Source organism: Cydia splendana, chromosome 8 (genome assembly GCF_910591565.1).
Source record: "Cydia splendana chromosome 8, ilCydSple1.2, whole genome shotgun sequence".
Lineage (NCBI taxonomy): Eukaryota > Metazoa > Arthropoda > Insecta > Lepidoptera > Tortricidae > Cydia > Cydia splendana.
In genome coordinates this window covers 15796050-15868138 of record NC_085967.1, presented here as the reverse complement: position 1 = coordinate 15868138, position 72089 = coordinate 15796050, and the positions used below count along the sequence as shown (strand labels likewise).

Below are 72089 nucleotides of genomic sequence, written 5' to 3'. Positions count from 1 at the left end.
TAGTTCATTCCGTAGCTAAGCCGTGCGAAGCAGGAATGTTCTGAAGAAACGCATAATAGAGGACTGTCAACCATCTGAATGGTTATTAAGCTTATAATTACTTAATTACGTAATGTTAAATAAAGTCCGAACACTGGTTCGTTTTATAAGTATTTTGCCGACCGATCAAATTCGACTGTGCAAAATTACTTGCACTTTTGTTTGAATTCAGGCAACAATATGATAGGTATCTCCAAGCCTAACCTAACCGAAATAAATAGGTAGGTAGGTAATGATCATCAAGCAGTATCCACACCGAGCACCGAAACAAAATCGATTAAATGGACGAGAAAATGTGTCACGAATAGTTCCACGGAAGCTCCCAGGCACGCGATCGTGCAGTTTTGCGACCCGTCCGATTCTTATTGCGAGAGCTAGGCGAGATCCCGGAAAAACCAATATGCCGTGACTTGGCGAGCCTTAGAAAATAATTCGTTACCCATATAGGTACATTACGGGAAGGCCAAGTGTGGATCGATTAAAAACATTTGAGAAAAAACGTGTGATTACAAAAGCGTTAGGGGGTCAAACAGATCACTGTGTTATGTCTTTCCTGTAGACATACACAAGAGTTAAGGGCTATAAAGGTTAATTTTCTTATTTAACCCTTATCCACGTGAAAAGGTCCTCCTTTTATTTAAAGAACTATGATAAAATCATTACTTACATGCCCACAAGCTGTTAACTATTGCCCACAGGAGAGAAAACTAGTGTGTTCGCGCGAACTGTACATTTTTCTCTCCTGTGGGCAATAGTTAACAGCGTGTGGGCTACAGCAATGATTTTATCATAGTTCTCTAGGCGCCCTAGGGTCAAACAGATCACTGTGTTTGACCCTAGGGCGCGAGTCCTACTCGCACTTGGTCGGTTTTATTCGCTAAGGGAGACTTATTGCCCTAGTAGCATTTTCGTTGGGGCCCACGGTGCCAACGGTAGGGAAAACGTTGGGATGAGGTTCGTTCCGTAGCCAACATTAATTTTGTATTGGCCCACCATCGCATTTACCAACATTCGCTGTGGCACAGATGCCCAACAATGGGCCTTTGTGTATTTTGCTACCGTTCGCTAAACAACGATAACATTCGTTGGCCCAATGGTGACGAATACCGCATTTACCAACATTGGCTGTGGCACGGATGCCCAACAATGGGCCTTTGTGTATTTTGGTAACGTTGGCTAGTCAAGGATATCATCCGATGGCCCAATGATGACAAATATCGCATTTACCAACATTGGCTGTGGCACTGATACCCAACAATGGGCCTTTGTTTATTTTGGTAACGTTGGCTAATCGTCGATATCATCCGATGGCCCAATGACGACAAATATCGCATTAACCAACATTGGCTGTAGCATTGATGCCCAACAATGGGCCTTTGTGTATTTTGGTAACGTTGGCTAATCAACGATATCATCCGATGGCCCAATGATGACAAAAATCGCATTTACCATCATTGGCTGTGGCACTGATGCCCAACAATGGGCCTTTGTTTATTTTGGTAACGTTGGCTAATCAACGATATCATCCGATGGCCCAATGACGACAAATATCACATTTACCAACATTGGCTGTAGCATTGATGCCCAACAACGGGCCTTTGTTTATTTTTGTAACGTTGGCTAATCAACGATATCATCCGATGGCCCAATGACGACATATATCGCATTTACCAACATTGACTGTAGCATTGATGCCCAACAATGGGCCTTTGTGTATTTTGGTAACGTTGGCTAATCAACGATATCATCCGATGGCCCAATGATGACAAATATCGCATTTACCAACATTGACTGTGGCACTGATGCCCAACAATGGGCCTTTATTTATTTTGGTAACGTTGGCTAATCAACGATATCATACGATGGCCCAATGACGACAAATATTGCATTTACCAACATTGGCTGTAGCATTGAGGCCTAACAATGGGCCTTTGTGTATTTTGCTACCGTTCGCTAAACAACGATAACATTCGTTGGCCCAATGGTGACGAATACCGCATTTACCAACATTGGCTGTGGCACGGATGCCCAACAATGGGCCTTTGTGTATTTTGGTAACGTTGGCTAGTCAAAAATATCATCCGATGGCCCAATGATGACAAATATCGTATTTACCAACATTGGCTGTGGCACTGACGCCTAACAATGGGCCTTTGTGTATTTTGGTACCGGTGGCTAAACAACGATAACATTCGTTGGCCCAGTGAGCACAAATATCGCATTTACCAACATTGGCTGTGGTACTGATGCCCAACAATACCAGTTGAGTTTGCTTGTGGCGTCACTAGATGGCGTTACTGTCTCCAAACATCGAAGTTATAGTTATTTTCTCGATTATTCCGGATATAATCATAATATTTTTTTAAAGTAACTTATAAATCTAATAGCTATAACTATAAAATTTATACATAAATTTAAAAAATTGTATTTTACCAACATTTTCTCAATTTAAATCTCAAAAAACATAAATCTCGCTTACGAAGTTTCGAAGTGCGGTTAGTATATATACAAATTAGAGTGTATAGTAAGTGTACTTGCTTCGGCAGTACATATACTAAAATTGGAACGATACAGAGAAGATTAACAACAACTGCTGCCTAGCCTAGGGCCTTCATGTGGATACAACCAATGCCTACCGTAGTGTAATTGTAATATTTATCAGCAAAGGCCCAACGTCGTATTACACAACCACTTACTTAACGTAGGGTAACTGTAGGACTCGTAAACAAAAGCCCATTACATAATTAGACTGTAGGCACACTATAAATTACACAACTATTTACCTACGGTATTATTGTAAGAATCCTACACAAGGCCCAACGTTAAAGTTACAATGTTGGCCCTTTGTGGGACAAGCTGTGTTGGGCCTTCAACCTGGTGCACGACTACCTACCGACCTACCTGACTTGCCGTTGGGTAATTGTTGAATTTGCAAACAGAAGCACAACGAAAAAATTGCCCTTTTTTATTTTTTTGCTGTTGGCCCTACAGCAAGCCATACGGCCAAATGTAACAATTAACCAACCATCAAACAAATGTGTATAGGCCCAACCACGGCCCAACCAAAACCACCACCGTTGAATAATTGTATGATTTATTTAAATAGGCCCAACGAAAAAATTACTCTAATGGCCCTCTGTTGGTAATCTTCGGGAGGGCCTTTGTCGAGGGCCCTCCAGCAAATCGTACGGCCAAATGTAACAATTAACCAACCATCAAACAAATGTGTATAGGCCCAACCACGGCCCAACCAAAACCGCCAGCGTTGAATAATTGTATGATTTATTTAAATAGGCCCAACGAAAAAATTACTCTTATGGCCCTCTGTTGGGAATCTTCGGGAGGGCCTTTGTCGAGGGCCCTCCAGCAAATCGTACGGCCAAATATAACGGTTGCCCAACTAATACGTAAACAAAGGCCCAACAAAATCCCTACAAGAAAATGCTATTAGGGTGGTGGTATGGTCAGTCATAATCACTCATACTCATACTCATATATGTGCGTAATCTAACAGCATTCTAAAGCTAATTTTGCCCGCCAACTTTTACGTCAAGTATATAGTTTAGTATGACATCTCATACATTATCACACACATCATTCATCATTGGGTTTTTGGTGCGGGAATGTTTACCTGTAAATATCACACACAATTAATCTTATTTTTTTTTTATATTTATAATGTAATTTTTGACGATCATGATGAGAAGATAAACATAATTTTGACGAATGTAGCAAATGTATAGTGTAATTTTCATAGTGTCCGACCGAAACATGTTTTTTTGCCGAAACCGAAACCGAAACCGAATGTTCGGCTTTGGCTCTAGTTTCGGCCGAAACCGAAACCGAAACCGAAACTTTTGTAGACTTGTTAATATCGTTGAAAAAATGTCATAAAACCGCTTTTACACACATATTATGGGGCTGTCAACACCCAATGTCCTTGAAATTGATGTTACTAGCAGTTTTTTAAGAAAATTACTATAGTTAGACCAAGATAATTCTGCAACGATTTTGATAACACATGCAGTGCAAGTGTTACTTTAAACGTCAAAACTTCTATGAAATTATGACGTATAAATAATATTTGCACTAGTAGCATTGCGTATGCTATCAAAATCATTGCAGAATTTTCTTGGTCTAACTCTATTCATTCACCAGTCAAGCTAACATGTAGATACAGGGTCAACCAAAAACGCGAGCGCAGGGAGCGCGAATTTTTTTGTTAACAATATCGCAAGGCCGGGTACCGATCTACACCTGGGCTTAAAGGTCCGAAGTGCCCCAGTGAGGCGCACTTTCATGCGAAGTCAAAGCCTTGCTTCAGGCTTCAGGATAAGTAGTTAAGCACAGACTCCAACCAATGTCCATTGTATTAAAAAGCGAGACCGCAGGCCGAGCATGGCGAAGCGAGGCCAAAGGCTAAGCTGGAGTAGAGGACATGTGGAACTCAAACCAATGGTAAATTGAGGTAAAAAGTGAGGCTTAGGTCGAGCATTCGTATGAAAAACTGTACTGGGGACACTTTTAAGGGTTTTTTCTTCGTTTTAATCAATAGTCAGCTGTTCAGCTTCGCAAAATATTAACTATTAATAAAATCAACTTTGCGGTCCGTAGCGTAGCCTTTAGCCTCGCATAAAATTTGCCATTAGAGGTAGATAGAAAAATGACTGAATAAGAGAGAAAAAGACATCATTCGACTCGGGCCGAGCTGATACTCGGCCAACGGCTACGTGCGACAGTGCTATCTCATTCACTCCGATACAATTAGACAGTGCGCGCGTTATAGGTATTGACAGCCTCTTAAGACTGCGTCGACCGTCCAGTGGCGCTCTCATTAGTGGAATTGTGTTTTATAATAAACCAATTAATTTCTGTACCTATACATGAATCAGTATATGTAGATATGTATTAATATTGTTGTCCTCCTTATTCCCGAACTTTTGGTCTTTGTCCGAAGTACCATTTCGTAAGTTTCGGCCCGGCCGAAAGGTTCGGCCGTTTTTTGGCCGAAACCGAAACTACAGCCGAAACATGATTTTTTGGCCGAAACTGGCCGAAACCGAAACCGAAACCGAACCTTCGGTCGGACACTAAATTTTCATCTATCTATCTATACATATTATTATACATATAATAAAGCTGAAGACGGTCGAAAGTCTGTACATGGAAGATATTTGAAAAAAAGTTGGCTGGGGATACTTAGAATCGATAACAGAACACGTTCCAAAAGTTTTTAGAATTTTTGTCTGTTTGTCTGTTTATTTGAACGCGCATCACGTGAAAACGTAATCTGTCGAGAAAATCCCCGGCCAGGTTATAGGCTATAAAAATTCAACCTCTAAAAGGGGGGGTAGCCACAACACTCGATTGACTTAAGTTTGCCCCTGAATCTTATGGCGCTACTTAGGAAGGAGGGGCAAACTTTTTTCAAATATGTGTACCCTGTTAAACTAACAGATGGCGCTGAATTTAATATGTTGAGACATGAATAAGCCACCGAGGAAAGATTTTGCCAAATTAACTCTAAGTTTAGAACAGGGGGTACGGATATCAACAAAAATAATTGAATAATTATAAATTAATAATACAACAAAATTAAACGACAGTAAATTAATTGCCCCTCATTGCACAGTCTTTTGGGGAACTGAGTTAACATTAATTAATAAAGAAAACTAAAAATGAGTTTACATAGGTAGTGGTAAAATAAACACACATAATTATCAACACGCGTATAATTGCATAATTATTTAAAATTATTAATTTTCTCCATCATTGTAATTATGTGGGTACTTTGAAAAAAAAACTGCCGGCAGGGCTAAATGGGTTAATCCGGCAGTGCAAATGACCGCCGTCATTTGCACTGCCGGATTAACCCTTTTAGGCAAAATAAGCACTTGCTTAGGGCACCACGTCTAGGGGGCACCAAAACCGTAGGCAAAAAAAAGCGCAGGCTGCATCAGCATTGCAGTCGTCGTGGAGTAGGTACCTACATGAAACTTTTATACGTGTACAAGTACCCATGTAATAACGTCCCATCCCTTCTCTGTATGAAATCCTGGATTCGCGCCTGGTTGGGACTAAAAGTAAAAATGTACAACTGTCTATCAAATTGCGTTTTTATATCGAAAAATTCTCGCGCTCGCTTCGCTCGGGTTTTCAATACTTTCTGAGATATGGCGACTGCTGCAGCATTACTCTGTTGCAACGTTACTGCTGCAGCACTGTCAATTTTCGTGATAAAATGATGAGACTGATTTCCATACTAAAAGTAGAAATGTACAACTGTCTATCAAATTGCGTATTTATATCGAAAAATTTTCGCGCTCGCTTGGCTCGCGTTTTCAATCACTTTCTAACATATGGCGACTACTGCAGCATTACTCTGTTGCAACGTTACTGCTGCAGCACTGTCAATTTTCGTGATAAAATGATGTGACTGATTTCCATACTAAAAGTAGAAATGTACAACTGTCTATCAAATTGCGTTTTTATATCGAAAAATTTTCGCACTCGCTTGGCTCGTGTTTTCAATAACTTTCTAACATATGGCGACTGCAGCAGCATTACTCTGTTGCAACGTTACTGCTGCAGCACTGTCAATTTTCGTGACAAAATGATGTGACTGATTTCCATACTAAAAGTAAAAATGTACAACTGTCTATCAAATTGCGTTTTTATATCGAAAAATTTTCGCGGTCGCTTCGCTCTCGTTTTCAATTACTTTCTAAGGTATGGCGACTGCACCAGCATTACTCTGTTGCAACGTTACTGCTGCAGCACTGTCAATTTTCGTGATAAAATGATGTGACTGATTTCTATACTAAAAGTAGAAATGTACAACTGTCTATCAAATTGCGTTTTTATATCGAAAAATTTTCGCGCTCGCTTCGCTCTCGTTTTCAATTACTTTCTAAGGTATGGCGACTGCACCAGCATTACTCTGTTGCAACGTTACTGCTGCAGCACTGTCAATTTTCGTGATAAAATGATGTGACTGATTTCCATACTAAAAGTAGAAATGTACAACTGTCTATCAAATTGCGTTTTTATATCGAAAAATTTTCGCGCTCGCTTAGCTCGCGTTTACAATAACTTTCTACCATATGGCGACTGCAGCAGCATTACTCTGTTGCAACGTTACTGCTGCAGCACTGTCAATTTTCGTGATAAAATGATGTGACTGATTTGCATACTAAAAGTAAAAATGTACAACTGTCTATTAAATTGCGGTTTTATATCGAAAAATTTTCGCGCTCGCATCGCTCGCGTTTTCTATAACTTTCTAAGGTATGGTGACTGCAGCAGCATTACTCTGTTGCAACGTTACTGCTGCAGCACTCAATTTTCGTGATAAAATGATGTGACTGATTTCCATACTAAAAGTAAAAATGTACAACTGTCTATCAAATTGCGTTTTTATATCGAATTTTTTTCGCGCTCGCTTCGCTCGCATTTTCAATAACTTTCTAGCGTATGGCGACTGCTGCAGCATTACTCTGTTGCAACGTTACTGCTGCAGCGCTGTCAATTTTCGTAATAAAATGATGTGACTGATTTCCATACTAAAAGTAGAAATGTACAACTGTCTATCAAATTGCGTTTTTATTTCGAAAAATTTTCGCACTCGCTTCGCTCGCGTTTTCAATCACTTTCTAACATATGGCGACTGCAGCAGCATTACTCTGTTGCAACGTTACTGCTGCAACACTGTCAATTTTCGTGATAAAATGATGTGACTGATTTCCATACTAAAAGTAAAAATGTACAACTGTCTATCAAATTGCGTTTTTATACTTATCGAAAAATTTTCGCGCTCGCTTCGTTCGCGTTTTCAATAACTTTCTAAGGTATGGCGACTGCAGCTGCATTACTCTGTTGCAACGTTACTGCTGCAGTACTGTCAATTTTCGTGATAAAATTATGTGACTGATTTCCATTCTCAGCTGTCATGCGGCAATGAACGTCACTCAACTAACCAAAAAAATACAATGTAATCTCGATGACCCTAGGGAGAGGGGGCACCATGGTCTATAAATGCTTAGGGCATCAAAACGACACTGGTCGTTTGCGGAGTCAAACGATTTGGGACTCCCATGCCTTCCAGAAAAAAAATCCAATCATTCGCGAAAGTCTCGCAATGCATTGAGGTTACAAGGGGCACGTGGTCTTCCTCAGGAGTCTGTAGAAGACCACAGTGAGTGGCGCTCTAGCCAGGCAGGCCGCTTCGCTTTCGCTCGCGCGCGTATACCTTACTGTATCGTCCGATATACATCTACTACTCTGTCGTTTGAATCACGTGTAAAATTTGAATAAGGGCGAAAAAAAGTATTGATTTTGGAGTGTAGTTTTATTTAGTGGTACCTAATTGTAAAATATTTTATCTGGAATGCAGTCCTCTAGAATATCCATCTGTCAACTTTACTTCAAGTTCGGCCTCCAGGGGTGAGGGAGAGAAATTAGGATTAGAAATTAGCCGCTTACTGACACAGACCGAATTCCACGCGGGCGGAGCCGCGGGCATAGCTAGTCTTGAAATAAAGAAATCTAATTTAAATCAGATACTATTTTAACATTTCTAAGCACATTCGGACTTACTACTTACCTATTTTTTATGCATAGTTTGTTAATTATTTTACAATAAGCAAAGTTATAAATACACGAAATCATACCCGCACCAAAAACTCCGATTTATGATTATCACAATTTGCCTGAGCCCTCAACTCGCCTGTGCTTGGCGCGACGTGAACGACGCCCCTATTTGGTCGATACGATCAAGTCATTTTACCCGCTGCAATCCCTTCGCGGCGAGATTTACTTTCCAACGGTTATTACGGCAGGGTTAGCGTGTCTATAGTGTAACCTAGAGGTAATTTTCAACGCGGTTGGTACGGTGAAACAAATTGAAATGTGTAGCGAACTTGTAGCAAAGGACCGTGTCATAGTGGCGTATTATTATTTTTTAACCAGTCATGTAATAAGTAAAGTTCAGTTAGTCGAGAAACATGTAGGTACCTAAACAATGATCTTTGGGTACACGTCAACCCATTTATCACTAATAATAATAACGACACAGCCATAATATAAAAAACCGGCCAAGTGCGAGTCGGCCTCGCGCACGAAGGGTTCCGTACTATTACGCAAAAGACGACAAAAAAATCACGTTTGTTTATGGTAGCCCCATTTAAATATTTATTATACTTTGTTTTTAGTATTTGTTGTTATAGCGGCGGCAACAGAAATACATCATCTGTGAAAATTTCAACTGCCTTAGCTATCACGGTTCATGAGATAAGTACAGCCTGGTGACAAACAGACGGACAGCGGAGTCTTAGTAATAGGGTCCCGTTTTTACCCTTTGGATACGGAACCCTATTAAAAACATGAATTTGACACTATTCGTAGGATTGATAGGTAAAGCCTATGCTAGCGCCACCTGTAAAATACTTCGACGGGCCAACGCCATTGGTTCCGAGCCAATCGCTCCCGCACAATAGGTTTTTTCCAGTGTCTGTTTTGAAATAATTTGACTATAGTCCGACCGCTTAACTATGAGTCCTCGCCTGCGCGGTACGGGGGCGGCGGGGCGAGACGACTAAGTGTAAGGCCCGAGTGGACGCTCGAGTTGAGCGTGCAGCGGGGCGGGGCGTGCGGCGTGCATGTTAAACAAATGCAAACGTATAGAAGCGGCCTTAGTGCACGCTGCTCAAATCACTTGTGAGCCCGACGCCACGCTGCACGCCCCTCCGAACGCTCCGCTTCGAGCGTCCACTCAGGCCTTACACTAAGGGTGGCGGGGAAGGTGCGGGCGCCGTACGCCTGCCGCCCGCACCGCGCAGGCGAGGACTCATAGTTAAGCGGTCGGACTATAGTCAAATTATTTCAAAACAGACACTGGAAAAAACCTATTGTGCGGGAGCGATTGGCTCGGAACCAATGGCGTTGGCCCGTCGAAGTATTTTACAGGTGGCGCTAGCATAGGCTTTACCTATCAATCCTACGAATAGTGTCAAATTCATGTTTTTAATAGGGTTCCGTATCCAAAGGGTAAAAACGGGACCCTATTACTAAGACTCCGCTGTCCGTCTGTTTGTCACCAGGCTGTACTTATCTCATGAACCGTGATAGCTAAGGCAGTTGAAATTTTCACAGATGATGTATTTCTGTTGCCGCCGCTATAACAACAAATACTAAAAACAAAGTATAATAAATATTTAAATGGGGCTACCATAAACAAACGTGATTTTTTTGTCGTCTTTTGCGTAATAGTACGGAACCCTTCGTGCGCGAGGCCGACTCGCACTTGGCCGGTTTTTTATATTATGGCTGTGTCGTTATTATTATTAGTGATGAATGGGTTGACGTGTACCCAAAGATCATTGTTTAGGTACCTACATGTTTCTCGACTAACTGAACTTTACTTATTACATGACTGGTTAAAAAATAATAATACGCCACTATGACACGGTCCTTTGCTACAAGTTCGCTACACATTTCAATTTGTTTCACCGTACCAACCGCGTTGAAAATTACCTCTAGGTTACACTATAGACACGCTAACCCTGCCGTAATAACCGTTGGAAAGTAAATCTCGCCGCGAAGGGATTGCAGCGGGTAAAATGACTTGATCGTATCGACCAAATAGGGGCGTCGTTCACGTCGCGCCAAGCACAGGCGAGTTGAGGGCTCAGGCAAATTGTGATAATCATAAATCGGAGTTTTTGGTGCGGGTATGATTTCGTGTATTTATAACTTTGCTTATTGTAAAATAATTAACAAACTATGCATAAAAAATAGGTAAGTAGTAAGTCCGAATGTGCTTAGAAATGTTAAAATAGTATCTGATTTAAATTAGATTTCTTTATTTCAAGACTAGCTATGCCCGCGGCTCCGCCCGCGTGGAATTCGGTCTGTGTCAGTAAGCGGCTAATTTCTAATCCTAATTTCTCTCCCTCACCCCTGGAGGCCGAACTTGAAGTAAAGTTGACAGATGGATATTCTAGAGGACTGCATTCCAGATAAAATATTTTACAATTAGGTACCACTAAATAAAACTACACTCCAAAATCAATACTTTTTTTCGCCCTTATTCAAATTTTACACGTGATTCAAACGACAGAGTAGTAGATGTATATCGGACGATACAGTAAGGTATACGCGCGCGAGCGAAAGCGAAGCGGCCTGCCTGGCTAGAGCGCCACTCACTGTGGTCTTCTACAGACTCCTGAGGAAGACCACGTGCCCCTTGTAACCTCAATGCATTGCGAGACTTTCGCGAATGATTGGATTTTTTTTCTGGAAGGCATGGGAGTCCCAAATCGTTTGACTCCGCAAACGACCAGTGTCGTTTTGATGCCCTAAGCATTTATAGACCATGGTGCCCCCTCTCCCTAGGGTCATCGAGATTACATTGTATTTTTTTGGTTAGTTGAGTGACGTTCATTGCCGCATGACAGCTGAGAATGGAAATCAGTCACATAATTTTATCACGAAAATTGACAGTACTGCAGCAGTAACGTTGCAACAGAGTAATGCAGCTGCAGTCGCCATACCTTAGAAAGTTATTGAAAACGCGAACGAAGCGAGCGCGAAAATTTTTCGATAAGTATAAAAACGCAATTTGATAGACAGTTGTACATTTTTACTTTTAGTATGGAAATCAGTCACATCATTTTATCACGAAAATTGACAGTGTTGCAGCAGTAACGTTGCAACAGAGTAATGCTGCTGCAGTCGCCATATGTTAGAAAGTGATTGAAAACGCGAGCGAAGCGAGTGCGAAAATTTTTCGAAATAAAAACGCAATTTGATAGACAGTTGTACATTTCTACTTTTAGTATGGAAATCAGTCACATCATTTTATTACGAAAATTGACAGCGCTGCAGCAGTAACGTTGCAACAGAGTAATGCTGCAGCAGTCGCCATACGCTAGAAAGTTATTGAAAATGCGAGCGAAGCGAGCGCGAAAAAAATTCGATATAAAAACGCAATTTGATAGACAGTTCCCATATAACCATTCCAGTCGCAGAATCACAAAGTGGTAACTAAATGTCAGATGTGTCGTAACAGAGTCCACACAATGTGTCTAGAATTGTTTCGAAACAAAGTGTCGTCGCCGTGTCTACACTTTTCCGTAACAAGGTGTCGACACATTTGTGTGCACTTTGCGTGCGGTTTGCGACTAAATCTGACAGCGAATTTGTGACAGCAAATGTCAATATAAAATACCTCTTGAAAACCAAGGTTTGTCAAACTACTATTAGTGTCTCGTGTGCTCGTAATTCTAGTAAGTCATCATGGGCAATGCAAATGATAATAATCGACCGAAACCATATAAACACCCAACACCCGTCAACCTTTTACAGAAAAGTTTTTAAAGAAATTCAATAAGCTACTTAGGTCAGGCAACGAATGCTCCAAAAGTTGTAGAGGGAAATGCTCGGAACACAATTTTTTACTCCGTAACTCGGTTTGACAAGTTAGGAGGTGAACATATCAAAAGTCCCCGGCCGTAGCCCTTGAGCGGGGGGGAGAGAGGGGGCTTTGAAGGTCCCATTTTCCCGTTTTTCGATTATATCTCGGAAACTATGCATCTCAGCGACATGGCCACTTATACAAAATGAAAGTTAATTTAATTTGTTACAAGTTTATTCAGTCAATTTTTTCGATATGTTGAATAGTTTTTGAGATATCCGCTCTTGAAAGTTTATTTAGGGCTCTCAATTTTATCTTGATATATCTATATCAGTGAAGGTGCTAGGCCGTGTTTGGTATCGTTTTCGTATAAATCTGGGGTGCTGAATCCATTTAAGATATCACATTGACACCATTCCACAAAATACAAATATATCTTTTTAGGGTTCCGTACCTCAAAAGGAAAAAACGGAACCCTTATAGGATCACTCGTGCGTCTGTATGTATGTCACAAAATAGTTTTTTACCTATAGATGACAGGAAAACCTATTAGAAATGTGCAGTCAAACGCGAGTCGGACTTAATGTACGGAACCCTTAACGCGAGTCCGACTCGCACTTGGCCGGTTTTTTTGAAACTCTTCTTGACGCTTAACCGCTGAACCGATTTCGTTGAAATTTGGTATAGAAATAGTTTGCGTCCCGGAACAGGACATAGGATAGATCTTATAACCAAAATCATCTTTTGAAGGTGTGAAAAGTGGCGTAGAAATTTGTACGGGAAATCAATAACCGCTGAACCGATTTATATGAAATTTGGGATGGTCTACATCTTTGATTTAGTTAAAAATGATGAAAAAACATGACTTCAAACCTAAACTTAAACAGTATTAACTTCAAGAAGTCAATTCTGAATTCCCCCCTACACCTCATTTCACACCTTTAAAGGATGATTTTTGAGATAACTTATTATATCCTGTCTCGGGACTCAAAATATATGTGTACCAAATTTAAATTAAAACTGTTCAGCAGTTTAAGCGTGAAGAGGAGTTTAAAAGAAAGTATTTTAATAAGTTTATATGTTTTTACTTCGGAATGGTGTCAATGTGATACCTTAACTAAATTTGGTACTGCGAATTTATACGAAAACGATACCAAACATGGCCTCGTAGCTTTACTGTTGTAGAAGTCAAAATAAAATTGAGAGCCCTAAATTCTTATTACTTGGCCAAACTTGTGTAGAAGGAAAAGGTAAAATAAAAGTCTTCGGCAGGAATATAAGACACAAATATATTTTTTTTTTGCGTTACTATTTCATTCATCAAATATAAACATACCTTGATTATACTATTCTAGTGAGATCCTCATAGATAAACAAAAACATTTACTTAAAAAATTACATGGTCGAAATGTCACGGAACTTGTGAGAGTAATATGTGAAAAATAAAAACTTTTATGACAAAAAAAATCTGGACACAATTTAAGAATCACCCAATTGCGTCGAGGAATCATCTGTATTTTTGCTTGTTTCATTACCTCCTCGCTTCTTTTTTGTCCTTTGTATTCTGTAGCAATTTGTTAGATCTGAAAATAAAGATAACTTGCGTCGTCACGGATGTCGATTTATAGGTTTTAGGGAGTGCAGAATTCGAAAACGATGATCATTTTATAATCCAAGATGGCGGCTACGTATTTTGTCATAAAAGTGGAATCCAAAATAGTCATCATTTTCTAAATCGGGGCCCCCTAAAACCTATAAAACGACATCCATGACGACTTTTATGACATAGTGCATGGCCGCCATCTTGGAATCCAAAATGGTCATCATTTTCGAAATCTGCGCCCCCTAAAACCTATAAAACGACACCCATGACGACTTTTATGGCATAGTGCATGGCCGCCATTTTGGATTCCAAAATGGTCATCATTTTCAAAATTGGGGCCCCCTAAAACGTATAAAACGACATCCATGACGACTTTTATGACACAGTGCATGGCCGCCATTTCGGATTCCAAAATGGTCATTATTTTCGAAATCGGCACTCCCTAAAACCTATATATCGACACCCATCTCGACTTTTATGACAAAGTGTTTTGCTACCATCTGCATGCAAGACATTTCTATTATTTTTACGTACAAAAATGGCCCCCTGTCAACTTTCAATCGAGATTTAATCGATAATTTATTCGATTAATATTCAGATTAATTCAATTTCAATCTATGTTAGGTCGACCAAACTAATCGCGATTAAAATTTGAGAATTAACTTTTTTTATTCCATTAATTAGTCGAATAAACAGTTAATCGATTAATGCCCATCTCTGACCACGGCATTTTTACACTTTGAGAATATCTGAAAACAAATCAACACAAGGAGCCATTTTGCAAATCCAGTAACATACCAGTAACTTTGTTATTACTTTTGACAGCGCGTGTCATGTGTCAACACAGTGTCGACACAAAGTCGAAACATTGCAACTACTTTGTGACTGCAATATTTCTCAGCCTTAAACCATATTTATACATCATAATTAACAAGTTTCGTAGTATGTAAAGCGTTATTTCTGTTATTTAAGTATAGTATACGCATCGAAGTACTAAAAATGCTTCAAATAATATAGTTATGAACACAGGCACTGAGAAGTAAACAATTTCATTTCCGGCTAAACTAAAACAATGTGGTGGCGCGTTGATTATATTACACTTAGTTTATCAAATCACTCGAGCAGTTTAATTCCCCATAATAATTTAAGTCCTATTGTAATATAAATGCAAACAATATATAATTACGTCTTGTAATCCGTTTTAGAGATGGCGTATTAATGTCACTTATTTTTATTTAAGTATTTTTCCATCTGACAGTTTCCATTTGACAGGAACAAAATGAACGAATGAACGAATGATTTTGGCATAAAGTAGTCGCAAACCCGAAACAATGTGTGCACACGGCGACCACACTTTATGTCACTTTGTGTCATGTGTCGACCCTTCCCCATTTCTGGTAACTGTGTCGACACGGCGACGACTCTGCGACTGGAATTGTGACCGAAACAGACGGTGTCGACACAAGATGTGTCAACACCGCGTCGTAACGGCGACTGGAAATGGTTGTATGGGTTGTACATTTTTACTTTTAGTATGGAAATCAGTCACATCATTTTATCACGAAAATTGAGTGCTGCAGCAGTAACGTTGCAACAGAGTAATGCTGCTGCAGTCACCATACCTTAGAAAGTTATAGAAAACGCGAGCGATGCGAGCGCGAAAATTTTTCGATATAAAACCGCAATTTAATAGACAGTTGTACATTTTTACTTTTAGTATGCAAATCAGTCACATCATTTTATCACGAAAATTGACAGTGCTGCAGCAGTAACGTTGCAACAGAGTAATGCTGCTGCAGTCGCCATATGGTAGAAAGTTATTGTAAACGCGAGCTAAGCGAGCGCGAAAATTTTTCGATATAAAAACGCAATTTGATAGACAGTTGTACATTTCTACTTTTAGTATGGAAATCAGTCACATCATTTTATCACGAAAATTGACAGTGCTGCAGCAGTAACGTTGCAACAGAGTAATGCTGGTGCAGTCGCCATACCTTAGAAAGTAATTGAAAACGAGAGCGAAGCGAGCGCGAAAATTTTTCGATATAAAAACGCAATTTGATAGACAGTTGTACATTTCTACTTTTAGTATAGAAATCAGTCACATCATTTTATCACGAAAATTGACAGTGCTGCAGCAGTAACGTTGCAACAGAGTAATGCTGGTGCAGTCGCCATACCTTAGAAAGTAATTGAAAACGAGAGCGAAGCGACCGCGAAAATTTTTCGATATAAAAACGCAATTTGATAGACAGTTGTACATTTTTACTTTTAGTATGGAAATCAGTCACATCATTTTGTCACGAAAATTGACAGTGCTGCAGCAGTAACGTTGCAACAGAGTAATGCTGCTGCAGTCACCATATGTTAGAAAGTTATTGAAAACGCGAGCCAAGCGAGTGCGAAAATTTTTCGATATAAAAACGCAATTTGATAGACAGTTGTACATTTCTACTTTTAGAATGGAAATCAGTCTCATCATTTTATCACGAAAATTGACAGTGCTGCAGCAGTAACGTTGCAACAGAGTAATGCTGCAGCAGTCGCCATATCTCAGAAAGTATTGAAAACCCGAGCGAAGCGAGCGCGAGAATTTTTCGATATAAAAACATTGGTTCCGAGCCAATCGCTCCCGCACAATAGGTTTTTTCCAGTGTCTGTTTTGAAATAATTTGACTATAGTCCGACCGCTTAACTATGAGTCCTCGCCTGCGCGGTACGGGGGCGGCGGGGCGAGACGACTAAGTGTAAGGCCCGAGTGGACGCTCGAGTTGAGCGTGCAGCGGGGCGGGGCGTGCGGCGTGCATGTTAAACAAATGCAAACGTATAGAAGCGGCCTTAGTGCACGCTGCTCAAATCACTTGTGAGCCCGACGCCACGCTGCACGCCCCTCCGAACGCTCCGCTTCGAGCGTCCACTCAGGCCTTACACTAAGGGTGGCGGGGAAGGTGCGGGCGGCAGGCGTACGGCGCCCGCACCTTCCCCGCCACCCTTAGTCGTCCCGCCCCGTCGCCCCCGTACCGCGCAGGCGTGGACTCAGTTAAGCGGTCGGTCTATAATTGCTGTTTGTTTAATTCTACTAAATAATTAGCTGAACTACTACTAGGTAACTAATAATTTAACTGTTTAGGCACACTTTGTAAAAATAAAATACGTTTTGTTGAGGCCTAGGCTCCTTATTTCTAGTGGTGCAGGGATGCCTAAGTGGATCTTCAATGAAGACTTATTATTTTAACTTGTGTACAAGATATATTTGTAAAATTAAATTAAATTAATACAAGTAAGAGTTTGTCGTTCAACGTATTTTGGAAGATTGCCGTTGGCTGCTGTCGGCGGACGTTATATACGCATCCGATCGTTGCCGATCTTCGAATTTCGGACGCAATCGGCCGTCCATGACGTCACATAAGATGCGTTCTGAACACGTTTATTACAACTACATAAACTAAAATACAAATTTATAATAACGAGAAATAATAAAACAGAGATCTACTTACTTCAATTGTATATTTAAAGATATCACTTTAATAAACACAGAACAGATAATAACATTTTAACGATATAATTAATATTGTATGTAGGTAATTTAATACAATAATAAATTAATAATCTGTGGAATGCTAATCTTAAATTGTGATGTTGGCACAACTTACCAATACTACCTACATAAGAAAGCTTGATAAAATAGTGTTTTTCGCGGACCAAAACATACAAGGTTTTTATTACACACAATGCTCCAGAAGAAGCGAGAAACAGTCTCAATATACTTAAGTTTCAACATTCTAAAATTTTTGAGTAGTGCCTAATGCCCATTTCATAAATAATGCGAGCATCGAAATCCATACAAAATATAACACCGATTGGTAACAATGGTATCAAAAAATTCATCGTTTAGGTCATTGGCATCAAATTTTTATCCGACATCACATAAAGATAGATGTAGTGCATAATTATTTTCCATCGTATTTTCTCCGAAACGTTCGTATTTGTCATGCTACTTCATTCAACCTCAATACTTTTTGTACTGAGACTGAATACTGAATGAAATAGCAAGACACGTTTGTACGTTTCCGTGAAAATACGATGGAAAATAATTATGCACTAGATCTGTATTTATTTTTATTTAGTCATATTGACGTTATAATTTGATGGTGGCCAAGTAATTAAACAACCTGAATTTATGAAATGGGCTTCAGTCTTAGCAAATACAACAAAGTAATAATACTCGAACGAATGTATAATTATCATCTAATCAACATACTTGTGGCATAGATAAGGAATTACTTAGCGCGACTTATCGGATTTAATGAATTTGTCGAGTTCAGCGTCGCTGGCCGGGTCCACCTGGGAAAGCTGGCGGAAACTCTCGTCGTCTACGAAGCAGATCTCGTGGCCGTCTGGAAATTCAATCATGATTTAACACCGTATATTGAGTATACCTAACAATGTTACAGTATTAACTTTAGTTGGTGGGTACATTCGTTCATAGGTCAATGAGATTTGCTTTCAAGGGAACTTAAGTGAGCGGAAAACACAGGTTATATATTATCCACTGTAAAAAAAGCAAAAAAATCACACAAGAGGGAGATCAAATGGCAGTCGCTTTTAGATAAGTCGGGCATGATTAGATGCTCGTCGTATAGGCAGGAGCGATAGCTTTTTATCTTGAAATTATGTTCCGGCGCCATTTTACCGTTACAATATATTTGTTTTTCTTGTATGCTTACCTGAGTCGGCAAAGATAATGACGCGCACGGTGGCTTTCCCTGGGGTGTCGAGCGCGAATAGCGCGATGAGGGGGGTGAGAATCTTCCCTTTGGCAGCCTGGATCTTGCTGTCGATGATTGAGTGATCTTGGAAGTGGAACCATGATCGGGCGAGATTATCAGGTGCTTACCTGGGTCAGCTAGGATGATGACACGTTCGGGAGCCTTCCCCAATGTGTTCAGCAAGGTGAGTGGGGCGAGAATCTTCTCGTTGGCGGCCTATATCTTGCTGTCGATGATTGGCTGATCTCGGAAGTGGAACCATGATCGGGCGAGATCATCAGGCGCTTACCTGGGTCAGCTAGAATGATGACACGCACGGTGGCCTTCCCGGGAGTGTCCAGCGAGATGAGGGGGGTGAGGATCTTCTCGTTGGCGGCCTGAATCTTGCTGTCGATGATCGGCTGCTCGTCGCAGATACAGACAGACCATAGCTTTCTGTCTTCCTACATGTCCGCATGTCCGGGAGATACTATTACGTGCTTTCAGCTAGAATGATGACGAGGACGGTGGCCTTCCCGGGGGTGTCTAGCGAGATGAGGGGGGTGAGGATCTTCTCGTTGGCGGCCTGAATCTTGCTGTCGATGATCGGCTGCTCGTCGAAGATACAGGCGAGCACCATAGCTTTCTACCTTCCTACATGTCTGGGAGATACTATTACGTGCTTACCTGGGTCAGCTAGAATAATGACGCGGACGGTGGCCTTCCCGGGGGTGTCTAGCGCGATGAGGGGGGTGAGGATCTTCTCGTTGGCGACCTGAATCTTGCTGTCGAAGATACAGGCGAGCACCATAGCTTTCTACCTTCCTACATGTCCGGGAGATACTATTACGTGTTTACCTGGGTCAGCTAGAATAATGACGCGGACGGTGGCCTTCCCGGGGGTGTCTAGCGAGATGAGGGGGGTGAGGATCTTTTCCTTGGCGGCTTGAATCTTGCTGTCGATAATCGGCTGCTCGTCAAATGGGCAGGCGAATGCTATGCGGCCGTAGGCCTTTGCTCGGTTTATGGGTTCCGCTGTAAAATAAATAAAATACGTTTAAATTAAGAAAGAAAACTGGACTAGACTGTATCTTACAGTAATGTTATTCTTGTTGAATTATGGATTAAACTGTAGTTCGCTAAGTTCGTGAACAATAGGTATTAAAACCACTTGACTTTAAGACTGATACACGTGTGATGTTGATGTGTTATGACACGTGTGATGGCCACTTTAGCCAAGTCCTTGTTCTAGTGCCTACAATACAAGATTTATTGAATATACTATGTAGGACTAGGTTGCTCAGTGTAATATTTTTGTTTCTCTAGCCTTGTGCCGCCAACCATACAACATTATAGCTAAGGAAGTTAGTTAGAATATTGTTGTATTTTCAATTAGGTTTAATTTCATTTGTTCATAATTTTACGAGACAAATGAAATGCCACCTACTTTGTTTTCAATTAAGGTTGACATTCCGTCGAAACTGAGTGTACATCCTAATGTACATTGGGCGGCACGAGGCTAGCGGACATTCTTGCACATATTACATAATATTTTATCCAGCTCAGCTAATATGTTTAAATAGCCATACCTAGTTGCTACAAATTACACAAACAGCAGAAAGTAACATAAAAATAAAAAGTGAGATATGTGTAAATAGAAGAAGGAAAAATAAAAGATGATATTATAATAAAGGTAATAAATAGTAAAAGTATGAGGTTTTAAAAAAAGGAAAAACAACAGATTTTTAAGGATTGGCAACGCCCACTGTTACATCTGGATTTATCTTTAGGCGGGCTGTTACTGGTTTGCACCGACCCGCGATTAGGAGCCCATTTCTCGAACGATATTAGACTAATATCAAAGACATATGTAACTTCGTATAAGATGAATAAAGTCTAAGGAAAAAACGTGCCGCGGAAATCAAGAAAAAGTCATTCTCGGATAGATGCCGCACACACTTTTAGCCTATACTCGGCTAGATGGCGTGACGACACCGTTTCATATTTAACAATTTTAACACATAGATATCAGTGAATGAACATGGATCAAAATGATATAAAAATAATAAAATCATTTATCCATATATATATTTTTTTTGATAATTTTAAACGTTTTTATTTTGAGTTTTAGTCGTGCGTCGATTGAATACAAAATTTACAATGACAGGACCCCTTTATACTTACTATCTATTCTTTTTGCTAATATTAATAATCGACGAACTGTCAAATCGTATGGGTTGTCATGACAACACACTTATAATATTAGACTAATATCGTTCGAGAAATGGGCCCTTGGTATAAAATATATCAAATTACCAATTTCAACAAGCTCAAGCTTGGCCTGGTCCTCACTGAAGCCCACGACCACGGATTTGTCCTTCTTCTCGAAGATCTTGAGCGTCAGCAGGCCGTTCCAGTAGGCGATGGACCTCGCCAGGTTAGAACAGGCCAGGGACACCTTTTGGACTGGGTCTGAAAGAGAAAGCAAATAAGACTATTATGATCGGTTAATTCCGACTGTTTTTGCAAAGTAAAGGTCATAGACCTTAGTGTATGTATTTATTAGTACAACATAGTGTATGCTATTTTCTCAAATTTGTTAGCTCTTTTATCGTGCATGTTACGATATTATGAATAGGTACGATGGCTAACGAAGATATGCAATATGAGCATAGGTATCTAGGTATTAACAAATTGCTTTGGTAATCATAATCAAAAATAAAAATAAGTCAAAACATTGTGCGTACGTTTCCGGAACATAACCCTTAAATCGACACAAAAATCGGAACCTTGAACTCTTGTTTTCGATTTCGAGCGCTCGCAAGTCAAAAATTGGCCCCAGAATCAAATAAAGTGTTTAGATTATAATTATACTCTGAGGGCAACTAATTCGTATACCGCCACACAACGAGTAGGTGTTTGATTGCACACAAACGAAAATGGAAAGTTTTTGCAATTTATTATCATAATATCTACTTATGTGTCAACTTGAGCGGTAAACATAATATTCACCAGCGCATCACCAATTTTAGGAGCATGACAAACGAAAGATAGACTTATCTCTCAATGCTTCATGCACAAATACCGTGAAACTTTATTATTTGTTTGCATAATACTTAATTTATTCTTACAGACACATGTGTAAACTTGTATTGTTATTATGAAATAATTCATAAAAAATATTGTCTTAACTAAAATAAAACTGAAACCAAGTCTATTTAAGAAATAAAACTATCATAACTACTGGGACACTCTCCTACAATTTAGGGGGGAATTAAATCTTCTCGGGTCAGAGGTGTAGGGTTAGAGCGGCGTAGCATTATCGCGTATCTTTATCTTTACTTAAAACTTAAAACTGTATACTATAGGTAGGTACTGTATTTAAAACATTATTCTGCTACCCAGACAGCACTCATATTTCACTTTATCTAGGTCCTAGATCCTAGGATAAGACTGATATCTAACAGAAGTCAGTCGAATGCTTATCACTATCTAATAGCGTGACAAAACGCATGTACACTTGATACAATCTTTTTATACTTATCTTTGTTGAGATGGCTTTTATCATTAGCAATTGTTATGATTGAATGCGAGGAAAATTAAAATGTTTCGGCAGGTAAAGAAATAGCCTAAATAGATGCCAATGAAGTATAACAATTTGTCATGGTCAGGTCAGGACTGTAAATAATGAACATTTCATGGTAATATGAACAATAGGTTTTTATAGTGTTTGCAAAATAAGTCGTCCGATGTGGAATAAGATTTTGTTTAAGAAAATATGTTATTTTTAAGAATCTTTTGCATTCAAGTATTCGTTGTTGTTGTACAGTCACCTGCAATAATATGTTACCCTTCGAAGCCCGCAAAAATATGTGACACGCTCTTATGACTCTACTAATAAGATGGTGTCAGATATTTTTGCGCCCTTCGTTGTGTGACATATTATTGCAGGTGACTGTACAAGGTCATACAGATGCTTTTCTATTTACTTTTGCTAAGTGTACTCGGTAGTATGCCAAGTTTTCTTAATTATTTACAATATCTGGGAGAGAACATATAAAAACTCAAAAATGTGCATTTTCCAAGAAATAAGACCTAGCTAGATCGATTTTTCGCCCCCGAAAATCCCCATATAGCAAATTTCGTCGAAATCCTTAAGAGCTGTTTCCGAGATCCCCGAAATATATAAATAAATAAATAAACAAGAATTGCTAATTTAAAAGTAGGTATTAGATTACTAGTCAGTTAAATGAGTAGTAAGCTATTAGTGAATGTATTTGTATAACTTTTTGAACGCCACGCCTACCGTGTGCGGCGCATCATCGTTGAATGATTCACGGTTAGTTTCACTAGACATATATAAATATCGGGAGCTCGAAACCATTATAAAAGGTAATCCCGTTTTATATTCCTGTCGATATAAGTGAATCTTCTCGGAATGCACGAAGATTGATATTGGGCTGCAGCCACGCACTTCAGTTAACGTTAAATTACCTTTTCCAACAGGCTCCGGCTTATCAACAATGAAGAATTTGTATCCACCAGGTGCTTCCAAGTATTTAATCCCATTCTGTTGCTTCACGGGCCAATTATTGGTTGCAGCTCTCTGCAGACTCTCGCTAGACTGTATGGTGAGGCCGATAAAGTCATTGCCTGTCTCGTAATGTGTGATCCCGTAGTTGTATGTAAGCTCAACGACAAAATGTGTGTCCTCAGGGCCGTAGCCCACCATAGTCTTGCTCCATCTGTTTGCATATGGTCTGTGAAATGGAAAATAATTATGTTAATTATGTATGTCATGGAGAGGAGGATGGGGGAGGATCGTGCTGTGAGAAGAGCGTATGTGGGGCACCCGGGCGGAAAACGTCCGTCCGGGCGTCCCAGATAGCGCTGGAGTGACGAAGCCGAAAAAGACCTGTCCACCATCGGAATACCCAACAGGCGCGAAGTGGCGCAGAATAGGGCAGAGTGGCGCTCTCTTGTGTCAGAGGCCAAGATCCTCTTTGGGTCACTGAGCCAGTGATGTATGTATGTATGTATGTATGTCATAACAGGGGCCTTTCAAATTAATAAATGATTACCAGCAGCTGCATACACTTGTACTTTCTGTTTAGGTGCATCCACAGTGCAGGTAACTTATGTGGAGCCACACTATGCAACACGGTAACATCAGGTAACTTACCTAGTTACTTACTGTTGTACAGTTTTGATCCACAGTTGCTCCACAAAAGTTAACAATGGTGTGGAATTGTGGAAATTGTGGATGCACCTAATAGCCTCCTAAGGCCCAAGGTCCTACCTATAGCACTTATTCAGTTCGATGAAATTTAAATCATATTCAATTGGAACAGTCGCATTTGTTTTGTTTCGTTCAATTTTCAAACAAAACCAAAATCAACTATATTCCCTGCACTAAAGGTTCAAATTTTAGTGGCAAATTCTGGATTTTTCATTTGTATGGCTGGACCTTAAGAGGATAGAAGGATTTAATAAAAAAGCATGCAAGTGTAGCAAATCAATGGTATGTTTGACTTCAAACATCTCTCTTAAATCCTCATTTTTTTTTACCATTAGAAAGATATGCAATCACGAAACACCTTATCAATTTATCCAATATACTATCAGATGCAATCTATATTAAAAAAACCGGTCAAGTGCGAGTCGAACTCGCGTCCCAAGGGTTCCGTACTGCACACATTTTTGAACGAGCGAGCAAAGCGAAGTTCTTAAGTACATACATTCAATTGTTCATTCAATTGTTCCACATACGGCTGGCTAGGGGCACGCCCTAGCTTTTTCGTGTTTTTGCGCAATATATATTTTTTAATTTTGTTCAAGTATTGTGTTAAGCATAGTGCCTACATTTTTTTGCATTGGTTAGGCGTATCGCTGTTATTTCAAGATAACAGGGCTATAACCGCGAAAATCGAAGTTCGCAAATTGCTAGCATTTCTCTCTGTCACTCTAATTACGGTTTCATTGGAGTAAAAGAGAAATCTCCGCAATTTGCGAACTTCGGTGTTTGCGGTAGACCCTCTGAATCTCTGATATACGGCAGTTCAGCCTTCGCATTTAGCTACTCGTACTTAAACCAATTACATATATTATTTGTTATTATTATTTGTTCTGTTTGAGCACTAACCTCCTACAGCTCATCCTTCGACCTTACGTGGAGGCGCACCTCTCTCGGATGCTTCAGGCCTTCGGCCCAACGCAGAGCTTGGCCTTCGACCTTCGCACTAGCTGTCCACACCACGTTTCACGTAAACAATTGCGGTTGTGGCCCTGATAGAGCTTATCCGTAATTCTTATTCTTAAGTCCGGCTCACGCTTAATTGCAGACTTCTTATACGTTTTTCCAGTAATCTATAGGTATCGGGCCCAATCGCTTAGCAAAAGATAGAACAAAATCGACGATCTCCTTTGCAGGAAGCATGCACATGGCCCATATAACCATTCCAGTCGCAGAATCACAAAGTGGTAACTAAATGTCAGATGTGTCGTAACAGAGTCCACACAATGTGTCTAGAATTGTTTCGAAACAAAGTGTCGTCGCCGTGTCTACACTTTTCCGTAACAAGGTGTCGACACATTTGTGTGCACTTTGCGTGCGGTTTGCGACTAAATCTGACAGCAAATTTGTGACAGCAAATGTCAATATAAAATACCTCTTGAAAACCAAGGTTTGTCAAACTACTATTAGTGTCTCGTGTGCTCGTAATTCTAGTAAGTCATCATGGGCAATGCAAATGATAATAATCGACCGAAACCATATAAACACCCAACACCCGTCAACCTTTTACAGAAACGTTTTTAAAGAAATTCAATAAGCTACTTAGGTCAGGCAACGAATGCTCCAAAAATTGTAGAGGGAAATGCTCGGAACACAATTTTTGACTCCGTAACTCGGTTTGACAAGTTAGGAGGTGAACATATCAAAAGTCCCCGGCCGTAGCCCTTGAGCGGGGGGGGAGAGAGGGGGCTTTGAAGGTCCCATTTTCCCGTTTTTCGATTATATCTCGGAAACTATGCATCTCAGCGACATGGCCACTTATACAAAATGAAAGGTAATTTAATTTGTTACAAGTTTATTCCGTCAATTTTTTCGATATGTTGAATAGTTTTTGAGATATCCGCTCTTGAAAGTTTATTTAGGGCTCTCAATTTTATCTTGATATATCTATATCAGTGAAGGTGCTAGGCCGTGTTTGGTATCGTTTTCGTATAAATCTGGGGTGCTGAATCCATTTAAGATATCACATTGATACCATTCCACAAAATAAAAATAAATCTTTTTAGGGTTCCGTACCTCAAAAGGAAAAAACGGAACCCTTATAGGATCACTCGTGCGTCTGTATGTATGTCCGTCTGAATACACAAAATAGTTCTTTACCTATAGATGACAGGAAAACCTATTAGAAATGTGCAGTCAAGCGCGAGTCGGACTTAATGTACGGAACCCTTAATACGCGAGTCCGACTCGCACTTGGCCGGTTTTTTTGAAACTCTTCTTGACGCTTAACCGCTGAACCGATTTCGTTGAAATTTGGTATAGAAATAGTTTGCGTCCCGGAACAGGACATAGGATAGATCTTATAACCAAAATCATCTTTTGAAGGTGTGAAAAGTGGCGTGGAAATTTGTACGGGAAATCAATAACCGCTGAACCGATTTATATGAAATTTGGGATGGTCTACATCTTTGATTTAGTTAAAAATGATGAAAAAACATGACTTCAAACCTAAACTTAAACAGTATTAACTTCAAGAAGTCAATTCTGAATTCCCCCCTACACCTCATTTCACACCTTTGAAGGGTGATTTTTGAGATAACTTATTATATCCTGTCTCGGGACTCAAAATATATGTGTACCAAATTTAAATTAAAACTGTTCAGCAGTTTAAGCGTGAAGAGGAGTTTAAAAGAAAGTATTTTAATAACTTTATATGTTTTTACTTCGGAATGGTGTCAATGTGATACCTTAACTAAATTTGGTACTGCGAATTTATACGAAAACGATACCAAACATGGCCTCATAGCTTTACTGTTGTAGAAGTCAAAATAAAATTGAGAGCCCTAAATTCTTATTACTTGGCCAAACTTGTGTAGAAGGAAAAGGTAAAATAAAAGTCTTCGGCAGGAATATAAGACACAAATATATTTTTTTTTTGCGTTACTATTTCATTCATCAAATATAAACATACCTTGATTATACTATTCTAGTGAGATCCTCATAGATAAACAAAAACATTTACTTAAAAAATTACAAGGTCGAAATGTCACGGAACTCTTTTTTTTTTTCCTTTATTAAGGGGCTTTTTCGATTGAACGAATATGTCACCCCATAAAAAACAGACTTAATTAACAAAGTTAAAAGAAAGTAAATAGCTACATCTAGTTTAATTACATCACACATTTCTGTCCCTCAGACCGCACTTAACAATATTTAGTACCTTTTCAACAACCTCAGACATGGGGTTCGAAAGGTAGGTATTACATAACCCAATGGAACTGTCATTGTCATGAAATATCTGTCTTCTAAGTCGCTCATTTCGGACACACTCCATTAAAATATGATACACATCCTCGACGCGATTACATAAGGTGCATAATTCCGAATTCACTTTACGCATGAGGTAGGCGAACTTATTCAATGGAATGTGTCCAGAGCGCAATCTCAATAATAAAACTAGATCCTGCCTACACAACACACTATTATCAATCCAAGGAGAATTAAAGGGTTGTGGCTGTATTGCCTTATACCAAATACCTTTGTCCCTAGATCTCTCGTCGAAATATTCCTTCCACAATTCGCGACACTTTAATTTGACTAAATGTAAACAGTCATTATTGCCCCCATATAATGTTTCAAGTGAAATTCAATGCCATCGCTGCATGCCTGTTTTGCTAATGCATCAGCTGTCTCATTGCCACTTATACCTACATGCGATGGAATCCATTGCAATATTATAACTTTTGCCATAGATTTAGTAATATGTGAAAAATATAAACTTTTATGACAAAAAAAATCTGGACACAATTTAAGAATCACCCAATTGCGTCGAGGAATCATCTGTATTTTTGCATGTTTCATTACCTCCTCGCTTCTTTTTTGTCCTTTGTATTCTGTAGCAATTTGTTAGATCTGAAAATAAAGATAACTTGCGTCGTCACGGATGTCGATTTATAGGTTTTAGGGAGTGCAGAATTCGAAAACGATGATCATTTTATAATCCAAGATGGCGGCTACGTATTTTGTCATAAAAGTGGAATCCAAAATAGTCATCATTTTCGAAATCTGCGCCCCCCAAAACCTATAAAACGACACCCATGACGACTTTTATGACAGTGCATGGCCGCCATTTTGGATTCCAAAATGGTCATCATTTTCGAAAGCGGGGCCCCCTAAAACCTATAAAACGACATACATGACGACTTTTATGACATAGTGCATGGCCGCCATCTTGGAATCCAAAATGGTCATCATTTTCGAAATCTGCGCCCCCTAAAACCTATAAAACGACACCCATGACGACTTTTATGACATAGTGCATGGCCGCCATTTTGGAATACAAAATGGTTATCATTTTCTAAATCTGCGCCCCCCAAAACCTATAAAACGACACCCATGACGACTTTTATGACATAGTGCATGGCCGCCATTTTGGATTTCAAAATGGTCATCATTTTCTAAATCGGGGCCCCCTAAAACCTATAAAACGACATCCATGACGACTTTTATGACATAGTGCATGGCCGCCATCTTGGAATCCAAAATGGTTATCATTTTCGAAATCTGCGCCCCCTAAAACCTATAAAACGACACCCATGACGACTTTTATGGCATAGTGCATGGCCGCCATTTTGGATTCCAAAATGGTCATCTTTTTCAAAATTGGGGCCCCCTAAAACGTATAAAACGACATCCATGACGACTTTTATGACACAGTGCATGGCCGCCATTTCGGATTCCAAAATGGTCATTATTTTCGAAATCGGCACTCCCTAAAACCTATATATCGACACCCATCTCGACTTTTATGACAAAGTGTTTTGCTACCATCTGCATGCAAGACATTTCTATTATTTTTACGTACAAAAATGGCCCCCTGTCAACTTTCAATCGAGATTTAATCGATAATTTATTCGATTAATATTCAGATTAATTCAATTTCAATCTATGTTAGGTCGACTAAACTAATCGCGATTAAAATTTGAGAATTAACTTTTTTTATTCCATTAATTAGTCGAATAAACAGTTAATCGATTAATGCCCATCTCTGACCACGGCATTTTTACACTTTGAGAATATCTGAAAACAAATCAACACAAGGAGCCATTTTGCAAATCCAGTAACATACCAGTAACTTTGTTATTACTTTTGACAGCGCGTGTCATGTGTCAACACAGAGTCGACACAAAGTCGAAACATTTGTGACTGCAATATTTCTCAGCCTTGAACCATATTATTTATACATCATAATTAACAAGTTTCGTAGTATGTAAAGCGTTATTTCTGTTATTTAAGTATAGTATACGCATCGAAGTACTAAAAATGCTTCAAATAATATAGTTATGAACACAGGCACTGAGAAGTAAACAATTTCATTTCCGGCTAAACTAAAACAATGTGGTGGCGCGTTGATTATATTACACTTAGTTTATCAAATCACTCGAGCAGTTTAATTCCCCATAATAATTTAAGTCATATTGTAATATAAATGCAAACAATATATAATTACGTCTTGTAATCCGTTTAAGAGATGGCGTATTAATGTCACTTATTTTTATTTAAGTATTTTTCCATCTGACAGTTTCCATTTGACAGGAACAAAATGAACGAATGAACGAATGATTTTGGCATAAAGTAGTCGCAAACCCGAAACAATGTGTGCACACGGCGACCACACTTTATGTCACTTTGTGTCATGTGTCGACCCTTCCCCATTTCTGGTAACTGTGTCGACACGGCGACGACTCTGCGACTGGAATTGTGACCGAAACAGATGGTGTCGACACAAGATGTGTCAACACCGCGTCGTAACGGCGACTGGAAATGGTTGTATGGGGGCTCCGGGGCTTCAGGGCCTTCGATCTTCGCATTCAGACACTTGTACTATAATTGTTCTGTGTTTGAGCACTAGCCTTCGGCCGTGCGTTTCAGAAAGTCTCTGGGGGACGCTTCGGGCCTTCGGCCCTACGTGTAGCTCAGCCTTCGGCCTTCGCAAAAGCTGTCCACACCACGTTTCACGTAAACCATTACGTCTGTGTCCCTAAAACAGCCCAACCGCGTTTTTTTTTCTTAAGTCCGACTCACGCTTGACTGTAGATGTCTAATAGGTTTTCCTGTCATCTAGAGGTGAAGAACTATTATGTGTATTTTTTTCAAAATTTTAGACCCAGTAGTATCGGAGTTAAGGGGGGGATGGTCATTTCTTAAATAACTTCTAAACTATTTCATACAAAATTATAAAAAAAAATATATTTGAGATCCTCAAAGTAAGCCCTTTCATTTAATATGTAACACGATATGGTTTGCAAAACTTTGTTTTTTAATTCTCTCATACTCTCCCTAAAAGTGCCCCCTATGCTTAAAATTCATTTGTTTTTATTACATGTCCGTCTTTGGGTCACAGACTTCCATATGTGTACCAAATTTCAACTTCATTGGTCCAGTAGTTTTTGAGCAAATAGGCTGTGACAGACGGACAGACAGACGCACAAGTGATCCTATAAGGGTTCCGTTTTTTCCTTTTGAGTTACGGAACCCTAAAAAAGATAATAGGAGATTCAAATCAAGATTATAAAATATAGATAATTAGGCTTGAATTAGAGCAAAGTTCTCGGTCGATTGAAATCATTGCTTATCAATTATCAATACTATCTCTACAGGATATTAAAGGTTTAATATCATAAAATAATTGAATCATAGTAATGAAAGTAAACTTCATACTCTTTTTTTGTAGGTACCTACTTAATAAATTGATTCCCTATCTTCATACTGTTTATACAGAATATCTGCATCAGATATTTGTTTAATAAGAATATCAATTATTGGAAAAAAACTAAATTGGCATGTTTTATTTCCAATTATGACATAAATATTTATTTGATTTATGCTAAAATATTGTTTTTAAATAGGTACAAATGACAAATCCATGGAAAAAAAGTAAAAATAAATTTTACAACATGATGACACACAACACCTACTGTAGTTAGTATTTTTCTATTTCTGTAAAATACCTATTCAATTTAGTTAAGATATATTTAAAAACTAAGGCAAGTAATGTTTAAACTAGGTAATCTATTTAATGACTTACCCATTGCAGGCTGCTTCACACCCTTCGCTGAATTCCTCATGACGAAGTACCTAATAAAATAGCACGTTTAATTAGCAATATACTCAAATGGATAACATTAATGACTCCCAAGTGACTAAGCACATTCAGACAGCCTTTTTGTAAGTTTTAAACACAGGACAGGAGCGCTACTATCGAAATTTGGGTTGACCTATCACAGCGTAACATTAAACTGCATTTTAAACCGTAAATGTACGTGTATAAAACCGAAGTTTAGTTATTAGATACGCCGCGTTATGACCGGTTGTGTTGGTTGTTTACATCGACCTTGAAGCTTCACAGGAGCAATTATAATGGGCTTATAACTACAGCGAGGCTAAGTTATCTATTGCTAACTTGTCTAAGGCAAATACATATTTTATAGCAATAAATTACCTTCATTCCCAAGATGTCTCGGTAGAATTTTGCTGTAAGGGTCCTGTCAGCCACTTTAAACACGAAATGCAACGCACGACCGCTCACCATTTTGATGCAATGTAAGTCTTAGAATAATTAGTGAGAATCTATAGAATATTAGACGTAAAGTCGTTAATAATATTTATCACAGATTATTACGGTCACGTCCACAGTACGCGGCGTATGACAACCGAATGACAGAGGCGCGAATGACGCATGACATTGACACGCGCAGCCATGCGTTCATAAACCGATTACTTCCATAACCATAGGACGCATTCTTTCTTTTTTTAGAGTCAGTCCATGAAAAGTCTGCAGCGGATTTGATAGCCCACGCAGTGCACGTGTTATTTTAAACGTCAAACTTCTATGAAATTATGACGTATAAATGACACTTGCACTGCGTGGGCTATCAAATCCGCTGCAGACTTTTCTTGGTCCGACTCTACCCGACTACGGCAACGTTTAAAAGGAGGGTTATGCACATTTATTTGTATAATATAGTCTGGCAAACACAACTTGTCAGTCAGTAAGAACCAGGAAAATTATAATCATCCGTACTAGCATAAGACAAAGATAGTATAATTACATATCTAAGTAGGTACAGATTGTTCTTTTGACGAGATAAGATAAAATAAATATTGATTGCAATCAAATAATTAGGTACAGTCGTTCACCTGTAATAATATGTTACTCTTCGAAGGCCGCAAAATATGTGACACACTCTTATGGCTCTACAAATAACATCGTGTCAGATATTTTTGCGGCCATCGTTGCCTACAAACATATTATACCTACTGTATCTATACCTACCGTGGATAATGCAAGATTATATCTCTATTACTGGGTATTAAATGCCTAATTTATTTTATTACTATTATTTACTTGTCACATTTGTGAACAGAATATAATACCTATATCACCCCGAAAAGACGTGACGCGCCGTGACTTTTAGTTCTCTGAGTATATTTTTTGCAACAGTCATTGTTGGAAGTTTTCATGGATTAAGCTAGATATTATTATGCCTGCCGAGGAATATACCTACGTCCTATAAGTCACGTATGTAGGATGTTCTAACGTTATCAGTGGCGGATTTGTAGTATTTGCCGCCCTAGGCCCCAGACCTTGTAGCCGCCCCTTTCTCAGCATCAGCACCCATCATATTGACTACATTTAGGTCAGGCAACGAAAAGGTATAGAGGGAAATGCTTGGGACACATTTTTAACTTAGTAACTTTATTTGGACTCGTTACCTAGGAGGTGAACATATCAAAAGTCCGCAAATACTTATTCATTTTAAGTGACAGTTTTACCAATAACATTGACTTTTTATGTACCTACCATGTATTTGTAAAACATTAAAAAAATCTAAAAAAGAAACATAACAAAAACATTTTTTTTGCTATAGGTACCTATAAACACTCATATAACATTTTTCCTAAAATTATATTTTTTTTTTATTTTCTTATTTCCCCCCAAAATTGACCTCCATATTTAAAATTCATTTATTTACGTTACACGTCCATCTTTGGGTCACAAACTTACATATGTGTGCCAAATTTCAACTTAATTGGTCCAGTAATTTCGGAGAAAATAGGCTGTGACAGACGGACAGCCAGATGCACGAGTGATCCTATAAGGGTTCCGTTTTTTCCTTTTGGCTTCAACAATCTGCGAAATCGACGAAACACTCGCGTTCGCGGCTTCGCGCCGCGATTCGCGCACAAGTAAGTATGGAGGGCCCTCAAGATATCGAAAAACTTGTAGCAAATTTAACCAGCTTTCATTTTGTATAATGATCATGTCGTTCAACGCATAGTTTCCGACATATAAGCGAAAAACCGAAAAATGTGACCTTCAAACCCCTCTCTTCCCCCGTCTTAAGGGCTACGGCCGGGGACTTTGTTCACCTCCTAGATAGTCCAAATAAAGTTAGGTACGAAGTCAAAAATTGTGTTTCAAGCATTTCCATCTATAGGTAGGTACCTTTTTTTGAGAATTCGTTGCCTGGCCTAATTTTGAGTTATTTTTTGTTATCATCAGCGATTTTTTTGTAACAATTTGCCGCCCCTAATATCTTGCCGCCCTAGGCCCGGGTGTACTGTGCCTTATGGGAAATCCGCCACTGAACGTTATGATCGCAATCGCATATAATGCGGGCCAATGGTCCCATAATACAGAGTCACACCAGTGTATCGGCGTTAGATAATATGGGCCGATCCTATGTAGGTAAAGCCTGGCCAGTAATATATGATCATTTGTACCTCCCGCCCCTTCTTACTTACTTACCTACTCGTAATATGAACACCCCCTTTAGATATACCCCTAAATATGGCCATGTGATCGTCTAGCTAGTGGTTAGGACCCCTCTGAAGTGAACCGCGGTAACCTCAAATTCTTTAATGAGTATCAGCTAAACTTTGGACTCTGATTTTATTTATTATTAGTATTATTACCTATATTTTATAAACAGATATTTATGGTAATAAATAATTATTTATGGAAGTAAGAAATAATCTAAAGAAAATTATTCAGAATTTATTAGTGCAATGTAAATGTTGGTGTAAAATTTACTATAATGTATTTAAGTATCACATCATTGTATGATGATATAAATATATAAAAATGTTGTTGGTAAAATCCTGCCACACCTATTAAGCTTCCGGGATAACATAGAAGCAGCACTCCTGAGATAAGCTCTTTTACACCCTAGCATTTCAAGGTTAATTATAATTAACTATCATCTTCTAAACGATGTGTGATTTAATCACACGTGCTGCTCCGTACGCCCGATGCAGGTCTGGAAGCTCTTAGTCCGATTTGCAAGTATTAATCGGAACACCTACCCTACCAGTTTAGCCAGAAGGGCTATGACCAACACTTCGTAACCTAAACGCACCTAGATGATGATGAAAAGAAGTGTCAAAGTATCCATCAATCATCATAATTACTTATCTTTTTTATGTTCAAAAGCTAGGGATGCTAATCCCTTAGTCCCATTCCCCAGAGCTGATAATCTAGACAGAATTCCTAGTTTTCTAGATGTATAAACGAAGTACCGAGTTTATTTGCTAACTATACATGTTTTATCCACTCAACCGTCCGGCCCGCGAGACTGTTTTCCTGTCAACCGTCCGGGTTTTTTTAGCGACGCACGCCCCGCGCAGCGCATTCACAACTTTCTACAAAAATTATGACTACACTGCCATCTAAATTTTTTTAGGGCTAACTATTTTATTAGGCTACGTTGTCCCATCAAGAGAATTAGGAAATAATGCCGAAATATTCCGTTAGATGGCTCTGAAATCAATTCTTTCTTCCACCCCTTTGGATAGTAAGGTTCCCGCGGACGGTTAAGAGCATATTTTTTTCGGATACTATGCTATCGTCGGACGGTCAAGTGGTTATGAGACTGAAATATCAAGATGAGCATTATTTCACTCAAAATTCCCATTGGACTACTCTTGTCTGCCAAAGGGGTCCCTAAAACAGAACCAATCTTCGATCCTTCCATCTCAGACTAGCCTGCACTCCTAAACCCAGCTTGATATTTAATTATTGATTATGAAATACCATGAAAAATAGGTTGAACTACTCAGTACCTCGTCCCTACACCAGACAACCAGAAATGAAAAATAAAAATTTATAAAGCCGTTAATGATCCCCATATAAATTAGAAATTAGGAAGATTTAGGCAGATGAACCCTTCACCTTTTAAACACTCGTATTTTAAGATTAAGAAACCATATTTTTAAACCCTTAAAGAGAAATATATATCAACCATATCAATTGTATAAACCAGAACTAAAAAGGACCCTAATAAACGACAAAATGAGTGTGTGATTCTGCCCTAACTCTACCCATTGTCCCTAATGTAGTACATTCAAAGCATAGTTCGTTCTTACCATCGACCTAATGCTTTGTAATATACGCAAGTGTGGTCCCTACGAGAAGCTGTAACGTTCGGCAGGCGAAACCGAGAAGGCAACCTACAGGCCAGTGTATTTGACTCCCTCCTTATCGCCCGCGGGCATGGTGGATAAGAATAAGTCGCCCTATTCCGTGTATATAAGAGTATCAGTACCCTAGCACACACACGCACCAATCACGAGGGAAACTCTGCCGCAACAAAGACTAAGTGTAATATCAGTCACGACAGTAGCCTTTCCCCGCAACCAGCACTAGCATGAACCGGAGCACAGAAATATATAAATAAATTTAATAGGAGACCTAGTCTCAATTACTGTCGACTTCAGTGGGCAGGATTTACACCCAATGACGCGCACGTGACGTCCCCACATCCGTCTAAACAGCTGGGCCTTGAGACTAGTGAGATAATTCGTCTCTTATGTTGATATAGAAGAGACGCCAAGTCCTCTCAAACTTGAAGCAATAGACTCCTAACCATCCAATCCTTTGGCACCGTTAGGCGGAGTGAATGTTTAGCTGGACAAACTGTCAGTCCAAACAATGATCTGGCTTTTAAAATAGCAAAAATACCCCATAGAAAAACACTAAAAAACTAAGTTATCACTAAATTAAACTATGAGTTAGTGAAAAGTGAAATTCCCTTAAACACTGTCATCTATATTTAACGTTACGAGAATTTCTTCCCGCAAAACCAAACACAGACACTATTCCAAGCCCCGGCCATGCAACGACATTGTCACTGCATAATATGACAGCACTCAGAACACACAGTGTAGGAAACCTCACAATAACTAAAATCCCATACATGGCAGTAAAGAAACTCCACAACAGCCCATGTCCAGTCATAGCAAAAATACCCCATAGAAAAACACTAAAAAACTAAGTTATCACTAAATTAAACTATGAGTTAGTGAAAAGTGAAATTCCCTTAAACACTGTCATCTATATTTAACGTTACGACGATATTGTCTCCGTAAAACCAAACACAGACACAAATTCTAAGTTTAAATTTACCAGGATAATTCCAAGCAAAAACAAACACAGAAAAAGTAGCAGAGTAACTTCACTTACCAGTATTACGTTACGCCCGAAAACCAGAGTCACTGCTAGTCCGATGGTTGAAGAATGAATGATCCGAGTCGACGGTCCGCTCCGCCTTTTATACCTTTTTCTAGAGACGAACCGGCGACCTATGCGATATATTGGCGATTAAACGGGGACATACTTGCGACATACTGGCGTCCCGCGACATACTAGCGTCCCAATAGTGACATACCGGCGACAAGTTGCGACATTCTGGGGCCCATTGGCGACATGCGACGTACTGGCGACCTATTAGGGACCCACGACATTATGGCGACCCATCGGCGACATGCGACGTACTGGCGACCTATTAGGGATCTACGACATACCGGCGACCCATTGGCGACATGCGACGTACTGGCGACCTATTAGGGATATGCGACGTATTGGCGACCTATTAGGGACATGCGACTAGGGTCATAACGGCGACATATTGGCGACATAACGGCGACATATCGGCGACATAACGGCGACATATCGGCGACATAACGGCGACATATCGGCGACATAACGGCGACATATTGGCGACAAATTGGTGACATAAACGATGACACAATAGTGACATAACAGTGACTTATAGAGACAAACGCTATTCCAAAAATACCAGGGCACCAGAACTGAGGAAGAAGATATTAGCCTCGTGGCATGTAACGACGTTCGATTCAAGGAGAAAGATCATAAGCTCCATTTTGTTTACTAAGCCATATTCCTTAAATATTAACGTTCACAATTGCTTACTGCAAAGTATAAATCATGTCCCTTTCATTCATGCAGTTTAGAGAAAGATGGAGCTAATTTTAATGACGTCTACGCGCACATAGGCAGCAGACAACGTTCGAAAACATCACGTACGAATTTGTTAACATTATTTTACTTTGAGATATTTTAAGTTTATTTCTGAAAATCGTCCCTGTATTGAAGTATTTTATGTTTATTAGTATCAAATATATTATTTAAGACATCTGGGATCTAGAGGGTTAATTATTATAATATTTATTTTTGTCTTACGAATTCTAATTTCATGTTACGAAATTGTACTAGGGCATCAGCGTAACGGAACGTCGAGCTGTCATTAATGTCACTGTCAACTCAATACTATTTGTTGTTGGTTGTTTTCTGAAGGCTTATTTTGTTTATTTCTAAGCTAAAATAAGGATTAATTAAACAAAAATGCATCTGATAAATAATGAAACATGGAATCAAGTGCTTCAAGTTCCAATTGTTAGAATATTCAATGGAATCATGAACGAAATATGCGACCGCAAGGGACATTAGTTATTACAAGGTATTTCCTACTATTTTATGTGTTTTGTAATGAAAAATGAGGCCAATACTAGGCAATAGGCATACGACTAGTCACACATTGTCAAGAGGGCGCTGTTATTCTCATGTATAGGGTGCCAGTTCAGTATATATATGAAAACAATTGTTCCAGTGAAATTCCGCAACGTGGCGCGTGATCATATACCTATTACTCGTCAGGCTTTACCTAGGTATATTATTAGTAATTTGCGTGACTCTAAATTTATTTCAATTGGGAAGATACGATGTAAGGTTAGGTATAAGGTAGGGACTAGTAGTAGGATACTAAATTGTGTAATTACCCTAAAACAATTTAATAATCAAAATCCAATATTCAATCATCCACATAAAAACTACATATAATTTCATACAGAAATACGATTAATATATTTTCCCTAAATCTAATCTACATTTTTAATTTCGTGGGTAATATTTTTTTTACATTTTCCATTTCAATAAATATAATCTTACATAAATTTTATGCATATAGATACTTATTATGATCTCTATAGTTTCAGCTACAATCTGTAAATATTTATTTTGATCTCGTTAATTCAGATTAAACATTATCAGGTATTCCGTTCGTTCAGGATATGATTCGGCCGAGGACATTAAATGTCCACTCTTCTGGTTCAATGCAATTGTAAAAATTGCTTGGATGTTTACAACGTTAAACAGATAAAGGTAAAACTTAAATAAAGAACGGGAAACAACGCTTCTAGCAGCCATCGTTAAATAAGGGCTGCAGCTGTCCAGTACAAGTCTTTAAACGCTTACCTAGAATAAAATGGGAGTTAATGTAAGTTATTTTCATTTCACGAAGGCATCGAATGATGCCAGTGTTATAACTGTCTCCGTTTCGGACGTTCTTCAGGAGTCCTTTTGAGGCTACGAAGCAGCTTTCGTGGCCGCAGTGTGCTTGGCTGCTTGGTAATAAATAACTGCTCGTCTGGCGGTATATAACATGTACGGATGGCTACAAGAGAATGGTATTACGCACGAATTTGTGTCGTGTATGAATGTAAATAAGCTCATATATCAAGAAGTTAAATCTGACTTCGGTAAGTTCCCTCGCCTTCGTGACATGAAGTACCTAGCAGAAATTCCCAAACGTTTCTTATCCCGAATTTGATTTCTACCTAAATCATCGCTTGTACTCGGAGCAGCTTGCGCCTTCCATAATTAAAAAGCATAGACAACGCGATAAGTTTAACGATAAAATATTAAATTTACTCATAGACTAGATCGATTCACAGCTAATGCATCCCATGCACAGTAGAATAAAAATATTTTTTTGTATTTTTTTAAGACAAAGATCAACATTTGATTAAAGATATCCAAACATTCGTATCAAATATGCAATAGTACGTTCAAAACTGCATTATGACATTTATGACAGTAAAACCCGCATAATACGATTTAAAGGATTGAACTGGAAACAGGTGCGGAGAATCGCCTGCGAACTCAGACTATTATAATAGGTATAACGATCATATAAGCCTGAGGACAGGTGGAAAATTACGTACCGTTTAGGTACGTATTACGTACGTATAAAACGCGTTCGTATTAGGCGAGATTTACTATAATTCTATTTGGTCATCTCGAGACTCTTGCGGGCATTATTATAAAATAACAAAATGCAGTCGTGGACGGGCTGGACGTCCACGATAGGTATGCAAGAGTTCGAAATGTATAGTACACTCAGCAGCATAAGTAGCTGCTCGAACAAATAACTCAAATTATCTCCATTACTCCCTATGGCCAAGAGAATAAGAGCTGGTGCAGATCATATCGTTATTTTGTCAGCGTAGCTACTTTTAAAGCTGACTGTACATGTTTGGGTCTTCGTTATAAAATTATAAGCATAAATAATTAAATGCTTGCAAATTAGATTTGGACATTTTAGACACCTCAACAATTGACCGTAATATATATTTTTTTTTACAACAAAACATGATGACGATGATAACATACACATATAAGTACATTCGGTAGGTACATAATTTATACTTAGGTAATAGTTATAAATATAATAGGCATTAGGCATACCATTACATCATTTAAATAAGGAGGATACATTAATAACAACATAATATTTCTAAAATAGTTCCATTTGTCAATAAATAAATAGTTTGGACAGGTATTAGTTCGGTAAATTTAGGTATGAGTAAAATTATTTATGCATATTCTTATGAAAATATTACTCTCGCAGTTAAAAAGCTGTAAAAAAATAAATGCCAAGATTTACGGCAACAATGGATGATGTAGCGTTTTAAGTACGTCTGTACTGTCACTTTTATAAACATGTACCTATGCTTTTGCACCCGATATCATGGCAAATGTGAATTTGTGTAGCTACATGTTTATATCCGTGACTGTACTTACAGCCAATGGGAAGTTACAATTAACGCTATTTATGTCCTAAGTTTGTAGTGATAAAATATACTAAGTTACGACCTAAACGGCCGTTGTAATAACTTAATAAGTCAAGAAGTCCATTTTGAAATCGCGCCCAGTTTACATTGCTTTATTCTCGTCAAGGTTGAGAATTTCGGATAGATATTCTGTTTACACAATAAACAAATGAACGTAGACAATAAATAGACGAATCAGCGAAATTCTCAGCCTGGAATTGGAAACACACAAATATTACAGTGATCAGTAACGCAACAACGACGAATAGCAAAGTGTTCAGTTGTTAGGCTTCTCTTTCTCGGAGCCTTCCTTTTCTTTATCTTTGTCCTTTTCCTTGTCCTTCTTTTCTTGCATTTGTTGGAGTTGGGCCGGTAGAGCTTTCAGTATCGCGTGTACCTGTGGAAATAGGAAACAGTAAATTGTGCGTTGAACCATGTACCTATTTTTGATAGGTAAACAGAATAGCGACGTAGTATGCGACGTGCAAATTTTGGTATCGGATGAATTCACTTGGCACAGATGTAGTTATACGTAAAGCTAAGCTAATCAAAGTTACACGCCGCCGCGCTTTAGGTAAAAAATCATATCGGCTTCTTTCCAGATATCCAGATAAATCGGGCATGAGGAATTCATTTTTGAGACATTTCATGTACAGTTTAATAGAAAAAAACAAAAATATTGACGAACAAATCAAAATCGGTTTGCAATTTTTTGAATTCAACTACATGTTACTATTATCAGCCGAAACTACAAATGCTAGAAAGTTGAAATTTACACACCAGGTCACATTTATAATGTGTACAAGAGATAAGAAGCGATTTTGAAAAATTCAACCCCTAAGGGGGTTAAAAAGGGGATGAAAGTTTGTATGGGGTTCATGTTTTATTTTAAGCTAGGAATTTCAAACTTCGTTAAAAGATATAGGTATTATTGAAATACAAGAAAACAAATTTCAGCGTTTTTGACAATTCATCCCCTAAGGTGGCGAAATAGGGGTTGAAAATTTGTATGGAGATCAAAAATTTTTTCGAGTGTGGGGCTTGAAACTTTTTATATGCGCATATTATAGAATACAAGAAAAGTAATTTCAGTGTTTTTAAAAATTCATGCTCTAACGGGGTTAAAAAGGAGTTGAAAGCTTGAATCCATTACAAATTACTTACTGTGACTGCCCCCCCTGCCTACCTGCCAGGGGGCTACCGGGCTCAATTAGCTTAGCTTTACGTATATTACCTACATCTGTGCTAAGTCAATTTATCCGATACCAAAATGCACCTTAAAATGACATTACTTCCCGGGCTAGAAAGCGTAGCTTTGTACAAGGTAGGCCGATGAGCTGGTGAAAGTTGCGAGAGTAAAATCGTTAGATTAAAGCTACAGGGGACTTATACTCGTATAATTAATGCAACGGTACGCGGGCTTTGGACAATTTTGAGCTCATGCCCCTTTGTCGACATCCTTGATGACATATTACGTTTCATGTCTCACATCCTCAGCAATAATCATATAAGCGCTAACTCGAACTGCTACTTTCATGCAGACGGTAAGCGGTCTAATCCAGTTCCAGTTCTTTATTTGCTTTCAAATCAAATCTTGAATATGCTCCAGCGTTTCTAGTAGTCGACATATAACGTTTCATGTCTTACCTCCTCAGCGACAGCCATCAGCACAAACTCGAACTGTTGCTTGATGGCGATAGTCCGCGGCCTCTAGTCTCGGATGTGCTCGAGCTTCGCTGCGATATTAATCTTCTCGAGCTCTAGGTACCCCTTCCAAAGCGACAGCAGCCATTAGTAAACTCGAATTGCTGCTTAGTAAATAGTTTCTCGGTCTCTGGTCTGATATGTGCTCGAACAAATTGCTGGTCGATGTCCCCAATTCACCTTAAATTCAAGCCTCACCTTCAGCGACAGCCATCAGCATAAACTCGAACTGCTGCTTGGTGGCCACAGTCAGCGGCCTCTAGTCTCGGATGTGCTCGACCATCGCTGTGATATTACTCTTCTCGGGCTTTAGGTACCACCTCCAAAGCGACAGCCATTAGCAAAAACTCGAATTGCTGCTTGGGAGAAACCGTTAGAGCTCTCTGGTCTGATATGTGCTCGAACGTCATTTCTAGTCTACGCCCTCAATACAGCCAAAGTTCAAGCCTTACCTCCTCAGCGACAGCCATCAGCACAAACTCGAACTGCTGCTTGGTAGCCACAGTCCGTGGCCTTTGGTCTCGGATATGCTCGAGTGTGGCTGCGATGTCGATCTCCTTTGCGCCCTTGGCCATGCGGTTGAGTACCATGTCGATGAGGCAGTAGGTGCCCGAGCGGCCGGCTCCGTCACTGTAACAGGTTTTAATGAGATAAGTAGGATCAGTGGCGGAGCTACAAAGCTGGCGCTAACTTTCATTTTCTGCATAAGCTCAAGGAAAAATTATCAACTCTCTGAAATGAAAATTAGGCAAGCTGGTGGAAATCGATTTCGACGGACAGCCTGGTATGAAGGCACTCGGAAATATATGAGTAGGTATTTAGGTAAGTACATACAGTACCTACTATCTACTGAAATCGCGCTGTTCTCTACTAAATACTTTGAAAACTTAAATATCTAGATTCTAACTCTACTTTGGCTGAAATAGAGCCGGTGTTGATCTCTAAAGAACTGTAAACATAAATATCAGTTTTCACCACAAGGAAAAAGAAGCAAAATAGGTTTTCATTATTTTGCATATAATGCAGATATTATGATCATTATCATTATCAATATGATAAATATGCTAATAATGTACATCAAGGCCTCAATCGCCGCAATAGATTTCATAAGATATAAACACAATTGCCCATTATTAGTCATTACGATGTATCAAGTTATTTATGTATAAAAATTGGTAGGTATACTGTATACTGTGAAAATTTGTCTTAATTTACCTGCAGTGAACCACGATAGGACAAGACCTCCCTCTGTACGATTTGTTGACTTTCCTGTGGGAATAAAAAGTTTTGTTTAAAAGATTAAGTATGTAAAACGGTTAGAAAAATTAGTTTGCTGGTTTTTTAAATACAACATGTCAGACCGTAATCAATGTACAGACTATCAGAACGGAGTAACATCTTGGTGATATTACACAATTCTCAGATAAAAGAGGGAGTAAATAGTATTTTGTTACGGTGTGGATTTGTCCAGTGTTCTGATTCTTAAATAGAAGGTTCGGGCTATATAGTACGAACCTTCTGAAGTCCAGCAACGCCTTGGTAGATATAAGTATTATGTACACCATTTTCAGGCTAGGAGAGGAAGTGAAACTGTGTGAAGGCACGGGACACACCAATGCCGTTTTACGTAGAAAATCTGGACCAAGTACCTTCGTAATCTAGTACGAACCTTCGGAACTCAAGCAACGCCTTGGTAGATGCTGGTACGCCATTTTCAGGCCAGGAGAGGAAGTGGAACTGGGTGACGGTACGGGTCTCGCCAGTACGTTGATTCTTCAGGTAGAAACTCCGGACTAAGTAGTCGTCGCACCAGATGTGCTCGCTCACAAGATGGACCTGGAATTTTATAGAAGGAGATGTTTACATTTCTAAAACACTTTTAAGATACCTCTTCTTCTTCTTCGCGCTATCCCGGCTTTTGCCACGGCTCATGGGAGCCTGGGGTCCGCTTGGCAATGAATCCCAAGAATTGACGTAAGCACTAGTTTTTAAGCCTTAAAAACTAGGCCTTGTAGGCCTTTCAAGGTACCTATCATATATTAAAACACAAGAGAGGAAGGAATATAGCACAAAAGGATGAATTTGATTAGTAGCAAGAAGGGTAGCGATTGTCACTGCAGCAAGAGTGAAATCTCATGCTTACGAATATGATGAATCCGCGAATGAGTGTCTTTACCTACTTATTGCTAGTGTGTTTGATGCTTGGTTACCACTTTTCCATTAAACAACTACCTTCAAACCTAATAGCTATAGTTCAGCTCGAAGCTTTTCACTGGCCAATAGCGGTGGTACAGTTGCTATCCATTCTCAGTGAGCTTGGTCCCAAATTATCTGCCAGAAGCCGGGAACCATCGTGATATTAAACAACTAACTAACCTCATAGATATGATAGAGCTCGGAGCCTTCTTCAGGCCAGTATCGGTGGCATAGCTGTTGTCCATTCTCCGTCAGCCTAGTCAGCATCACCATTACCACGCTGCCCTGCTCCCAAACCATCTGCCAAAAGTCGGGCGCCGTGTGAGCTAGAGGACCCGCGGCGGCGATATAGGCTGGGTTACGAGGATCGTGGTCCGTCTGAAATGAAGTAGGACATTAATTTGAATCTCTTAGCAAAGGTTCCTAACTGCCAATGTAATTGCCTCATTAAAACTCTTAATAAAAGTTGATAAAAGTGTCTTAGGTAAAATCTGCCAGCAATTTAAATTTAAATTAAACTGTCAAGATTACATCTGAATCAGATGGTTTCTTATCGGATGTGAAGAAAGCCGTAAAGAATACCATCGGGCTTTCGTCTCGTATCGTCATTGGCATTGGTTTAGTTTTGTGTTTTGGGCCTTATAAGTAAGTTAACATAACAATAAACACTTACAATAGTAGAAGCGTTGATGTAATCCGAGCCGAGATGGTTTGACAGCTTGTTGAGCGTAACTCTGGAGTGGTCATAAGGTAAGACGTCAGCATAGCGGTTCTTGCCCGTGTTCTCCTCCTTCATGGCGGCGTTGGTGGCGCATGGCTCGGCCTCATATGCGCAGAGGGCGCGCCATTCCTGCTCCAGGCGGTCCTTGTTGCGGAGGTGGTCTTCCATGTATGCCTGAGGAAGGTAGGTCGTATTGATGAGTGTAAATTGGTAGGTTGCTATTTAAACGAAGACTAATGTCTAAATTAGGATTGCGTTATTAATCACGATTATTTCGGCAAATTGGGCGAAGTTGGTATATAGCCGGGTTAAAAATACTCACCAAAACCATGTGTCCAGTAGATATGTCCATGTTAGTCAATGCTGGTTCCTCACTCCTGGAAAAAAAAGGTAATTAGGTATTTATACATAGGTATTTAAATTTATATACCTAGTGCTTATAATTTGAACCGGACATACAGCATATGATTTATTACTAGTAGATCTGTATCTTGTTTTTTTGCCCTGTTCTTAATGTGACAGAAGATAGAAATAATAAAAATTCCTTAATAATAAAATAACGAAACTACAGACTGTCCTCGCCTGTTGCTTCGGCGAAAAGATACTGGCTGTATTTGCGTGGAACCGTGGAAGATTAGTTGTCATCGTGGATATAAAGTGTCCCTTTGTCCTTGTCTATTGGAGCAAGTGGAGGGTGAGATCGCCAGGTACGGTCATTTTCTCCTGCTCCAATTACTTGTCCTACTCACCAGTGCTGCACCAAGTGAATGACGAGTTGGAGTCAAGTTATGATCCGCTGCATTTTCTACTGCACCAACCAGTTGTCCTACTCACCAGGATGAAGTGCTGGAGCGAGTGGAGGGCGAGTTGCCGTCAGGTTCCCGTGACAGCGAGGTGATCCGCTGCGGGGGGTCCGCTGGGTGCGGTGCAGTAGTGGTCTGCTGGCCCGACCACTTGCCCGACATGCGCGCGCGACACAGCTCCTTCAAACATACATATTGGTTATTACTATTTAGTTACATACATACATACTAGTTAGTTAAGTTTTAAAGAAACTTTATATACTCATTATCTTTATTAATACTTCTGTTACTTTTCTATGATTTTTAGTAAAACAAAATATAAAACTAAAATCTCATGATGAAATTTTAAAAAACTGATCAAAATGTTGTCATGTCAAAATATATCCATGGACAAAGCAACGCTATTCCAAAGAGCAGCATATTGGGTGGGTTGGTATAAAATGGAAATTCAAAAAAATACCAAGTGCTATATACACCGTGTTTTTTTTGATTTCCGTTAATTTCAAGGGTGCATTCCTGAGCTTAAATCAAGTAACTTTCTCAAAGACACCGATGTTCTAATTAAGTCCATTTCGGAGATAATCCATAATTTATTTTTTTCCTATAAGGCCTCTACAAGCGTGTACACTTGCCTTAGGGCCGGCTTACATATTGATTAGTGTTTAGAATGAGTTCATACATTTGCTACTAAACTTAAGTACAATCTCGGTCGATTGATGTACGAAATGACATTAATATGTCACAGATTTCAATTGTTTGGTTGAGTTAAATGTAATGCCCGTGTTACAACAACGCTATATGCTACATTTAATTACTTTTTAAACAAAAAAAAAAACAAAAAAGAAAACAAAAAAAAATTTTTTTTTTTAAATTAACTATGCCATTTAGTTCTTATAAACGTACTTAACTATACCCCGAAGTTAACGGAATTCAATAAAAACACGGTGTATGGTCAAAAAAATCTGGCTGATCATTATACACACACATTTCTAGTAACATAATTTTCTATATTTAGCAAATTTTTTTTTTCAAGCAACTACTTGTATTTGTGTATATGTGTTCAGAAATAAACCTTTACTTGGTAGTCTCTAGTCGCCTCAGCGTCGATGTCAGCAGCCGATGACAGTCCCTGCATCTTCCTCTTCCCGTTCAGGTCTCGTTTGAGCAGCACAGCGAACACCACGCCACCCACCAGAAGAACGGACAAGCTACCCACTAGAGCCATCAGCACTGGGAGCTCCAAGCCGAATATTTGAGTCTCAGAAGACTCTGAATGCTCAATTATTGGTCGTTTGCTCTGTAATTCAACAATTAATCGTAAATAGTTTGCAAATCAGGCGATAATTGGCTCTCCGAGGATGAGATGTCCCGACATGTATTTCTCTGTAGGAATTTGTAAAGGACTTACTCGATCTCCGACGCCTGTTGACATAATTTTAACACCGGTCTCACGCCGTAACTCGTCTTTGATATCATCTGAAATATCGTAGCGTAGTACAGTAAAATGTACAAAGTATCAATCAAACACGACTTTCATCGTTGCATTAAAAATGCCTTATCTTACCAATACGCTCAGCTACAGTGCTTGCATCATATCCCTTACTATTCTTCTCAACTTTGAACGTTACTTCTCCTTTGTCCACTCTGCAAAAATATATTAGATAAAATTTTGGTATCTAGAAAAATAATCGCCTTCTGAGGTAGCAAAACTTTAATTTCATACCGCGGATTTGTGAAAGTCTTTTCCTCTAATCCCAGTTTTTCTTCAATTTTTTTAATAAATGAGACGCCGACATCCCAATTGTTAAACAACCTGTGTGAATGAAATAATAAAAATTAGCACTCAATTCTCTGATTAAGTAGGTAGGTACATTTCTAAATACTAATGATCATAAGAGGAATGTGCATACCGGTTTGTGAAGAGGACATACGCATAAGAAGGATCATAATCGTAGTCATTGTGATCATGGACGCCGGTAAACTTTTGTGCGCTAGGCGTGCCTTGACCTGCAAATACAAAATCGTAAAAATATATCATGTTTGGGCATAGTACCTAAAGAAATACGGCATACGTGACACATATAGGAATAAATTCATGCAAATTCATTCGTTTCACCGTTATAGCTGATAACAATTGATTTCGTCAGATAAACGTATCTATTACCCACATAATATTTTGTTTCAATTAAAGCATCAGACAAATTAAATTCTTAATTTTGCTTCATCACAATTTTAATTACTAAGGCAAATAAACTACCCTTCACAGTAGTGTTCTACAGTGGCAAAAGAAAAAAAAAGAAGTCATACAAAATGAAGATGCACATGGAACAGAACATTACCTAATTGAAACGTGACGACACCAATGATTTATTATTGTTAGAATCGAAGAAGGGATAGCTAATGGATAACCAGCACACGAAATATGAATACAAAGGTATAAAATGATAATAATTTGAAAAACACAACACTTATACACAGTACGCATTATGTGAGGGGAACCCACAACCTCATGCCTTGAGTGTTAAGGGGAAATAGTGCTGCAATGGAAGGGAAACATTTAGTGCGAAGTTCTAGATAAAGAAGTGCGTTTTATCGTATTAAATGCAAAGAATTATTGTCGCGCTGCTACCAGCATTCGAATAAGTATTTAAGAAAATACATTTGAGGCATTTAGTTTTTCAAGAAACGACGACAGCTCTAGCACATCTCAGGCCTTAGTGACACTAACCTGTCACTGACTTATTCTGGTGCAAATAATGCTTTAGGACTTTCGCGTCCAGGCGAGGCCCAGGCTTTTTAACATCATCTCGTTCCCTACGCATAAACCCCCATTCTTTACTTAGTAAATCTTGAAAGTCCTCGGGGTAAAATTTTGAATTTTCACCTGAAACATGGTCGGTATTTGAAACAACTTTGCGTCAATTGTTACTGCCATTCCAGCTCCTAGGGTTATGGAGGGCTAACGTGAATTTGAATAGCCGTAAATAAAGCAGAAACGTTCGGTTAACTCAAAATATGAACTTAGAAAGATGAAGTCTTTCAACAAGATGGAGTGAAAAATGTTGCTGCCTGTACCTACAACGCAAAAAAAGCAACGAAGCAACAATCGTTGTCGTTATAACATACAAACATCGTAATATGGATATCACAACTAACCTTGCAAATCCTCAGCCTTTAGAGGACCACCTTCAGCATAGAGAGCTCCTTGCGGCTTTAATTTGGAATCAACAATTTGGCGCCAGTAATTCACCAAGTACTCCATATTCTTAGAATGTTTCGCCTCAGATTCCGGGATATTCAGATCTGTGATAAGGTAAAAGATTCAAAATTAGTCTTATAACCGTTTAACCTTTCTAAAATAAACAACTTTAGCTCAAGTTACCTTTCCAGTTTTCAAGCTCTCCGCTGCCCATATCATAGGGTACCTCTTCCATATCGTCGAAGTAAATTCTTTGTTCAGGTAAATCGTTAGGATTTTCATATTCAAATGGGAAATTCTTCTCAGCGAAGCTTTGTTTGTACTTTTCTTGGGCGTTTGAGAGCACCTCTGCATCAAGAGGCGATACATTATTTCCGAGAATATACTCAGCCGTGAACGGAGGTGCTTTTACTTTCATCTTTCTATAATGAGCACCTAGGCGCTCTTCATCATATCCTCCGTTATCTTCAGCTCTGTTTGCGCTAACTACTGGCAAAGACTTCTTTATTTTATCCACAATAGCGCTGGCATACGCTTCGGGATCAGCGGCTCTAGCTTTTTGAGCAGCCCTAATTCTCTCTCGAAAACCCTCAAAAGGTAGAATGACAGGAGACTCTTCGTCTCCACTCATTAACATTAGATCGCGTAATTTATCACTTGGGGTTTCTTCAGCTGAGATTGCTTGATCTTCGTCAGATATTACGGGCTCTATAAAAATGAAAACAAGTTTATTATTCTTAGATTCCTACCATACTCCTACAGCCAATGGCCGAAGTGTAAGTATCCAAATACCTTTTGGAATAAGAAGTTCAGCAGCTTCCTCGTCGGTTAACGGAGGGCTATACACCTCATTGGCATAGTTTGAGTCAAGTTGAGAGTTAGGAGTAAAACGAATGTAGGCCTCCTGTTCATCGGGTTCATTCTAGAAAAACAACACAACATCAGTATTAAGTCACGCCGTAAAAGAATTTCGATAATCCTCAACATCGCATACTTACATCTTCTTCAGTAGTATCAGCGACATCGGAACTTAGTTTGGGGTCCACGAAATGGTCGCATATTTTTTGATTGATCTTTGTTGGGTCTCTGAAATGTAAAAAGACTTAATAAATCAATCGATATGGCAGATTATGTGATAGATTATTATAAATGCCTTGACTGTAGTTTTATTTGACTCATAATTTCCAATAGCTTTAAGAAAAATTAAGCCTTAGTCTTTATTCAGAACCACTCTTTTAATAGTTTTAATGACAACACTAATGCCTTGTCGCGAACACGATCCACGAGTTGCTGAGATCAAATCAAACAAACCAGTCAGCCAAACAGCCTACAGCAGTCAAAACTCAAGTGCTGGTAAACAAGTGTATCCGTTAAGAACATTGAAGAGAAATCAGCTCGAACCATAGTAGTGCGTGGTTATAGGATTTACTAAGATTTTTAAAGTGGAAAGCTGTATTTCCAAAGTCAATCTCTGAGTTCTTTTACAAAATTACTGACAAGTCCTGACGCATCGTGTACAGCATGGCCTGCAGCACGCACTGCGTGTAGGCGTGCTCCCAGCGGTAACCGCGCGACGCCAGTCGCTGCAGCTCCTCCTCGAACCATTGCAGCTGCCCTGAGCTCATGTCATATCTGAACAAAGAAATATTCAACGATAAAATTTTGTTGAACTTAGTGCCAGTTGCACCATCCGCACTTGACAGACTGATCAACGTCACCCTGCACGCCGCGGCGGTTTACTAAGAAACTTTCCATACAATAAAATGTAGCGGACTCTTTAACGATGACAAACAGTTTGGTGCAACCGACCCTTAGTCTTAATAGTCTACCAAACGTAAATACCTAAACAGAGTTAGGTATTTACTAGTGTGATGTACCTATAACAAAGAGGAGGATTTGACAAATATGATACTAGTGACAATATTTGCGCTTCACAAATATTATTTTACCTGATGCAAGTGTGACAAACGATGACTGATATTTATTCGTCACAATCTGCATAGGTACATTACACATCTACCTAGTATTTCGTAACTTTAGTTAAGATTGCCACCAACGCACTTTGTGTCTAACGTCACGATACCTACACAAAGAAAAAGGCTGCCACGGTCTAAAAGACTAAAACAATGTTGTTGACAGGAACTAGTTTAAGCATGTTGAGAAAAAAGAGTAAATCCTATTTTTCTGGCTCTTAAACTTGGGACTAAAGTTCTATTCCATATGCGTTTAAGCGTTTATAATATGACAGGTTACACCTACGTAACAACGGTGACACGAGGGTGACACTCCCTGAAGGGTACAATATACCTCTATTAAGGATACTTATTTAGGAAAATAAGTAAGCATTTACACACCTGCGATCCAATCCCTTTACCTCATCGTTACGTAACCTCTCCTGAATATCAAAATTTGCTAGTTCAAATTTAACTCTGATAAGCAAAAACTTGATTGGAGCTTATGTACCTACACATACTACGTGCAGTGGCCTATTTTATAAAGCTACAAGTTACAATTTACAAGCGGAAGTCTCGTTCTAACACATAGGGTTAGAAAGAGACTTCCGCTTGTAAATTGTAACTTGTAGCTGTATAAAATAGGCCACAGGACGCCGGCTGTGGTCAGGAGGTTACGAGCAAATAAAAATATCCAATTTCATTTGGCACCAGCATTTTAAAGTAGTTTTAAATTGAAAGTAAATATTGGTAGATACTCACTGGTAGAGCGCGCCTTCATCCACTTCGCTCTCGTAGATCGGTATACACTTCCCGAAGGCGAAATCTATAGAACATAACCTTATTAAAACTTCAAGTAAGTACCTGTGATATTTAACAATTATGGTATATAGTCTTTAATTTGTTAGAAACCTCAGAGGTATCGCGAGCCTAACATCTACAAAAATTTTGCTGATGCGTAGCAGGAGTGAAATGCTTCGCTGGTATGGGCCCTGGCCCCTCTGGCCTGCTTACCCTGGTAAGTTAGCTTTACAAAAGTTAAAATAAATGAACGATAAACTAGTGGCTAAATGGCATGTATAAATTTCCTTAAATAATAGTGTATGCAAGTGGCATTTACTGTGTCGTAAAATACGAGTAAACTTACCGTCATAGCACCACTCCGCGCCCTCTATGCACAAGGTTGAGCTGAATAAGCAACCTGTAAGAAATTATCGTATTTGTAAATCATATATTTACATATACAATACTTAATGGTAGAAAAACTATGAAACGGAAACCGGAGACTGATTGACCGAGCGAAAGTGAAGGCGGATGTTTTCCTTTACAGATAGCATTTTCCAACCGATTCTCGTGAAATTTTATGAGCGAGTTGGATTACTATATATAGATTTTTTTGTCGATTCAGTATTTAGACATTTTCATAATGGGGCCAATTTAACATAGAAGGTTTATATAAAAGCTCCATATTTTAATTGATCCACGAAAAAGCGTTTGATAGAAGATTATCTCTAACACAATAAAGCAACATCTCGTAAAAAGTACTTAGAACCGATGTCGAGTAATTACTACGGGCAAAGGACGAGAAAGTACCTTATACCTCGCATTTTCAATAAATTAACGAGTGTAAAATTAATGAGTGAAAATATTAATTAATGAGTGTAAAAGTGTAAATACGTTTAAAAGTAAAGTTAAAATATGGTTAATGAATTCCTTTCTCAAAGAAAATATACATTGCGAATACCCAAATTAGACCTTAATACATAGATATAAGTTATAGTTTTATAAGTAAAGAGTGCTGTATTTCGCCAACAAACTGTCAAGCAGTTTGGCGAAACCATATCATTGTAATTGTGTATAAACTTTTGTTAAAAAAAAAAAAAAAAACGTCAAACGTGACCCAACAAACCACGCCCTCGGCTCACTCTGTCATCAATATTCAGTAAAGCTACGAATTCGATTAAGTAGGTAGATAACCTCATCGCTTATGTAAGAGATATGCCTCAATAACGCAATTGTAGCCGTAGGTATGCAATACAAGAATCCTTCATTTCCTATTCCATCTACGTGATAAAGATAACTTAAGAAGGGGCTAACGCAAAATTGTATTTTTTATATTGAATTTTTAAACGTTTTAGTCAAGGGCAAAACCTATGAAAAAAAATCACAAGAAAACTAAACTAAGATATTTGCAAGGGCAGACTCCAACCTTAGGTCCTATCACGAAAACATGTCTAATTTTCATTTATTTTAAACTGTATATTTAGAACCGTTACCCTGCATATTATAGAACTTTAAATTTATTTTATCTACACACATATCATAAACCCTCTATGATGCCTTCAAAATCCGTAAATAATGGCCCACATTACGATAAACTGTTTTGTTACAGCAAATTTCTTATCTGTGAAAATGTTGTAATGGCTTCATTACTATATCAAAATCGACTTGGTAATGCATTCATATTTCGAACAACTCTGAAAAAAAAAGCAATTTGATTTGACCCCTATTCTAATATCAGTCGAGATGACGTTTTATTCGAAATGAAATTACAATTGCATACAATATTGACAAATCTCGCATGTTAGTTGGTATCGAACGATATGGCAATCGACCCCGGCTCTAGTTTGTCTCTGAATTAAAAAAAAAACTACGGATGCGTGACGTGCGTGAAAAAAGTTTTCATTTGCCGCCATTTGACGTACAGTTTATCTTTTAATTAGTTTATAAGTAAAAAATATTTTATTTTGTTGTTTTTAAAGTAACTATAACAAAAGTTTCGTGTAAAATGTGCGATAAAGATATTTCGGAGACGCCACCTCATATCTGCGAGTTCCGCAAGGGAAAAAAGTGCCCCAATGTCGGCTGTCATATGAGGTTAGTGAATATATTATAGAAAGTTTATAATATATGTGTAGATAAAGCAGTGTATGTAACTGTACATAATTAGGCATTAAAATACTCGTGTGATCCTTTTATGAAACTCATTTCATTCGTTTCATAAACCCACACTCGTATTTTAATGCCATTCATTATGTACCAGTCACATAAACTACTATTAAAATAGCTACATAATGATATTTTTTTTTAACTAAACGCGAATGTAAAATTTTCCAAGTGTGTAGGTAGGAAGCTGCCTTTGACATTTAGTCGTAACCTCGAAAGGTCGCTGTACACCGCTGGGACTGGTAAAAGATTGTTCATTACATGAAATAAATCTCATTTCATGAAATAAGATGGCTTTGTAGTATTGTTAAGTCTGTGCGGAAAGAGTCGTAGAATGTAGGTATTGGGTTCTCTTTCTGCACAGACTCTATATTGTTGTTCACGTTTTTTATGTAACAAACATTCGGCGCGATTCGGGAAATGAATTAGAGATTCACTAGATATGAAATAGTAAAGATATTATCTTAACTATTCATTCATTCATATTCATTATTTAACGGTAACGGTATAGTCAGTATCACTTTGGACGTCACGATCTATTTGAGGCTGACTTTGACAATCTACCCTAACTTTCGACTTGGAATCTACAATTTCGCTGAGATCAGCAAACTTAATTAGTTTCGTATTTATATTCAAACTCACTCAATTATCAGAAACTGGTAAATTTAATTATGGATTTAGCTATCAGTTCGTGTATGACCCAGTTGCGTCTGAAAGCTAGTTTCTATTTCTATGAGTAAGCTATGAAACTCAAAGGCTAGTCAGTGTACCGCGAATCCTTTCATGTTTCATACCGAGGATAAATATACCTACATATGCTTACAATACATTATATTTTCAGACAAAAGTAATACAATTTCTAGTATAAAGACACCTACGCCCTACGCTCATCTATTTATGTGACAAAAATAAAATATCCCGTTCTGAAAAGTTAATGAGGCGTATAGGTACTTAGTCCATGCCAGGAAATACAGATCTATTTAGTTTGGAAGCTGGCAGATTTGATTACGAAAATATGAGTAGTTACGGGAGAGTTTAAAGTGTTATATATTTTGTGTAAGTTGTGACCTTAATGAACGAATAAGTAATGTAATATGTAAATAATATGTATATAATAATTAATGACTAATTTAGAACCGACCTGTAAAATATTTATCATTACCAATAAAGTGTCTGTCTATGTCTATTAGTTAGTTTATGACCTACTTTTGCTTGAGCTGAAAGTCAGTTATTGAAAGCTACTATAATATAATAACGTTCATCTTTGAAACCGAGTCCTTTTATGTGGCATACCGGGGCTTTACGAGTTCAAAGCTTGCAAGCTTCATAAGATGTTATTTCCATCGAAAAGCTCCCACAAATGAAATTGCAGGTAAAGTTTATTCAAGCTCTGAGCTCGTCTATTTATAGCCACGTATCGATCGAAGTTCGCAAATGTTTTAAAGATAATGCTTTCGTTGTTGATGATAAGAATCTTTTACTGTTCGGTAATCTTGGAGCTAACGAGTTAAGTAAGGGATGGTGCGGTAGTATCGAAAGAAACAAGTTTATCTTATCTTCAGGGCTGGATTGATACTCAGATATTTACGTGCGCTTGAGGAGGGTCGCCTATTTCGGACACTTTATATTCAGACGCGTTTCTGGGAGTGACAAGCAATTATTTCTGCGATTTCTGTATAGCGGAGGCTGCATATTGCGTTATTGTCTTCGCCCTGGAACGGGATCGTAGGTAAAAATAAGTTACACAAGTAAAAACGTGTGTTAACTCTATTGCTAAATTTATTAGTTTGGTCGTAGTGGGTTGACTATTTTTTTTTCATATTTGGGAATTTTTATGTTATTTTATTTCTACCTAACAGAAACAGAAACAGAAACTTTATTATTTCAGAAACACGAGCTCTTTCGACCCTCTAGAAGAAAAAAGTGCGACAATTTCCACACATTTTTCATTTTTTTCCATTCCCGGTACCATCTTGACAAACCGTATAGGTACTGGCGTACAAAGCCTATGAAAAATTGTAACAAAATGTTAATAAAAATCTTGGTACACTTTTTTCTCAGTCCTATTAATCGAAAGAGCTTAACTACGATTCTGAATGAAGAAAAAAATTTTCTAACTAAAACGAAAGTGTAGGTAGGTAATAGGTATATTTCTTATTATGTATATTTTATTTATTTATAAAATTTAACAAAAATATCCCAAACAGGTTTGATAGTCAGTTAGGTAGTAGGTAGCTTTCAGTTTAATTGGGTCAGCGTCATGAAAGATTGTAACAGAAGCGGAAGTATATTTCTAATATAAAGAGGCGAAAATAAACTTCCTTGAAGCTTTCACGAAACGCCCACTAATTGCGTTAACCATTATTAATTTCCATGTATTTTTTAATTATATTTTTTCAAGTAATTTACAGTGTACAGTCGCCATCAGATATAGTTAGGGTTGCCAGATGGTCGGCATTTGGCGGGATTCTCCCGATTTTTAGCATGTGTTCCCGATTCCCGACCAAGTGAAAACTGTCCCGAAAAACAGCTTCACGTTATAAAACAATAATTTCAAGTTCCGAACTGTCGTCGAGTGAGCGAGCGACCCGCGTCGAGCGTAGTACCATTAATGTAAAATATCGTTGTTTTTAATACAATTACTTTAATTTGAATGTTTTTTTTTTCCCGAGTTAAGTCCCAAAATCCCGAAAAATTTCTATTTTTTCCCGACAATAGCGCCTTTTGATCTGGCAACCCTAGATATAGTGGAGTGGCACTCCACGCCAAGCTGCTCAAAAATATTTGAATATTGCACTCTAGCCAACTTGCAAACTTGTTTGTGTCCCAAATAAAACATTCGTTGAATTCTAGCACTGTTCATAATTGTAAACATTTAATGACGACCAACATAAGACACCTACTTACAAACACTACATGTCTATACCTACCTACCGCTAATACGTAAGCAATTGGGGTAACGTAAACAATGCCAGCCAAATCAGAACTAATTTGATTTGGCTAAGGTACGCTTTTTCCTTGAGAGTAAACATGCAAAACAAGGTACTTTATCAAAATAGGCAGTTTGACGGGAATGGGAACCGAGTTATATGTAGATATTCAGTGATCGTTAATTTTCCAGCAATTTTGGTGCAGCATAGTAAAAATAAAGGATTTTCTTCAATTTTTTTCTAGGGACAGGATTGGTTAAGGTTAATATTACTGTTATTAACCCTAATTATCTATTCCACCTAGAGTAGGGCATACAGATGCTTTTAACCAACAATGCTGCACCAAAATTGCTAGAAAATTCGTTAATTTTCCAGCAATACTATATAATATCATCAGTGATCGTTATCACTGATGATATTTTATAGTCGCGGGCCTTTCTAGTTAACCTAGTGATTAAAATACTTATTTTTTTATTTTTACAAGCTGAAACGTCTGCGAACGATGCTATTAAGCTTAGAATAAATTTAAAAGTGGAAACATCACTGTCTTAGATGAGACTTGAACTCACGGTGTTACACTTTTTAAACGCTATGTTCTTGCTGGCTATGGATGAGGTCTTGGTGTCTCAGATGGCAGGTCGCTGGAGTATCGATCCAGAGACCGTGAGTTCACGTCTCACCTAAGACAGTAATATTCAAATTTTTCCACTTTCAAATTTATTCTAAGCTTAATAATAGCATCGTTCGCAGACGTTAACTGCTTGTTAAAAATTAAAAAAATATTATGAGTAGCACATCGTAACTGGTGAATTTCCAATATGACTTGGAACTCCGGTAGCCGTTTAAGAAGTGTAACACTCTTACGGTAGATGTCGCTAGGGTCCCCTTGATCCATATGGTGGAAAGATTTGCTTGGTGGGTCAGATGGCAGAGCCCTGGAGTATAGATCCAGAGGCCCTGAGTTCAAGTCTCACCCAAGACAGTAATTTTTCCACTTTTTTTATTTTAAGCTTAAAAGTACTTATGATATTATGGTTGTTACCTATGTTTCCATCGGCGTACGAGGACGCCAGCGTGCAGAGCAGCGCCAGCGCCCACAGAGCCGGCCGCTGGCGGCTCATCACATCTGTCACAATACAATAAACAAATTAATAAGGGTTCATCCATTAATTCACACGTTTAGGGGGGGGGGGGGTCAAGAAAATGTGACATGTTGTGACAGGGGGTGGGGGGATTCACAAACTTTGTGATGTCACTTTATCTCATTTAATTCGCTGTACATGCAGTTAAATTACAAATTTTTGGAACGATAATCATTTTTATTCGTTTAATTTTCTTTCCTAATCAGTTATAAAATTATAAACTGAAATAAATGTCATATACTAAGAAAAAGTGACCAAGGCCTCCAGTGCCCCAGGCTGGAATCGAACCAGCGTCCTCTGCTATCGCGGCAGGTGCCTGAACCACTCGGCCACCGGGCCACAGCGACATTAGTCAAATTTTCCAAGTATATGCACTTCCTACTGAAGGCTTGTGGCGCCCCCTAGCCATCTCTAAGGTAGAACAGTATGGTTCGAACCTTCTATCTGGATCATTCTCATGATGATACCGAGCTAGCGAGAGAGATGGCGCTGCCAATCAATACTATGAAGTATTTGAACAAATTAAATTATTAGATGGCTAGGGGGCGCCACAAGCCTTCAGTAGGAAGTGCATATACTTGGAAAATTTGACTAATGTCGCTGTGGCCCGGTGGCCGAGTGGTTCAGGCACCTGCCGCGATAGCAGAGGACGCTGGTTCGATTCCAGCCTGGGGCACTGGAGGCCTTGGTCACTTTTTCTTAGTATATGACATTTATTTCAGTTTATAATTTATATAGTAGTGTTTCTACTTGATAAAAACAAATTAAAATATTTTCTGAAAAATAATTTAATTTGTTCAAATACTTCATAGTATTGATTGGCAGCGCCATCTCTCTCGCTAGCTCGGTATCATCATGAGAATGATCCAGATAGAAGGTTCGAACCATACTGTTCTACCTTAGAGATGGCTAGGGGGCGCCACAAGCCTTCAGTAGGAAGTGCATATACTTGGAAAATTTGACTAATGTCGCTGTGGCCCGGTGGCCGAGTGGTTCAGGCACCTGCCGCGATAGCAGAGGACGCTGGTTCGATTCCAGCCTGGGGCACTGGAGGCCTTGGTCACTTTTTCTTAGTATATGACATTTATTTCAGTTTATAATTTATATAGTAGTGTTTCTACTTGATAAAAACAAATTAAAATATTTTCTGAAAAATAATTTAATTTGTTCAAATACTTCATAGTATTGATTGGCAGCGCCATCTCTCTCGCTAGCTCGGTATCATCATGAGAATGATCCAGATAGAAGGTTCGAACCATACTGTTCTACCTTAGAGATGGCTAGGGGGCGCCACAAGCCTTCAGTAGGAAGTGCATATACTTGGAAAATTTGACTAATGTCGCTGTGGCCCGGTGGCCGAGTGGTTCAGGCACCTGCCGCGATAGCAGAGGACGCTGGTTCGATTCCAGCCTGGGGCACTGGAGGCCTTGGTCACTTTTTCTTAGTATATGACATTTATTTCAGTTTATAATTTATATAGTAGTGTTTCTACTTGATAAAAACAAATTAAAATATTTTCTGAAAAATAATTTAATTTGTTCAAATACTTCATAGTTATAAAATTACTAATATTTCTTTTTTTCATAAATATTTGGATAAAATATGAATAATATGTACAACCTACTAAAAATGTGACGTCACACCAGGGGGGGGGGAGTGGTTTGCCAAATGTGACCAAGTGTAACAATGAGGGGGAGGAGGGGTCAAACCTAGAAATTCGTGTGATATTATTAATGAATGACCCCTAATCTCAAACACGATTAGTTAAAGAAGACGTTTGTAGGCGGGTAAAGTCGAGTAATAAATAGAATACAGTAGAGTCCGGTTATAACGACGCCCAAGGGACCGCTGATATTACGTCGTACTAACCGGACGTCGTACAAAACGAACTGCCAATTTTAATATATTTTGTAATCAAAATAATTACATCATTTTGTATTTATTAATACTTATGCGATAATCAAAGAAAAGAAAACATTTCTTTTAAAATATTTATTTACGTTAGTGTTATACGACACCTTGTCTTAAATGGAGAGACTTGTGTGTTTCGAAGAAGCCACTTTTCAAGGTACGCGTACTCACTCGTCATCCGCAAATTACTCGAATCCCGTAAAATATAAAGTCGTAATTCTTGGGGATCTAATCAAGATGACGTTGTTTTATCACACAGTTCCTATGGCCACCTCCTGTGTCCATCATCAGATCAGCTCGAAGGTACTTAACTACCAAAATATGTATTGCATTGTCACCCAATACTTACATAATTATGTAGGTATGTGAAGTTTAAGCTCAATTGAATAATGGGAATTGGGTTTTATTTAGTTTGCAAAATTACGAAAAGTCACATGACTATTTCATCTTGCTCCGTATAGGCAAAAGGGGGAGGGTAGTTGGATGCGCGGGACGGAGTAAGCTTCTTACCAACAATTTATTTGTAAAAAGTAAAAACTACATCGCTCGTCGTTGTAACCGGACTTGATGGACGGATTTTGAGTCAATTTCCGTCGTTAAAAGCAATCGGTCGTTATAAGCGGAGTCGTAATAAACGGTTGTGCTTTCATAGCAGCTTGTACTAAAACCAAACAAGTGCCTATACTTTCGTCGCTATAAGCGGTTGGTTGTTATATGCGGAGTCGTACTAACCGGACTCTACTGTATATAACTAAGCTTATATAATAAGTATATTAAGGTTACGACTTTTATAACCTTCACAATTCACATGGTATGTAACGTCAACGATCATAAAAATTCGGTGTTGATAAATATATTACAGTTCGTCGCTACTACCTTTGCCATTTATTCAGAAGCGGTAGGGGGGAAGTCTTGAATTATTTCGTTAGGTTCGAAACGAATTTTATACGAGTTTTTTTTAAATACAAATTACCTGTTAAAAATACCTGTTAAAAACAAACATTTTTCTAATACAAAATTCGCTCTGAAACCACCGAAATAATACAAGTGACTCTTTCAGTACCTGGCCCCATGCTAATTTTCCCCTATTATTTCACGCCTTGTCAGCAATGTCATGAGCAGTCAGTAAAAATATTAAAAAGTACCGTTTCGAGCTCCTATTTAATTATAATCTCAAATAAGAAAATCTGCAGTGAAGCGACACATAACAATGAAACATCGTTTATTTTTCCTTTGAAACAAAGGAAGGCGATCCCTGTTGTCATTTCCTGCAGAAAGACTTGGTTAAAATCTATAAACAACGCTTTTCCTGGATCTAAATTCAGCGATCACCATTATAATAGCAATATGATACAAAATTCTGCCAAAAAAGCGACGAACTTTTAAATTTATAGACATTAAAAACTTCCAAACCTATAGTCTGTATCTCTAGATAGGTATTTAAATAAAAGTAAACAACATCTACCCTCAAATGGCTCCTTAAGCCAGTTGAGGGTAGATGAAAACATTACATGATGAAATAATGTATGTAGGTTAAAGTCAGGTCGATCAGTGACAGATTCAGGCGGTTTTGTATTTGGTTTGTTAACCAATAAATGTTATGTACAAATTATTTGTTTACTTTTATTTAAATACCTAAAGATACAGAGTATATGATATGTATTTTCTTTTAAGGGAATTTAAAAATGCTCCCTTAGTAAATGCTTACAACAGCTCCCTTTAAATGCTTACGAAATGGTTTTATTAGTACGCCTCCGTGCCCTGACTAATTTGAAAAGTTTTGTCCCATCTCCCATCCGACTGATATCAAACATGGCATTCAGGTACGAAAAAATTACTTCAATTGTCAACTCGCAGGAAATCGTCAAGTGGTTAATATCTTCAACCATTAAAGCAAAAAAAAAAAACTTGATCTAAATCGAATTAGAACAGTCCGACAAATACACAAGTACAAACGTTATAAAAACTTTTACAAAAAAAAAGAAAACCGACTTCAAAAAGGATAAAATAAAATATAATCCGTTTTTAAGTATATGCGTTACTAACTGATATGTTTGAAGTCGGTGCCAAGCCAAATTTGAAGCATAACATGATTTTAGGGCGATCCGATAACAATGTTTGCCATAACAAGGATTGCCTTACACGACAGCAATTATCATACTTTCTGTAGATACCTAAGAACCCACTGTCAATCCACCTTGGCGCAGTCCGTACCATGTTTGTCGGTACTAGTATAAAACCAATGCGATTGCTGATATGTTTTTTAAAGAGCAATTTTTACTATTTTTCGAACTGTCCATAGTACTCAGGTGTGGGATTGGGACTGAGTTATTTCCCGCCTCTTATCCAGAGAACTTGATTTCAAAATATAAAACAATTCAAGAACCATCTACAGGGCTTTAACTTTTTACCTGCATGGCAAATTTCACCAGTTTACATGGCAGTTGTTTAGCTGAAAAGGTGACAAAGAGACAGACAGAATTACTTTCACTATTATAATACCGATTAGTACAGTTGTAATGAGATTTATAGACATAAAGCTGATTATTTTTGACCGGTATTGTTACTATTTGTCTTGGCACCGACTTCAAACATATCAGTTAGTAACGCATATACTTAAAAACGGATTATATTTTATTTTATCCTTTTTGAAGTCGGTTTTCTTTTTTTTTGTAAAAGTTTTTATTTTTCCATTTTTAATTGTAAGGCATTGTTAACAGCTTATGAGTGACGCGTGACGCATGAATGAAAATAATAATGATGCGTAGCACTAAATTCGTAATCATTCCTGTCACTACAGTGCACAAACACAAAATCCATCCTCCGCCCCGCCACTGACCCAATCCCTCAACCCCCAGATCACTCAACCTCACAGCACATCAACCCCTGATCACGGAACCCCTCGACCCTGAAGCCTGAACCACCAACCCTTCAACCGCCATTTCCCGACTCCTCATGCAGTAGCCTTACCATAAGTCTAACACTGACATATTCGCTAGCGTGTGCGTAACTTACTTTCTATGCGTCTCGCTCGTACTGGCATCCTATTAGTGCGAGCGAGATGTATAGAAAGTAAGTTACGAAGACGATAGCGAAGATGTAGTGTCAAACTCGTGGTAAGGCTACAGTTGTACTTCATCAAATGGGTTATTAACGGGAGGAAATGTTTGAGTTACTATAAAAAACAACGATGTCGCCACACTCGTACCTTTAAAAATTGAGGAGTTCCCTCATTTCCTTATGAATTCCGTCACCAGATTATAACCAACAATATTATGGGAACACCTTGGAGGTAACTTCGTTCAAACAAAAAAATAATTAAGTACTCAAATCGGACCACGGGTTCCGGAGTAATCTACACTTATAAAATCACCATCATTTATCATCAACAATCATCATCATCAGGTCCACTCCATCAAATTAGTGGTTTTTAAGAGGAAATGCTTGATTTGCTTAAGACAATACCCAAATCACCATACATGTGCCTTTAAAAATTGAGGAGTTCCCTCAATTCTTCACGGATCCCATCATCAGAATAGCACCAGATTAATGTGGGACGCTCTTGGAGGCAGTTCCCTTCAAACAAAAAAATAATTGCTCAAATCGGACCACGGGTCTCGGAATAATCGCTGAACGTCGTACATTTTAAGAAATCGTCATGATTATCATCAAAACAATCATCATCATCAGGTCCACTTCATCAAATTGGTGGTTTTCGAGAGAAAATGCTCGAGTTGCTTAAGAAAACACCCAAATCACCCTACATGTGCATTTAAAAATTGAGGAGTTCCCTCAATTCCTCATGGATCCCATCATCAGAACAGCACCAGATGGGACCACCTTGGAAGTACCTCCTTTCGAACAAAAAAAGAATTACTCAAATCGGCCCACGGGTCTCGGAGTAATCGATGAACATACATAAAAAAAAAAAAACATAGCCACAACCGAATACAGAACCTCCTCCTTCTATGAAATGGAAGTCGGTTAAAAATCATCTGAAAATGGCGGATTTTAACATACATCCCCCCGAACCAATGTTTTTATACTCTAATTCATCTCATTTGTGAATTGGTCCCCTCTTATATGCTTTTCAAAGAAAATTCAGCCTATAAATGCTTTCGTTATTTAATTACGTTTTAATCAACGCCTACCTGTTATCTTGTAGCAAACAAACAACTTCAATTAACTGACGCCTACAGAGTATTGAATGTCTGAATGGTACTTATTTATAAGTACCTACCTATTTTTATGAAATGTGTCAAAAACATAGGGGTTGTAAAAGAGATTATCGTAGAGAATACCTACGCTAAAAAAATCGGTTCAGGCATTCAGAAGTTATGGTGGAATAAAGAAACTCACATAAAAACATGAACCCTGAAAACAATACACTCTGTTTTTTGGGCAGTCGTGTAATAAGCATGTTTTGTAGGAAACACTTTTGTTCTGTCATTATAACTTATAACACCTATTTTTAACCGACTTCAATTTCATAGAAGGAGGAGGTTCTGTATTCGGTTGTGGCTATTTTTAATTGTGTTATCGTAGATAATACGCTAAAATAAGCATGTTTTGAAGGAACTGATCTTGATGATTCTACTAAGTAGAACCTTAAAAAGTGCCTTGTTGAATATTAAATCAAGTCACTCGGTGAGCTATCTGAGCATAAACGCTAATGAAATTCCACCAGGTAATATAAATTAAGGTAGCGTCGATCGATAGTTGCATGCGGATTTTATACGGTATCATTACATCTATAAGGCTTATTATTAACCGGGCAACTAAAATATTAAACAGGAACTTTCACTGGGCATATAATAATATAATTTGGCTGTGCATTAATATTTTAGCACCAATAAATTTATATTAGCCTCAAATTTAAGCATCATATTATTAAAAAACTGGCAGCAAAATCAAGCCACCCAAAAAAAATATAGGGAACTTGAATTGATAGGTTGGCGTCTAAAATAATAAGTTGGCAACTAATATTGTAAAGCGATCATAAAATTTGGTTGTTTATATATTTTGTGGATAAACAGAATACCTAAGATACCTATAAACATAAGCTTTAAATACTCCATTTTTAAATAATTTAAATTTAAACATATGCATACCTAGTACTTTAAATTGACAAATTTCCTAATCCACAAAACACCACAAATTTATTTACGTATAATACCCTACTATACTTATAGTTGAAATTCCTAATCATGAAACACCTAATGACCATTATACCATTACGTCTTTAAATTTTGATTTACTAATTTCAATAGTTACCACGTTCTGCCAGAGTCAAAAGATAGGTGCGACGACGAGCGAAGCGAGGAGGAGGGTGTTAGCTTGACCGTGTAATGACAAAACAAAATATTTTAAAAGAACTTCATTTTTAAATTAATAGATAGCCGTTTTCTTTTTAAAATGTGCTTCTTAAATAGTCTCCAATATAATAATTCAGTTGCCAAATAAATATTTGGTACCTGCCTAAAAATAATCAAAAGCTGTAACGGCATTAAAAAAACAACTCATATTGATATATTTTAAGGTTCCATTTTAGTTGCCAAACTATTAATTTTAGTACCCATTTCTATTATTTTAAACTACCAAAATTCGATTAATTAGTTGACCGGTTAAATACGTGCCCATCTATAATAGTAGTTTTTCTACTCGTCGACTGTAATTCTTGAATTAAGATTTCGTATACCAAACTGCATTTGGGTACTTTTAATGTATTGGCTCCCAACTCAACTATAATATTCATTTCGATACAGTTTAGTCAACTATAATGAAATTGACCAATCACAGCTCAAATTAATTATTTATTTTAGGTTGTATTGTAGGAACAATTGCTTCATAAGTCAGAAACGCGCATGTGTCACCCTTAATATAGGAACATCCATAGACTACGAAAACCGCTTAGCGTTACTTGTTAGTCTCCATCTACGGTGGCTAAAATCGAGAAAAAAAATGTTTAAAAATTGAATTTAGCGCGGAGCAAGTACCAGGGCCTCATGAGTTACAAGGTGTCGTTAACCAACGCGGCCGGCCGCGGCGGCCGGGGCGCGTACCAGTATGAAGGTATCGCGGCTGCTCGCGTATCTTAGCTGCATACTGTTGGTTTGTTTACCTATATGATTCTACTAGTTTGAAGTATTATTTTTGTTGACGCGTAGAAAAAGTATTGTATACTATAGTGATATAATCAAGCTTTTCAATCACGTACCTTACTTAGGCAACTCAGCAAGCTTCGTTGCCTAAACACGGTACTCGACTGAAAAGCTCTCTATTATATCACGATTGTATAAATAACTTAATGGCATTATCGATCGTGGTAAATAATGAGCGGATTGCCTGACTACTTTAATTGATAGATAGGTAGATAGCTTCAATTTTCTGTGACGTAGGCGGAAAGCAGAATAAAAGAGTAGGTAGATTTGAAATCGTTACTCTTGAAATACCTGTTTTTGATAAGTAATAACTATAATAATAGCTACATAAAATTATTAATAGTTCCATAGGTTTTGCGTATTTAGTTCTGTTTCTAATACGTAACCAACATTATGAACATTATTTTAATATGAAATTGACGACCAGGAGAGGTTTTCTCTATTAGAGACTCGATTTTCATTTTCAGATCGATTTTATTTGATTGGATATTATTGAAACATCATATTATTTTTTATTTTACTTTTAAGGTAGGTAATTAATCAATAGGGTAGTCTGTTCGGAAAGAGAAGAGTCGTGGAATGTATTGGGCCCCATACATTCCAATAATTTATAATAGTATATATCCAGAGCTGGGCACCGTTAATCAAAAAGTTAACTTCGTTAATCATTAATCCGTTAAATAAAAAGTTAACTTCGTTAAACGTTAAAACGTTACTTTTCAAAAGTTTTAACGGAAGTTAAAGTTAAAAGTTAATCGTTAACTTGAAATCGTAAATATACGCAATAAGAAATAAAACTAGGAGAAATAATCATAAATTTTGATTTTTATTAAGAGCCAACAGGAGCGGTTATTTCTCCATACAAACGTACTCGACTGTTTCCTCCGTCGGTTTTGATGCTAGAGCAATGATTTTTTCATAACAGATTAATATTGTCAATATCTGTGTCGGACCGTTTTGCTTTTTTGGATATTTTTGTTTTTTAAGGCCCTATAGGCCTTCAAAAATGGCAAAAATGGCCTAATTGACTATGCCGCAATGAGAGGCGTAGTATTCAAAACTGATATTAATTAGCCAAAAAATCAAAACAGTCCGACACAGATAATTTCATAATCATTTAGATTTCCAAGTTTGGTTAGGATTGGTTAAGTTTTGGAGGAGGAAACAGTCGAGTACGAAACCTCGATTTTTGAGATTTTAGGATTTTTCGCCTTGTCCTTATCGCACTAGTTTTAGGAGCCGCTTCCGTTAGCGAGACGGGTATATTTACCTAAAATATTTAAAACTCAGCTCCTGTTCCGTCTTAAAGACTAATCTACTAATTAGCATGGTAATCATTACTAATTAATAATAGCATAGCCAATAAAAATATTCTTTGCTAGCATCTGCCATAAGGTGCATGTTCCCCTTTATGAACATGAGCATATTAAAATTGTCATCTGATAGCGACGCCCGTTTTGGAGAAAAAATATCTTTTCCCGCCGAAAACAGGCGTTCCACAGCAGCACTCTAAGGTATACCAAGTGTTATATTTGAGGCAGCGCGCGGCCTTGGTGTGAGTAAATACTTAGGTATTAACGATTAACGGACTTAAGAAAAGTTAACGGAAGTTAACAAGTCCGTTACAGGTTTTTAAAGTTAACTTAAAAGTTAATCCGTTACTCGAAGACTTAACTTCGTTAATTAACGATTAACGGATTAACGAGTTAATGCCCAGCTATGTATATATCCTATACTATAATTAAGATAAGTGAATAAATTAAAAATACATTAAAAAAGAAGCAGAAAGAGGTAAATATATACCCAAGAATGAATGGTCTACCTAATTAGTTTAATAAATACTCATAGTCGCAGATCTAATGCTGCTTTACCTACTTGAAAATAACTAGTAAAATTTGCTCCTTGTAAATAGCAATGAAACTGATTCCTTGTTATTGCATTAATGGAGGTTTTCGGCTGTAGGGATAGTCATAAATTTTGTGTCGGTACCTAAATGTAATTCAAGTTTCCGATTACAGATTGTTCTGTGAAATATGAACAGTCACTGTGGCCTGCTCCCTTATCCATTATATCTAATTGGGACCAAAAACAACATTTTTAAATTTTCTACCAATAGGTATAGTGGTATGTAATAGGTTTAAAGTTGAAAACAAAAGGCATCCAGGGTGTGAAAGTTTCTATACCGAGTAAAACAATGTGGTATTCAATAAAAATCCATAATTCTTTCAAAGAGCTGTTCGACAGCGACCCGCGCGTGACGTACGTCGTCGGTCCGGGTCCACTGACGTAGGCACCCATGCCCTTTTCCTCCCACACAATTCAAACTGCTGCCTACACCAATGCGAAATGTTTCTACCATTGTCATTCCACTCAAAAAGAACCTATGCTAATTATAGTAGGCGGTACAACAATCCCTAAACCCCAGATCTATTAATATCACAGATTATCGACAAAGTATCCAATTCCAACGTAACGCATAACAAAATACGTAAATTGATATGTATTATTAAGGATTACAGATCTCGTATGCCTATATTAAAGCAATATGATCTCACTAATAGGTTTATAGTTTATAAACAAACGCGTCCACATAATAATAATTAGTTAAGGGGTCGAGTAACAGGTTTCGCGTCGAAATAATTGGTAATGGCGACTCTGGAGCGCGACTGAAAGCTGTGGAGCGGGCATGTTTGTGTGGCGTAGGGTGTGGTGTACGCACCGTTTAGAGCCGCCGGGGAGTCGCGAACATATCCGCAATCTGCCAAGCACTTTTATTTTCACTACAGGCACTGAAACGCGGTTGAGTTCGTGGAAGTGTTGGAGGAAAGATGCGAAGCCACCAGCTGTGTTCTGTTAAGGCGGGCCTGCGCACTGAGCTCTATCGATCCGAGAGCCATCCATTCACACGCGGCGGTTCCACCGCCCACATAACGTTCCGATTCTATGTTATACACCAATCATCATCAGATAACGCGATATTAGCACTGGGCCTCTCGAAACACTTCACTTGGACACTAATAATGCTGGCGCGATAAAAGCGGCGGTGGAAAAATATGGCTCTGGTAGATATGTGGATAAATTACCAAGCCCATGATTACTGCGCCGTTACTTTTTAAATAGGGTATGCTAAGTTCGGGTGGAATTCTTGTTTGAGCGTGTCCTAGTACTTCGCCGGGTGTCGCCCACACGCCGGTTATCGCGTAAACAGCGCCCGAATGCTAATGACGTTGTTCTCACGCTTTTACCCTAAATGCATTATCTACATTTAAAAAATTAATCAATTATGTACTCTGTTGCGTAAGGATAAGGTTCACAATTAAATTAGTTTTCAAATGTAGTTGTTGGGGATGTCTCTATGCGTGGTACAGTTACGATAACGCGGTTTTGTGTTACATTCGGTTCAGTGCCTGTCGCTTTAAGTTACTAGTGCCTTTTATGTCCTTGGTACTTAGACTAATAGCTAATTATTTCAATGAAACACTATAGGTATAGTATAGGTACATAAACTATTAAGTATTGAATATGTCTACGTAGATACCTCTACGATTCGTAGCATCCCACGTATCTTCGTAGCACTTGAGTCTGAAAGGCTCTTCGCTGGATTCTTGAGCTTTTTTCGTAGGTATGAGTAGATATTTCTGGCGTGGCCTTGGCCATTCCAGTTCCATTTCTATTCTTATTCTTTTATCACCCACCCACCCAACACTTAATTTAGTTGGTAGGTAAGTATTACCAACTAAATAGTTTTCTATTACTTATCGATTAGACAAGAATTCAGTATTAAAAATGCTCGATGCTTTACGATTACCTCGTTGCAGGAGGCCTAGCCAAGATGACAATCATTGATAGAAAACGACAACGGAAACTTAAATAATGTATGGAAATAGTCTCGTGACTTTCCGTAGCATTCTGGAAGACAGAGGGGCTACCGCGAAAACCGAAATTCGCAAATTGCGGGGATCTTACTCTTTTACTCCAATGAAGGCGTAATTAGAGTGACAGAGAAAAATGCCCGCAATTGACGATTTTCGGTATTGGCGGTAGCCCTACAGATACATATTTTGCTTTTCGTTTGGCCATTTATTTGTCGATGTACCCACGATGGTACGGTACAATATTACTGTACGGTTACCATCAGTTTGTCACTGACATAAACGCCGTCGAGAACGTAATTTACTTTCTATACATCCCGTTTGCACTAATATGCGAGTGCGAGCGAGATGTATAGAAAGTAAATTACGTTCTCGACGGCGTTTATGTCAGTGATAAACTGATGGTAACCGTACTGTACTACGTACTTACTACTATAGTGGGTAGGAAACGTTACAGATTTACCTTATTGGTCGCTAACCCATATCGCGGCGGCTGGAATTGTAGACCGGTACTTACGCCAAATTAATCTTGCGAGCCTACTCAGGTACTCGCCCTCCTTTCGAGTGTTTAATTATCGTGCTTGGAACACAATTAGGATAACCAGCGCCCTGGTCATTCATTCCCACTTTAGCAGGTATTCCTGTATTACTGGAAATAAAGACAAGTAGGTATTATTTGTTATACGGGAGTTAAGTTCTTGTTTACCACGTCTTTAGCAAGAGAATCGTTCCAAAAATGAAACAGGAGAGCAGCGATTGGTTCGAAATGTAGTAGTCAACTTTTATAACGACTCGATACGCTCGCACGAGGTTTCAAGGCACGAATACGATACATTAGGCACTTAGGCAGGTACCTACAAGTTCTGTCTGACATTAAGTTATTAGCTTTTGCCCGCCACTACGTCTGCGTGGGATGATGATGGGGATAATGATTGAAAAAAACATCATATGTCCTTCCTCGGACCTCAAGCTACCTTCATATCAAATTTCACCTAAATGGCTCAGTAGTTTAAGCGCGAAGAGGTAACAGGCCGCGTAGCCAAGATGCCGATCGCTTACGCTCCGTAGCGATCGAAACGCAACTGTCACTGTCGCACTAATGTGGAAGAGTGATAGAGAGACATAATGCTTTTCGTTGTCGAAGCGATAGCGATTGTAACCTTGGCTACGCCGGCTGTACGGTTACCATCAGTTTGTCACTGACATAAACGCCGTCGAGAACGTAATTTACTTTCTATACATCCCGTTTGCACTAATATGCGAGTGCGAGCGAGATGTATAGAAAGTAAATTACGTTCTCGACGGCGTTTATGTCAGTGACAAACTGATGGTAACCGTACAGATAGACAGACTTACTTTCGCATTTATAGTACCGTTGTACAGTTTAAGTTTACCCTTTATTTTCGGTACAAATGAGTATGTGCGATAATTTTTTGCAGTTCGAATGTCGAATTTTTTTTCCAACTGATCCGTTATTATTTCCAGAGACGTGTTTGGTTAGTCTGAGTCAGACCTAATTTACGTACATTTTTAAACAACTCATTCCCTATAATCTTATATAATATTCAAAGGGAATTATTAAAGAGGACAGAAAGTGAAACAAATCTTTCGAAGCCAATAATTTTTAATAAACCACTTATTTTTACTTTATAGCACTGTACAGTTTATAGACACTTTGTAAAAAACATACCTAATGCTACACCCACATACCCCCAACATACTTCGCTACTCGATCAGATCGATACTAAAATTATTAGATGAACAAATTAGTGTGGGGATAGCACTTTCAACAAAGGGCTCATTTAGACGATCCGAGAACTTGCATGCGTTTCATTATATTGCGGGTTTTGATCGGTCGGTTGAATTGGACGTAACAAACAGTCCGCAATGTAAGTAAGTATAATCGCATGCGAGTTCGCGCGCCGTCTAAATCAGTCCTAAGGGTAACAGACTAGGTAGCACGATCGCATTAATCTCATCGTTACATACTTTACGTAAGAATTAAGATATAACGTCGGCTAAAGTCGCAAACCTCGTAACTCCATTATACAGGACATCAGGGATTTTCTACTTTATTTAATAACACCTAAGGTTGCAAATCACGTAACTCCTCCGGAGGAGTTACGAGTTTTGCGGCTATAGCCAACAAAAACGCGATCATACTAGGTACTTAGTCAGGAAATAACTGATACATTTGTACAATAAATAGGCACAAATTTGAAATAATCAGTCATATCTTAAAAATCCTTGTACACCATTAAAAACG

General features: G+C 38.4%; 2 protein-coding genes across 4 annotated transcripts; both read right to left on the bottom strand.

The window, feature by feature from the left end:
• Positions 1–18195: 18195 nt before the first annotated feature.
• On the bottom strand, positions 18196–31644 carry LOC134792898 (glyoxalase domain-containing protein 4). The gene is made up of 6 exons (XM_063764338.1): positions 31537–31644; positions 31123–31172; positions 23297–23562; positions 21119–21274; positions 19661–19837; positions 18196–18451 (listed from the first exon to the last, which is right to left on the bottom strand). Exons 1-6 carry the CDS (start codon positions 31624–31626, stop codon positions 18339–18341), a joined length of 852 nt encoding a protein of 283 aa, XP_063620408.1. The 5' UTR covers positions 31627–31644; the 3' UTR covers positions 18196–18338.
• A 6561-nt stretch (positions 31645–38205) lies between these two features.
• On the bottom strand, positions 38206–68995 carry LOC134793119 (receptor-type tyrosine-protein phosphatase N2). 3 transcript variants are annotated; one of them, XM_063764662.1, is made up of 23 exons: positions 68671–68995; positions 57780–57863; positions 52009–52062; positions 51624–51687; positions 50407–50541; positions 49908–49995; positions 49702–49831; positions 49093–49617; positions 48867–49013; positions 48439–48594; positions 47621–47717; positions 47434–47523; positions 47275–47354; positions 47119–47186; positions 46783–47007; positions 45742–45890; positions 45230–45284; positions 44860–45081; positions 44367–44564; positions 43660–43826; positions 43206–43259; positions 42443–42620; positions 38206–40683 (listed from the first exon to the last, which is right to left on the bottom strand). In XM_063764662.1, the coding sequence occupies exons 2-23, from the start codon at positions 57856–57858 to the stop codon at positions 40564–40566; spliced, it is 3081 nt and encodes a 1026-aa protein (XP_063620732.1). In that variant the 5' UTR covers positions 57859–57863; positions 68671–68995; the 3' UTR covers positions 38206–40563. The 3 variants fall into 3 exon arrangements, with proteins under 3 accessions (XP_063620732.1, XP_063620733.1, XP_063620734.1); XM_063764663.1 differs by having other exon boundaries at positions 46789–47007; positions 68671–68994; XM_063764664.1 differs by lacking the exon at positions 48439–48594 and having other exon boundaries at positions 68671–68993.
• Between the last annotated feature and the right edge of the window lie 3094 nt (positions 68996–72089).

Coding starts and splice junctions, on each gene's coding strand:
- LOC134792898 (XM_063764338.1), bottom strand. CDS start 31,626: ATGGTGAGCGGTCGTGCGTTGCATTTCGTGTTTAAAGTGGCTGACAGG. Junction 23,563..31,122: donor TGTGAAGCAGCCTGCAATGG/GTAAGTCATTAA, acceptor TCCATTTCACAG/ACCATATGCAAACAGATGGA. Junction 19,838..21,118: donor GCTTGAGCTTGTTGAAATTG/GTAATTTGATAT, acceptor TTTATTTTACAG/CGGAACCCATAAACCGAGCA.
- LOC134793119 (XM_063764662.1), bottom strand. CDS start 57,858: ATGAGCCGCCAGCGGCCGGCTCTGTGGGCGCTGGCGCTGCTCTGCACG. Junction 48,595..48,866: donor AAAGGCTGAGGATTTGCAAG/GTTAGTTGTGAT, acceptor ACCATGTTTCAG/GTGAAAATTCAAAATTTTAC. Junction 42,621..43,205: donor CCTATCGTGGTTCACTGCAG/GTAAATTAAGAC, acceptor AACCTGTTACAG/TGACGGAGCCGGCCGCTCGG.